The sequence below is a fragment of the Pholis gunnellus genome, assembly GCF_910591455.1.
Source record: "Pholis gunnellus genome assembly, chromosome: 13".
NCBI classification, from domain to species: Eukaryota; Metazoa; Chordata; class Actinopteri; order Perciformes; family Pholidae; genus Pholis; species Pholis gunnellus.
In genome coordinates, this window is record NC_136540.1 from 6,463,775 (window position 1) to 6,535,863 (window position 72,089).

The 72,089-nt window shown below is 42.5% G+C and overlaps 3 protein-coding genes across 4 annotated transcripts; 2 read left to right on the top strand and 1 right to left on the bottom strand.

The window, feature by feature from the left end:
• Positions 1 to 6,426: 6,426 nt before the first annotated feature.
• On the top strand, positions 6,427 to 9,255 carry atf5a (activating transcription factor 5a; the record flags this gene model as incomplete). Its single annotated transcript, XM_079171871.1, has 3 exons — positions 6,427 to 6,568; positions 6,874 to 8,062; positions 8,158 to 9,255. The coding sequence occupies 3 exons, from the start codon at positions 6,427 to 6,429 to the stop codon at positions 8,342 to 8,344; spliced, it is 1,518 nt and encodes a 505-aa protein (XP_079027997.1). The 3' UTR covers positions 8,345 to 9,255.
• Positions 9,256 to 11,106: 1,851 nt separating this feature from the next.
• stk36 (serine/threonine kinase 36 (fused homolog, Drosophila)) lies at positions 11,107 to 17,891 on the bottom strand. Its single transcript, XM_079172136.1, has 20 exons — positions 17,686 to 17,891; positions 17,451 to 17,591; positions 17,229 to 17,306; positions 17,018 to 17,148; positions 16,681 to 16,930; positions 16,129 to 16,222; positions 15,836 to 16,023; positions 15,577 to 15,749; positions 15,383 to 15,488; positions 14,461 to 14,592; positions 14,198 to 14,374; positions 14,024 to 14,115; positions 13,839 to 13,902; positions 13,615 to 13,725; positions 13,451 to 13,525; positions 13,257 to 13,368; positions 13,052 to 13,178; positions 12,765 to 12,945; positions 11,648 to 12,553; positions 11,107 to 11,327 (listed from the first exon to the last, which is right to left on the bottom strand). Exons 1-20 carry the CDS (start codon positions 17,767 to 17,769, stop codon positions 11,232 to 11,234), a joined length of 3,318 nt encoding a protein of 1,105 aa, XP_079028262.1. The 5' UTR covers positions 17,770 to 17,891; the 3' UTR covers positions 11,107 to 11,231.
• Positions 17,892 to 19,409: 1,518 nt separating this feature from the next.
• Positions 19,410 to 30,971, top strand: LOC306705564 (A disintegrin and metalloproteinase with thrombospondin motifs 15-like). 2 transcript variants are annotated; one of them, XM_079172346.1, is made up of 8 exons: positions 19,410 to 20,427; positions 23,919 to 24,051; positions 24,148 to 24,315; positions 26,535 to 26,818; positions 26,919 to 27,096; positions 27,187 to 27,359; positions 28,248 to 28,423; positions 28,529 to 30,971. In XM_079172346.1, the coding sequence occupies exons 1-8, from the start codon at positions 19,492 to 19,494 to the stop codon at positions 29,319 to 29,321; spliced, it is 2,841 nt and encodes a 946-aa protein (XP_079028472.1). In that variant the 5' UTR covers positions 19,410 to 19,491; the 3' UTR covers positions 29,322 to 30,971. The 2 variants fall into 2 exon arrangements, with proteins under 2 accessions (XP_079028472.1, XP_079028471.1); XM_079172345.1 differs by having other exon boundaries at positions 26,919 to 27,359.
• The last annotated feature ends 41,118 nt before the right edge of the window (positions 30,972 to 72,089 follow it).

Consider the following 72,089-nt stretch of genomic DNA (forward strand, 5'->3'; position numbering starts at 1 on the left):
AGACTGCGGCTGTGTGATTAATTTATTTCAGGGAACCACTGGAATATTTAACAGACACGCTGGTAATCACAGAAGCACACCTTGCCCCTGACAGGTATCAATTAGATTCAACACTTTTCAAAGTTCATTTTTTAACTCCCCGGTTTGAAGAGAAAAATCATGCAACGTTTTGTCGATATTGATTCAAATGAACACTTCACTACAGCTACATTTCCCCACAACTCAGACACGAGAGAGGACTACATCCATCCTCGGCTTCATTGACAGCGTTCACAGCAAATTGCGCTCCTCTGACCTTGGCGGAGATTTTCACACATCGTGCCATTCAGTATCGTTGAGTCTCTGGCGCACCCGGCTGCATAATAAACAGATCTTTAAGAGGGCAGTGTGAGCTCATTACCGCGGTGATGAGCATGAGTGACACCCAGCCTTACTGTCGGGTGAAATATTAATGAGCCTTGGGTGATCTACGCTCGCTTTCACACGCGCAGACCGGCCGCACAAATAAGACAGTCAGGCTGTGAATTAGAACGGGTCTCACATGATTTTTGTCAATGTTGATGGAGGATATTAACCCCGGGTCTGGAGACAGCCTCAAATAATTCTGATGAAACGGAGACATCTCTCGGCTAAGAGGGCGAGTTTATAGCGTCACCTGTCAAAAGACTTACACATCCTTCACTAAATTCCAGCGGAGACATTTGTTATTTAGAAGTTTTCATACCCACATGTGAGTTCAGAGTAATTTAAGAGATTAAAGAGAAAAATCTCCTGCCCAACCCCGAAACATGAGCCCCCCCCCCCCCACACACACACTCACACACACTCACACACTCACACACTCAGACAGAGCAGATGAAAGAAGCTTTCACTAAACACATCTGATACACGCGTGAAAGTTCCACTCTTAATGTTTACCGCTTTGAACAAATCATCTTCACTCTACTTGAAGGCGATGCAAAATGACAGGTGTGAATTCCAAATAGGGTACACGACGTACAAATCATGAAATTACTATAAAAGAAACATGTTTTCGGATTTCACAGCGAGCACAACAATGATATCTGAAAAATATCCAGAGGGGAGAATAAGCAGACGCACCAGCGCTGACCTAATGAGGCCAACAAAAACATAGATTGTGAATACCACAACTGCACCCCAGAGTGGGATATTATTCATTTTTTCATATCATTCACTAGCAGCCATGAAAGTGAAGTGCTTTCCAAAATCATTGCATTGTGACACTTTGTAAGTATTTTTATTGTATGTTCTCAGATCTACTTCTATTCAACCAACTTTAAGACAATAAATCGGTCTTCAAACCGTAAGAAATACGAACACAATTCATATTAAAGTAAGTGAAGCAGGATTGGTTATTGCCACATATTAAAGTTAGTTGTTTTAAATGTTCCTGTCTGTAACGTCATCATTTTGGGGGACATTGTTGGGATGCCATGTTCTTGACCTATGCTCTCAGTAAGTTTGGTGGTGTAGGAATAAGATTTAATTAATGTAAAAAGCATCTCCCACATGACTACAATGTTGTGTAAAAATGAACTGATGAACGCTGAGGAATGAAAATGTTTGTGAACAGTATAGCCAGACCTTTTAAAATTGACTTAAACATATTTAAAGTTCACTGTAAAATGTAGTTGAGTGAACGATATAAGTTGTGTTATGAGCGAGAAGCATATATGGCCCGGACAAATATCGGCTGTGTGAAGCTCAAAGGCGATAGACGCTGAGCCTCTGGGGCTGAAGCGGCTCTGCAGGGGCAGCATGACACGGCCTGAGTGCTGCGAATGACACCGGGGAGCCATTTGGGACGTGTGTGCTTAAAGAGCTTTTTTTAAAGAACATTTTGAAGGAACACAAGTGATGCACGAACAGTAAGTTTGAGTAAAAATCTGCTTATCTTGGTTATCCGCCAACTTTTCATACAACACTTAACTTTCCCATCCACGATCTATCGACCTGCTGATGTTGAAGTTGATTTTTTTTTTTTCACGCCGCGCCGCTGTGTGCCTTTAGGAGTTAGCGCTAGTTAGGAGTGTTCTCCTAAAAGCTGTGACATCCCAGAGGGGGACAGAAGAGGCGCTGTATCAAACACCTCTAATTTACCATCGAGTCCTTGAGGAATAGTAAATAAACATAACCCTGTGACTGACTGGTGCACGTCTGTCAAAGCTGAATGCAAATCAGCCTAGACACCATACATGAATACAAATTACATCACGCTTGTCACCTTTTTTGAGACTTGATCATCTGTTTTCCTGCCAAACAAATAGGAGTGATTTGTAGGCTGAACACACACGCACAAACATCGACAAATCCCCACCTGAGAGGCTCCCATTCACAAGTGCTAACTGAATTCCATGTTTTCATCGTATGTTCAAAGAGGGGCAAAAGTTGAGGACAATAAATTCTGAGAGAGATGATGATGAAATGATGGTGTAACCCTTACTAACGTGCCATACGTGCACTTGGCATGCAGAATCAACTTTTTTGACTTCTGACTTCTCGCCTCATACACAATATTCAGACAATGAAATGTGGGGCATCAGTTGATCGGACACCCTTGTAAATAAATATCAAATACACCTGAAGTCCAGTTTGATGCAAAGTTCAACAGCTTTCCCTTGACTCAGTTGTCTTTAAGTGTATTTATGTAGTTGGATGATCAAAAGCAAGAGCGAAAATGTCATTTTGCTGCATATTTCACACATTTGGCATTTTTGTCCTGAAATAATGACAAAGGTACAACAGGTAAGTGCTGTCGTGAGCTGCACCTTGTATTTCTCACTCCCACGGTGCACAAACAGAAGGCCCTCGGTGGACCAATTAATACAGACAGAGAGAGCAGTCAGCGATTTCCTGGGAGACCCTCCGACTTCACCAGCTTCCACTATCTCAATCTGGTCTCCATTACAACCACACTTATCTAGATTGCATCAGGTTGCCCTTCTACAAAACTCCCAAGCTCCACTCCTGTGATATAGCTACCACATGGTGGGCATTTTGCTGAATAGCTCCTCCGCAACAGGGCTGTCCCTTTAAATGACTCAGATTAACACAGATGGACTAGTGTCTATTAGAGTCCTACTCTAATTCAATATAATCTATACAGATACGGAGTCCCTGTAACTCTCTTTAAAGGACACGCTTCCTTTTGTGTGCAAACAACTGTCGTCATTCTGGATAATGTGATTATGTGTAATCAATTTGAGTAAGATGTTTCCCAACTTCCACTCTAAACACAGACACGCTGCTCTGTGGACAAATCTATTTGAGGGTACATGGTGAGTGTCCCGTCAATATGCAAATTCAGCACAACTGGAAATAAGCCCATTGGTTTTTGACAAAAACACAAGTGCCCTAGAGATGCAACTCAGCAAATGAGATGGAGGAAGGGTTGAAACAAGGAGGGGTGCAGAAACAGAGGTGAGGTGGAAGGGAAGCAGCAGGTATGAAGAGAGAGAGAGAGAGAGAGAGAGAGAGAGAGAGAGAGAGAGAGAGAGAGAGAGAGAGAGAGAGAGAGAGAGAGAGAGAGAGAGAGAGAGAGAGAGAGAGAGAAGAGAGAGAGAGAGAGAGAGAGAGAGAGATGCAAATCCCATGGCAACAGCAACCAGAAAACAAGTCTAAAATAGGGGGCAGTGTCCGCTATTACTATAGCAACAGGAGAACCGCACATTCACTCAGCTTCAGGATTTGCTGAAATGAGAAAAACAAAGCGGTTTTTCTCACATAATGACTGACAGTCATTACCAGTGATATTAAATCCGTTCCGCCAGCTGCTTCTCACAAATGAGCCACGGAAATACAGGGTTCTCAAAGTATATTATGATGACACTCATTCTGTGTTGCAGAAGTAAAATTAATATATCCTTAAATACTTAAATAAGATTTCTTCCATTATTCACTGACTGTGTCGTTTCATCAAACAATGACCTGGTGTAGTTGAGACCCATATAAGTTGACAACTATTGATTAAATTAACAAAAAAAGAAAATTAAATCATGATTTGACATATTTACAATAGAGTAACTGCTAAATAATAACACAAAGAGACATGTCTGGTGACAACATGACTTCCTATGATGCGCATCTTTTCAGTCTGGTATTTAACGACTTAAACTCTCATTTAGTTTGCTCAGCTGCATAATCAGTCTGACTTGATTACCACAAGCTGTTTGGTAAAACTGTGACACAAAAAGCTTTTCTCAGCTTTAAAAAAAACAAAAAAAACTGCAGCACCAATATGCACACCCGGTTTGTTTACCTGAAACATGTGCACAGTCTGCACTGCAGGAAGAAGAAGAAAAAAAGATAACAACACAGTGATGCTTTGCCTTGCCGACCGCTGACCAATCAGATTTCACCTGTCGCAGAATCCAACCAATGACAGAACGGCAGCCTGTGCACGCGCAGCCAATCGCTCTGAACATGCACCACTGATGCAACGGCGATGCAACAGACGTCTGAACAACAAAGTGCGCTGTGAATCAAATAGTCCCTCGTCAAAACAATACCATGCCGCATAGTAAAGTACAGCCTCTAAACTGTAGTGGTGTGTATTTGAGAGCCGAGTCCACGCAAACTAAGTCCATCATCTGGGGTTGGATCATTTGTAACGTACTGTCTCTGTAGCAACAACGGGTTATAAGAGGAACAATGACTATTTGTAACGCGTTACATAATGTGAGTAGGCTACTTGTCGGATTACTACCGATATATCGACACTACAACTAGTCGGAACCAGATAGGAACTACTTGTTATTTCCCTCCCGCTTCTAACTTTCCCAGCTTCATTAAATCATAGACCATGATTTAGTGTTTTGTGTTGATATTTTACTTTTAGGGGCTGGACAGTCACTGCAGCCCACGTGGTACTCTTTTGCTACCTTTCTATTTACTTTGCGTCGGATTTGTTTCCTTTTTTACGCAACGCGTTAAAGCCATCTCTATTGTGTGGCTGTATTACAACAGCACGGCTATTATACGAAATCACAACCAATCATACTTTATTAATGGTGGTACTTTTGAAACAAGCACGAAAGGAACGAGTACGAGTAGCGTACTTTTACAACACAGCCCGTTCAGTGAGTTTGTGGGACGTCCTTCCGTGAGACGCGGAGGGTGGGGGCGGAGGGATCTACGCTCAGCAGCACGGTGACGCAGTCGGTTGCTAGGTGTGAATGAACTGATGCTTTCTCACAATTAAAGCAGCCGCTCAGTTTACAGGTCGACCACAACAAAGCAACAACTCGTCCTTCTTTTTTGTGTGTTGTTGTTGCGCTGTCCCGGATACCCCGAGCTGAAACATGGCTCTTTAAACTCGCGAAGTTGTTGGACCCGATAAGAAATCGCGCTACGCACCCTACGTGCTCTACCTTTTTCTCTGCAAGAATGGAGTAAGTGAAACTCTCTCTACTATGCACACACGTTGGCTCCAGTTTGTTTCTGCGTCGCTGTGTTTGCTGTATATCTGCTCGTGTGTCACACGTAGCGGAGCGGTCCGTTCTTATGCTGGTTCATCTGCTTTATACAGTTTATTTTATTTTAATATCCTCTTTTAGACCATTTTCCTTAACTATTTAATGCTTCTTTAATGGCGTTTAGTCTGTTTTTGGGCTGCTTTGATAACAGGGACAGCTGTTACACGTATAGCCTCCAGCCTATGTTGTTATACACCGGAGAGCATCACATTTATGTCACTTTCAGTTGCATGCATCAGGTTTCTATTTAGTTCTCGCCACCTATCCTGCTTCAGTCGTCAAACAGAAGTGATTCATTTAATGCGTTTAGAAGCAGCTGATCTGCATTAATCGTGTTAGATGATCAGGGTGTCTCTCACTTTAGAGAGTTTCTGTAATCTAGAGCCAGCCTACTTGACAACTGTTGGGCCGTTGACAGCGTTACGAGGTCCCACGTGCTTTGAGGACGTCAAGTGCATTTTGCTTTTGAGGGAGTTCAAAGCTCAGAGGACACAGATGTGTGTGTCACTGACTTTGTCAATTCTGAGGGTTGGTTTTTGAAATTGTTTATGATCCATTCTATTTTAAATATTTGGTATTGGCTATAAATATTCATGTTTTGGAAAGTTATTTCCTTATAGCTAAAAAAAAAAAAACCCATTATTCTTACATGATGACCTGCAGGTGATTTCTTATTCTTTATTTTATCTCCATCAACAGACTGACTGCTGTTGAGAAACTTGCTGAGGGCAGCGAGAGTGATAGTCCTGATATTCCCTGAATAAGTTGCATCTTTCTTTTCTTCGGCGGCATGTTTCTGATCCACGTTTGTGTTTCCCCTCCAGGTTTCATTATGCTCACCCAGCCCTGCTCTCTGTGGCCCATCTGTCAGACCCCTCTTGCTCTCAGCACATGCTCGGACTTGGACTGAATCAAAGCGCCGACAGACACTATGATGGCAACATCAGCTCCTGTTTGGAAGACTCTTCGTGTCTGCCCGGCAGACCCCCTCGCTCCCTCTCACCCACAGGCTAACCACAGCCAATCACAGAGGTGCAGGGGGGAGGTGTCAGAGGAGAGTCAGCACTTAATTGGTGAGTTGCAGCGAGTACCCTTTTTTATATTTTTCCCCATTTCAGGTGGGCTCGGCACTGCAGCACATTCGTCCTTCTCGAACAGTAAGTAAAAAACTAGCTACGCCTAGTATGTTGTTACGCTCCAACTATAGTTTGTAAAAAGCTTGTTTTGCTTTTGCTATTGCCGATCGGATTTTGCCTTCGTGCAACGTTGGTCGACTGACATTTTTAGGATGTTTGCATGAACGTTTTTATTTAGCTGTGATGTTTTCCTCCACCCAACAGCTTCTCACGATTGCAATTTTTCTCTCTCTCTCCAATAGGTGATGGTCTCACTGACTGGATGACGGAAGAAGTGGATTTCTCCTCGTACCTCCCAAACCCTCCTTCCCCTCCCTCCTCCACCAATGCCTCCCTTCCCCCTTCGCCCCTCCAGAATGATATCCAGGTGCCCTCTGACTTGGAGGTCATGACCTCTCTGCTGCAAGAGGAACTCGCCCAACTGGAGGACTACTTCCTGTCCGAGCCGCTGCCAGAGAAAGGGCCCAGGCTCGCAAAATGCGACAGGGGTCCACTGCCGGCGGGTCCTCAGCCGTTCACTCAGCTGCCATACGCATCATACTCCACATCCAACCAATCGGAATCCAGCCCACTCCTTGTTACCCTGGCAACCGGAGAACTGGACCTGCTGAGTATCTGTGGCGGGCCCATTGGGCGATCCAAAAATCCAAGACACGCCCCGTACAGCTGCGGTCGCCCAAGTGGGTGTGTTAGGAAAAGAGTTCCTGACGGCGTGAGGTTCAGCGACGGCTATGACAACAGTTTGTTGAGCTCCAAAATAAGCAACTCAGGTAACGCAGCGGTGACCCTCACAGGTAACTACGACTGTGCCGAGGACGAGCAGCTAGTAGGGAAGAGCTACTGTCTGGGTAGTGCAGTCGAGGTCAGAAGATGTGCCGTCCTGCCAAGAGACGACAAAAATTGCTGTTTCAGTCAAGATGTCGTAGGTGGTGCGAAGGTCGCCGGCGGTGGATTCGGCTTTGGCGGATCACTTAACGTCCCGCACAAGAAAGAGGACCTGCTGATGTACAGCATGAGGGAGGTCAGCGGAGGCACCGGTATCAACGAGGCGCTGAGTAGCATCAAAGCGAGTGTGGAGATGACAAAAGCCAGCGTTTCGTGGAAGACGGAGAGCGGCGAAGGTTGTTATCTGCCAGCGACAGCACAGTCTGAGGCCTATCATAGCTTCTTAAGCACCATCAACGAGCAGGTGAAGTCAGAGAGTCTGCAGATAGGGCAACATGATTTGCACTGTAACTTCCTGGAGGATCAGGGCCCAGACTGTCTTTTAATGGCTAGGGAGAGTCTGAACCTGGAGTCTTCGGGGCACAGACAAGCATGCAGGCTGAAGGAAGACCACTGTGCTTTGAGCTACGAAGAGGACCTCGTTCCAGTCGAAGGCGGTAAGCGCAAACAGAAGAAGAGAGATCAGAACAAAACCGCCGCTCACAGGTGACCTTTAGTTCTCAGCTCGATTCAAAATGCGACCTCCGACATGATTTCACAGGTAAAGATCTGCATTTAATCTTTTGCTTTCCTCAACGCAGGTACCGCCAGAGAAAAAGGGTGGAGCTAGATTCTCTGGAGGAACAGTTGCACGGCCTCGAAGGGAAGAACCGGGAGCTCCGGGACAAGGCAGAGTCGGTAGAACGTGAAATCCAGTATGTCAAAGACCTGCTGATTGAAGTTTACAAGGCCCGCAGCCAAAGGCTCAAGCAGGACACAACCGCGTAACACCGAGCTCCTGCAAGTACATTTAAAGAGGGCGCAACAGGGAGAATGTGGCGCTCTTTGTGTCTGTAAGATTGTCCAGAATTGAATGTTTAATTTTCTTTTCTTTTTTAAATGGCGGGTGGGTTAAATGCATGCTTTGCTAATGTGAATTATTTTTTACATTTGAAATCAACACTATCCAATGCTTCCATTGCTTTCGCACTCTGATCACTTGAGCCTGCACTGTGGCATTGCAATGCTTTAAATGACAATCATGTTTATTAGATCTCTCACTGCCTGGATCTACTAATTGAAATACGGTTATTTCTGAAGAAGCGATGCTATTCATTATGCAGGTTTAATATTATTAACAGCCTTACATTGGAATTGATGTCAGCAATAGAACTGAATGTTGTTTTTTTTTTACATTTTCAATTTTTTTTTTTTTTTACTGTACTTTACGATAGTTGAAATCGTCAAATATGTTGTTGGTGTCTACACATGAAAGTGCATCATTTCATTTTTGAACACCAAATACTTTTCTAGAATAATTTCTCGCCTCTCTTGAACAGCAAATGTTAGTTCGATTGCTATGAATATTTTAGAATATTAGGATTGCGCTATAGAACGACCGATGTACGGAAGAGCAAGGAACTTTTTGTCATCAACCATAGCAAATATTTTTTTTATCATTTTAATATTGTTACTTTTTTTGATTGACTTCAGGTTTAATGCAGCCCAAAATATTCAGTCGCTATAAGGATTTGGATGTTTTGAGCATGTAGTTCCTTTAAACATTTACATTTTACTCAGCTTTGTTAGAAATATTACTTTCTCTACTGTATTTAAATTAGTTTTTTCTCCTGATATTTGCATTAGTCTTAATTCCCAAATCACCCATTTCTTCCAGACTAATGTCCAAATTATTGATTCTGTGACCAAAAGAGAATTAGCTAATAATGTATACAGTTTTGAAGTAAGAAGCTTGTATTGTGTTTGTTTCAGTTTGCAACATTTTTGCAAATTATACAATCTTGCAGCTCAGGATATACAATTTGTTCTCCAGTCCTACACATGCCAGTAGATGATTCATGGCAGGAGACTTCTGTTCTTCATTTCACATAAAGATTTCACTGCTATTGACATGCAGGTTTTCCTGATGTAAAAAAAAAAGGGTTTCCCATATGTACAAATATTGTAACTAGTTGAGTTTTAGCAGACTCCCTCTGCATGTTTTTCCATAAACGGAGTAGAAAATGTAGAATTTCAGAAATAAGGGGGATTTTTTTTTCTCTAAAGTGCTTGTTAAGGCAATACGTTTTATAGGCCTCTGGCTGATCTGCACTAATTTGTAACAACTTTTGTATGTTCAGGGAGTGAAGTGTGTTAGCCTTTTCTTTGTAGAAAATTACTGAAAAAAATCTCATTAGGTTATTTGTTCTTGCTTTTGCAGTGTTAGCTTTGGTGTAAGAGGATACTGTCGAATTTATTTCCCAATCGGATTTATTGCTAAGGAAATAAGCACTACTGTTACTGTTCAACATGCCTATAGCGAGGATGGATTTTTTTTTTCTATGCATATTTATTTTAAGACAATCTTGGATACGAGCGCGGACTTTTAGCTGTTTATTTAATGTGTTTATTCAGCTTTTGGCAAGAAATGAAAGTCACATTGTTCGACCCTCCTGCGGTGCACTATCAACTCCGATTGTTAAAACCAAAAATATGTGACAGCACATAAAAACGCTTTGTAACTCCATGTTCATTTAATCATATATGCATATTTGTGTGGCGTCAGGTTTTTGTTTTCTTAATAAAATAAAGTGAATCATTAACTCAGTCCGTTGTGTTCTTTCAGAGGATTTCTCTCCGAGTTGATGAATTAACCGGAAATGTTTTTTTTTTTTTTTACCTACACCGACTTTTGTAATAATCCGAAATTACAATATGCTGTCAAATTTATCTTGAAAACAAGTCGTGCCTCTTCAATGTCATAAATTCATATTTTTGGTAAAAAATCACATTACAAACCTGCAGGCCCTGACGGACACCGACACGCGCTGCTCTCTGATCCGACACGCGGCCCATCATTCACGCCCCATGCGAGACAAACAGCTCGATAACTATTTTTTATAAAGCTATAAATCTCATTATTAAGCGCTTATTGTTAGTCGATGTTAAGCTTAAAAAAAAATAATAATAATTTAAAAAGGAGTGGACGTCCAGCCCGACGCTTGTTAAAATGCCGTTCGCAGTTGCAAAATAAAAATAAAAGTCGATATAATTTATACCACGAAGAATCACAATTTTGCCCCAAAAGGCTTTAAAATCTGTAGACGACATCCTCTATACTGAAACACGACTTCTAAATGACGGGCTCTAACTGAAATCCACCAAAATGTACAAAAACTACAACCTGAAACTATTTTAATGAAACGTTTATAACTCACCTATTTGTAGCGCTTATAACAACCACTCGTGTTTATTACTGCGGAGTGCGAGAGGTAAAAAGAAGCTCTTCTCTAATTAAAAAGACCGTCGTCTTTGTGGAGTTTCGATTCGAGTTGAATAGTTTTTTCCCTCATGAAATGTGAACAGCTGGTGTCATTAAATGAAACATCAGATAACAGTAACGACACACTTTGGTTTTATTTCAACACACAGGCACAATTTCTGCTGTGCCAACGAAGATCTCCAGAAAGAAAAGTTACTTTTTATATCCAGCGTTTTGAATCCATGTATTAAGTTCACTAATCTTTAAATTAAAAAAATACACTTTATAAAAAATAATAAATGGGATATGAATACTGAATATAGGAGACAGGAGGAAGGACTTTTGCAATGTAAGGAAGGAGAAGAAATATTTACACATGCCATTTAAAGGTGCAATCATTCCTGTTTGACTCACTTACAGCTGTCCGATGAGCTGATGATAGTCACATTGTGGAGCTGCGTGTTGTGAAGCCTGAAGAAGTTTCTTACTGGCGTCGAGGGATCTCAGGACCTTCAAACGAACGCAAAAGAAAGTGACCGACTGGAAAATATTTGTTTACATGTTTAAACTGACCACACTATAGAACAGAGGTGACAAAACATCTGCATAGCATTGAAGAATTTGCAATGAACTATGACCAGAAAACAAGTTTATATAAAAGGAATGGGCTCAAGGCAATGCTACATAAATGTAAATAGTGTTAATTGTTTTCTACCATTAAGAAACTGTCATTAAATTAAAAAAAAGGTCTTTCTATCCAAATTCTAAAAAACTGAAATCCTATTTGTAGTGTTGACCTCTGCCCCCCTGCGACCTGTTCATCGTGTTACCTGACGTATTGCGTCCTGCTCGCTGTACAGGCACAGGGTTGCTATGGCTGCTTGCCTCACTGCATTATGGGAATCCATGCACGCAGCTCTCAGGAGCAGGCTGGACGTGTGCTCCGCCAACAACAGGGATACAGCTCCATCGACGTGTACCAGGTTTCCCAGGGCTGCACAACAGTGGCGACGCGTGAAGGCATCGGGGTCAGCGATCAGAGACGTCAGCGGCACCGCCGTCCTCCTGGCTTCCTCTGTCCAAGTGCGCCCCTCCTCATCGTCCAATCCCTGTTCTACTATAACAGCCAAATCTCCTGCTGCCTCATTGTGTGCCTTCCCTTCGCCCCACCCGGTACTGTCAATGCCACCCGTTTTAAACCTTGCCCCTGCTGCCATACATCCCAACCAGTTCCCAACCGCCCTGCAAGCCATACGTCGGACAGGCATGCAGGAATCACGAAGACACTCTATCATGCTTTTGAAAATGTCAGGCTGCAAGGTGTGCAGCGTGGGAGGCCTGAATGGATCTAAGTTTCCTAGAAGTCTGCATGTGGCGGCCCTGATCAGGTCATAAGAGTGAGCCAGCGCCTGGCGCATCGCCGAGGCTTCCAGGTGAAGCCGAAGGCGGGGGGGCCGGGGGGAACAGCGGGCTACTTGGGACAACAGAGTTAAGAGCTCCACGGCAGAGTCCCACAGCACATCCAGCTGCAGAAAGTCAGCCAGCAGGGAGCTTGCGGTTCTACACAGCGGAGTCTGGTGTTTGGAGGCGGCGAGCTGGCTGTCCCTCGGTGGCGCGAAAAAACCACGAGCGTCTATTCCGAGGCGGGAAACGGAGCGCTCGGGGTCACACAGGAGCAGACGGCTCAGCAGGGAGAGAGGCAGCTCTAACAGCGCAGGAGGAAGAGTCTGAATTACCTGCCAAAGCAAGAAAAAAAATCACCCAGACAACTTGTCACAGATCAAACAGCCGACAACAAACGGCGCAACGCTCTCGCAAAAGAACAGAGACATTAAGATGTACAGTAGTGTGTGGCTGATGTGAGCCTTCTGCAAGAGTTATCCTGCGTTGCATCAGAGGATCGTGTTTGTCAGCAAGGTCTTTATTGGAGCACGGGAAGGCCCTCACCTGCAGGAGGCTCGCCACTATTCCACAACTGTCGTACGACTGTAAAATCACGGACACGGCGTCTGAAGGCAGGTCCAGAGCGAACGGGAAGCACAACAAGTGGCAGCTCAACACAGACAGGCTGTCAGGACCCGGATCCACCTCAAGTCTACCAGGACGGCCTTCAGCAAACAAATGAAGGCTGGAGGGAACATCATACCATATTGTTAGCTTCAGACGTGGCAGCTGTGCTGCTCTAAGATTGGTGGTACGAATGAAATGGTAAGTTAAGAAATCTGAACACCAACCAGTCGGCGCCCAGCAGCTGGCCCAGAGTGTACACACATTTTGATTCGGGCTCAGAAAACAGAGCAATGCACGAGTGTGGATCCTTGGTGAAGACGAACAGCGCGGTAGACAGAAAGGAATGAAGCCCTGATGTCAAAAGAAAAGAAAAAAATGAGTAAAGATGCTGTTAAACAAAGGTGGGCCTCATTAGACACGTATATTTACCATTTGCCGAACAGAAGTCTGTGCCCGGTGTTGTCCTTGCTAGTGAACTGCCAATTGCTTTCCATAGATCCAGAAACATTACTGGATCCAAACATGAAGAGCTATTTTCCTGCTGTTAAAAGAAAAATCAGGCAGGTCTATCTGGTGTCTATCCAGTCAAGTTGTTTTTAAACACATTGTAGTTGCTGTCTGACCTCAGACAGTGTGTGCAGGACTAAAGACAGGATGCCGTCACAGAGTCCAAAGCCAGAGGGGAGAGAGAGTTGGGGCTGACGAGGCACATGACACAATAGTGGATCACTTTAAACTGGTCAAAGTTGTCAAATTATTGCCAGATTATTTCTCACAGTTTCAGTACCTTATAGGAGTCCAAAAGCAGTTCTTTCAGCAAGGAGGTTAGATTGTCCATGTCCACTTGGACGTGAACATCGTGTTGTGTTAACAGAGACAAAACAGAGGCAGCCAGATGCTGAAGAAGAGATCACAAAGTCAAAGGAGTCACACAACTGACAAGATATATAAAGCAAAATGAATCGCCGGTCACTCTATGAAATGCACAGACTAACTTCAATGAGTGCTCACCGCCAAAGGGACGAGGTCTGGTTCACTGAGGATTGTGATGAAAGGCTTGACGAACTCTTCTAGTCTGCAGGGAGAGAACAGATGATGAGCTGCAATGGTTGAATTACGATCGTCACTCACTTACACTACAGTGTACATACAGGGTTCAACTAATTAGCAAGATCAGCTTCAGTGCTAAATCTAACCTGTGCTCCTCTTCCACCCAGTCACAGTGCTTCTCCCAGTAGATCAGAAGCACAACAATCATTTCTCCATATGCTCGGACACTCCATGGCTGCTGAGTAGGGAAAAAGTAGGAAATGAAAGTCAGGAATACTGTTCCAGGACTAATTCATTCATTGCTGAATATGGTTCCAGACCTTGATGACGTGTGAGTTGTCTACAGCATCACGGACGAGGTCAAAGAGAACACGAGGGAGTCCGAGTTCATGACCAACGTGATGCGACTTTTCAAGGTCTGAGGTCACAATGAGGTTGCGTAAGACCTTCAGCGGGAGGTGAATCCGCCACGGTTCTTTCACAACGCCACCTGACAGCTAACCACACAAAGGAAAAAGACTACATGTAAAATTGTTCGGAGGTAGAAGCAATTTATGCTTTATTGAATATTGTACCCAAGTACCTGAGCTTTAAATGCCAGGATCTTGGATTTCAGTTGAGGTATAACTGCACTGTAATTTAACAGTTCTCTCTGCTGCCTGCTCGGATCTGATTCTTGGGCCAGTTTCTCCCAATAATCCTCACAGTCAACATCCTGAAAGGACAAGACATCATTCATACTATAAGACACATTTTCCTTTAAAGCGTAACTATATGTTTCAACAAGGAACTTCACATATGTTATGTATGAGAGAATAATCGGGACAACAATTTTGGAAATTGGTCCAGTATTGAACAAAACCAGGGCAATTGTGCAGCATCAATGTAAAGTAACGTTAAGTAAAAGTGCTTTTTGTTGCTACTCAGATTGTATTACAAGTGTCTGAACAAGGATTTCAGTATTGACCGAGAGCGATGCAGACGGCAGCCACTCACATCCTGCAATGTAATCACATCTGGGCAATTTGGCAACGTCAATTTACTTCCATTAAAAGTACTTGTGTTTGCCCCTGACCGGCTCAGACTGTGGTTATACGCGTCTGACAACATTATGGAAAGAGTCTTGCTCAAGGAGGAGTCTCGTTGTCTCTATGAGCTCGCGAGGTGATGTGTTGCTGGAGGACAACGTGCCCGTCGGTGTCGGTAGCAACAACAAGCACTTTTAGTGACTATAACTTGACATTGACAATGGCGGCGGCTGCCGGTTACAGCGCTCTCGTTCAATACTGGACCAATTTCAAAAATGGTTTCATCCATTAGTAACTTAGACACAAAACATGGGAAAATATACCGAAGGTATAAAAATACCAAAGTTGTACTGTAAGATAGCGAACAGTGTATTTATTACCAGGGCAGATTTGCAACTGGAAGGGAATATATACTCTACATTATGGAACAAGACACATTTTCTAAATTGGAAATGTCTTTAAGCAGCCGGCACTGACCTGCCTGTGCAGTGTGGTCCGGCTGTCTGCCCTGCATCTCTGCACTAGTCGCGGCCCAACCTCTACGGAGGGAAACTCCTGTTCATAGTCCCTGCTGATCTGACCCCTGCAGAGGAAATGACCACAGCCGTGAACACACAACGCAGTGTGTTTTGGTCGAATATTGTACCTTTATTCTGAGCTTCCATAAACACCTGTGTTTGGACTTCACGCAGGCTTGACTCTTTGGGTGTGGGCTTTGATTGGCAGCTGTCATGACCGAGTGTACTGAGGTAACGGAGACGTCACTGGAAGGGGGCTTGGCTCTCGGGGATGCTGCTGTTATTGCATAGTTGACCTTTTCATTTCCCACTTCATCCTTCTCTTTCTGTCAGTGTACACAGAACGGCTTAAAGCTCCTCCATGAATTTCCATGCGACTAATTTAAGAATGAAAAATCAATATGTGACTCACTTTCGCACCGTCACCGCCCGCTGGTTTCCCTCTTTTGCCGTCGTCTGTCTGTTCCCTGGCCCTCCGCAATAATCTGCTCCCTCCAGGAGTCGGTACCGTCTTTGCCGCCACTTGCTGAAGTTTCAGCGCCATCATGTCTGGGGTGGGTGTGACTGTCAGAGGGCTGAAAACGCCTGTGTCTGACAGCACTGGGCCAACACATCAACACGGGAATAAAAGAGTTCAAATCAGACATTAGAATAATCTCAAAAACAGACCAGCGTCATGCTTATTTGGCATTTTTTAAACATCACCTAAAACACCATCAGCAACAAAGGGATGTCTCAGGAGGTCCGGCCACGACAACCGCTTCTGAGGGTCTTTGGTCAACAAGCCTTTCAGGAAACTCTGGAAGGGAAATATCAGATTAGCACCGATGACTTGTCTATCCTTTAACAGGCTTGTAGCCATCACTGATCACTGAGAAGGGACATTTCCTCACTACTTTTTGGCTAAAACGTGAGAGTTTGAGTCCCCTGAAGTGCAGTTTACCTTCTGTGGCTGACCGTGACACATCACTGACAAGAAAAAAATAAAATAAATGATACATTTGACTACTTTTATGGCAAGAAAGAAGAGGAGAGCTTCAGATTATTTAAGAAGTTTGTTTTAGGGGTCTGGTTAAAATGATCTGCACTGGGCTGTGGGTTTAGAGGATGGTACTTGGACTAAAACCTCTGTATTTCTAAAATCCCTTTTATGGTCCTGCTAAGCACGGCTCTGGCCACCTGGCTAACCATTTGAACAAGGTGCGGATGTTAGCTTTGACTTACACACGATCAGACTGTAGCAACTGTACACTGTACCGTGCAGGTGTCGCTCATAGTGTCTGGCCATTTGACTGGGTTTCTCACTATGAGCTGCACCAGGTGGAAAATGGAGTTGGTGTAGAACGGAGGCGCCCCCGTGTGGAGTTCATAAAGGATGCAGCCCAGAGACCAGAGATCAGCAGTGTGGTCGTACGGCTTCTCCTCCACCAGCTCAGGAGACATGTACAGTGGCGTTCCCTTGATTGAAGTCAGCACCAAGGTGGAGACGCTCATGGCCCTCGCAAACCTACGGAAAGATTGCATCACATGTAGCTGATCTTCGTGGTATTTGAACGATGCAGCTACTTTGTCTTTAAAATAGTTAACTACCTACCCAAAGTCACACAGTTTCACCACCCCACTTTTCCCCAACAGGATGTTCTGTGGTTTCATGTCCCGATGAAGAATGCGATGGGAGTGTAAATAATACAGAGCCGAGACCAGCTGGCAGGCGATCTCACGGACCTTGGAAGAAAGAGCACATGATGATCATGATGAACCATGATGAGTGTGACTCCTGGCATCTGTACACTGACAGTGATTACCTGGCTCTCTGGTAAGTTCCCATCATCCTCAAGGATCTGGAACAGCTGACCCTCTGCATACTCAGTTACAACCACAACCTGTTACAAACATAGAGAGGGATTATGAACTCACATGGAAAGATAAGCGGTTAGGTGGATCAAATTATGTAATTGGCAGCAATATTTTGTGAACTAAGCACATTCATGCATTGTTTCTTTGAGAGTAGATTACAGTAAATTTACCTCAGTTTTAGTCTCAAAGCTGTCAAAGAGTTGAACGATATTTGGATGTTGAAGCCCCCTCATGATCTCAATCTCTCGTTTGAGACTGCGAAGCTCCTTTTCAGACCGACCCACCTTTGGCATGAACTTCAGGGCCACCACCTAATGGACACACAGACACACAGACGGTGAAACGACACACGGCTGAACACAACAGTCACACAGCTATCAGACCGTGCAAACAAAAGCCACTCACTTGGCCGGTAAATCTTTTCCTTCCCTTGTAAACTCGACCAAATGAGCCCTCTCCCGCCAGCTCCAAGACGTGATACGAGTTCATGTCGACGGTTAACGGCAGGAGGTTAAAACATTACAAGTAGACGAGCGGTTGTTTCATTCCTTACGTGACAGCACAGGATACGTGTGTACTTGTACACAACACTTTGAACTTCGCGAGTTAGCCTAGCTAGCAGCCTAGTTTACATGCTATTGTGAACTAAACTTTGCACAGCTTCGTGTTGTGGGCCATTCAAGTAACGCTACTTTTTTTTCGATACGGTGACAACTAAAATGATTAACGCTCGAGAGCAAGTAGGTTAGCTAACTGCCGTTTCACAAAAGTAGCAAAAGACACAGTTAAGTTTAACTTCACGCACATTTATACTCGTGGCCTTTCATTCAAGTATTTTATTTGCGTATTTTAACAACGAACAGTTGTTTAAAGCATTGTTTTAAATTGTTATACAAAAGTCAAAACTGGCTATTTGGTGGACAACACGCAAGCAGAGGTCCTTAGCCTAGCAACCACTGTTGCGTTCCTGACGACGGGCTGAGAACGGACAACAAAGCAGGCAGCTGGCTGGAGGGGGACCTCGTCTTAAGATGATCCACTTATTTAAACACAAAATGTATATGCTGCACATATATCCATTACACAGTATTGCACAGATAACAGATTTTTAGTTCAACAAGTCTGCCTCTCAACCTCCCCTCCTCTCCTAAGCCCTGTTTCACATGTCTGTGGTTCTCCATGTGCCTCTGTGACGGTAGAGGAAGTATTATTCAAATCCCTTTCTCAAGTTAAAGTATCTACACAACAATACAAGTCCTGAATTCAAAATGAGTAGAAGTATAAATGCAAAATGTACTCATTATGTAGCATGGGCTCATTCAGTGTTTTATTATGATTATTATGATGATTGTGATTATTATATCTGGCATTGTTGACAATTTAGTTTGTGTATATGACAACAATAAACCTAACTAACTAACTAACTTACCTTTACACACAATCCCAGTTCCTGTGCTGTCCACCAGGTGTCGTACGCGAGTTACGGAGAGTAATCGACCTGACCACGACATGAAAGCTGAATCACAGCAGCTGTTCCTCCACAGGACTTCAGCTGCAATACTTGTATCATGTTCATCTAGTTTTTAACATCTCTGTAATATTCTTGCAGCCCACTGATGTTCCACTTAAGATGCAGGTAATTGAAGCACCCTTCTTAGTTATTTATAATGAGCGTGCTGCTATTTTTGTGAGATGAAATGTATTAAGTGCATCTCCGCAATGTGGGCAAACGTGTTGAGTAATGACTTGCATATTATGCGGAGTCAGGCAGGGTCTGAGTGAGACATCTGATAATGCATCCCAGTGTGTTGGGACATGATGATAGGCCTGCGGTTTGCTGAGTTTCAAGTGGCCGCAAAAAAAAGTCGTGAGCTGAGACGCGCGTCCAATGAGCGCCTCCAAAGACGGCCCCCCTCCAAAAGAGAGATTGAGTTTCCATATTTTTTTTTTTTTTAACACATGACGAAAATGCATAAAGTCTGCAGAAGGCAGCAGTCGACTCAGCATACACAGGTGGAGAATGGGTCATGACCAGGAGGAGTTTGCACTGAATGGACTTGTACGACCTGCATTGTTTTAGAGTCCCGCGCATTGGATTATGCTCTTCATCCTGATCTGTGGTTCTCACCGCATCCATTGAGTTTGCGGGTTCAATATAGTTTTCGTTTTCTCTGATGGTCACTGCATTCTTTATTGAACACAAACATCGTCATGTTTATCAGAACAACTTTTCTCCTCTGCTTTGTGGTTTCACTCTCAAAACTTGTTCGTTGCATGGAAACTGAACTTTGCTTCCCCATTAGATTGGAGAACCACAAACATGACAGGAGGGATTTTGACAACGACGTGGGAATCCTAAATGGAAAATGTGTCTTAAAAATACGAGCTTTCCAGCAGGAATTTGTGATCGATTTACACCAGGACTCGAATTTCATTGCGCCTTCAATTTCTAACCAAGACGCATTCTGGCTCTCCAACACCGATGTCACCACTGACCTGAGCTGGTGTTTTTACTCCGGATATGTGCACGCTGACCCACATTCTTATGCCGCTCTGAGCCTCTGTAAGGGTTTACGGGGTGCATTTGGCTTCCAGGGCTGGGAATATTTTATCAGCCCGGTGCGAAATGACACCACAAGCGTGGAAGGTGCGCACACCATACGGCGCAGAACCAGCAACAACCTGAAGCTCAATTCAACCTCTAGGTGCGCAGTGGACAGTGACATAAGTCTCCAGGTTGCACAATCCTTGGAGAAATACAAGCGACTGCAAGACTACAACAATGTGACCGAAACGATGCTGAAGAAGATGGGGAGAACCAAAAGGTTCGCTTCCATCCCCAGGTACGTGGAGACGCTCGTGGTGGCGGACGAGTCCATGGCGCAGTTCCATGGAGACGACTTGAAATACTACCTCTTGACACTGATGTCAGTGGCAGCGAGGCTCTACAGGCACCCCAGTATTCTCAACTCCATCAGCATCGTGGTTGTGAAGATCGTAATTATATCCGAGGAGGACAAAGGACCCAAGGTGTCCGGGAACGCAGCCATGACGCTGCGAAACTTTTGCACTTGGCAAAAAAAGATGAACAAAAACAACGACAAGCAGCCAGACTACTGGGACACGGCAATCCTATTCACCAGACAGGTAAACAAAAAGGGCTTCATCTCAGTTCACGCTGCAGGGTCTGAAGAAACACAGGAGAATGTGTTATATTAGTAATGCGCAATTACGCACAGAAATGCGTAAATCTTTATTTAATCTGTATATGCTCTAAAAGAATGAGGCGATGATAAAGATAAAAAAGACATGTGTGTGAGACATGATTATGTTTGATAAGCTATGAATTAGTTTAGTTAATCTCTTATCAAACATAATCACTCCTGCTGCTTCAGGTAATTGGTTTGCTCTCAAAACACACTCTCCATGGCACTCAGCTTCGACATTGAGGCTGGGTCAATAAAGAAATGAACAATAGTCTCTTCATGGATCCTGAGAGGGTAGTTTTATAGACTTGGAACCCACCTCCGAGTTCTCGCTGCACTCCCAAATATTTGGCAGATGACACGGGGTCAGAGATGAGGTCATTGCTCACACTCATTGGTCAGTGTGCAAACCATTGATCTATGATGAACCGTCTGCTCCGTGCATTCTGGCTACTTTGATTTCATTTCGACATTGAACACTTTGAATAAAAGTTGACAATTCAAATCAGCAGGTATGTATTTAATTACTGAGAATTGTAATATTTGGATCCTGTTCAGTCTGCAGTCAAAGGGTCAACTGCAGATGAAAGAGTGGGAATGAAAGAGTGAAACGGTATAATGTGCTGAATTAACTTTGTGCAATGTCACTAACATGACCCGACACATGATCGTATTGCAGACCTCAAACGAATGCTTGTTTTGTCTGCAACTTTGCCAAATTTAAGTGCCACCAGGGACGCATTAGTCGGAAGTGTCCTGTTTCTCTCAGCATTTCCCATTCCTCCTCCAGCTGTGGGTTTTCCAGCCCTACCCACCGCCTTGCCTGCTCCTCATTAAACAGGCCCCTGAAGGGAGGGAGCGGGGGAGTGATGTAGGAGGGGGGGGTTCCTATGTGCATGCAGAGATGTCACATCCCTCCATGTTTCGGCCCCACCCCACCCGCTCAACCCCAGTCTGAAACAAGCCGCTCGGGAGGGGCAGTCCTGCACAGCTGCAGTCCGCCTGCACAGCTGCATCTTCACAACACATTCTTCACCCTGTCACACACTTCCTCTCTCATTCATTCTTTTTTTGCCGTAACGCTCCTACAGCATGCTCTTCCTGTTTAGGCCATGACATCGCAAAGATGGGCTGCATTTTCCATAAAAGTATTTCAGCTACATAATCCAGGGCGTTAGCAGGTTCTGGGATCATAAGCTCCACGTGCAGTTTGTGTTATAAACTCTGCAGCCAGTTTAAATTGACTCCATTCAACTGCACTGGAACTGCTTGGAGACAGTGAGTCACACGGCTGTAATCTGCAAAATAAAGCAGTGAGACAGACGTCAAGGGATTCAGTCATTGTTTGAGTGATACGGTTTGAATTACATTCTTGTCAGCTTTATCTATGAATACAAATAATATTCAATCCATCGGAAATAATTATTTTTCACAAACAAATGTACAAGATTGTTTCGTGCTTGCCGACATCATGTGCAAAACATCCAGAACCTCAACAAGTGAGGTGCTCCAGTATGAAGTACGAGAGGCCAGCGAATATGATCATGAAATCATGTTAAACCGCCAGGTTTTGTTTGTGAAAATCGGATGTATTTTTGTTTTTACCAAACCTTTTACCATTCAGGCCTCTAGCATGCATACAAAGAAGTTCACCCCTCCCAGACTCAAGGTACTTATTATATATTCACACTTTAACTTCATATATCAAATAATGCGTCTGCACAAAAGGCCCGCTGATAAAGGAACATTCTGCTCAGCAGATCACCAAAGGTCAAAAAGTCAACAACAGTCCACCTTCTGTTGATTCACGACTTGGTGACAGAAATTAGTCGGTTTGGTCAGTGGTGTTGTTTTGGTTTACCATGGCTTTCAATGGGCATTTAAGGCACGTCTATTGTTTGCTGTTTACCAGCCCACAGTGTAATTTGCTGGTTTTATGAAGACCAACTCGGTGTTGTCCAGAGGCAACAGCGGTCGTCTTTAAACTCTATAGCCAGCATGACTGTTGTGTAAAGAATGTTGGAAGTTTTTCAGTTCATTAAGTTACACACAAAGTTTATTGTATGTGAACATCCAGTCTGTTAAAGACGAAGTCTGACTGTAAATCTGAAGTATATAGGTTTTAGCTTGTTTGCCTTTTAATTACGTGATAGATAATTGGTTGAGAAAGAAAAGAGTACACCCAAAAATGTCACGTGCACATTGTAAACCGATACCGTCTTATCAGACCTATTTTTCCACTCCTTTTTGTCTTGAGTTTAAAAAGTACTATCTGAAACTCTGAGCAACGTGCCAGATGGTAGTTAAATGCATTGAAATCTGTACACAAAATAAAATGGAAATATTTCTCTGCTGAGATAACTTGCATGTTGTTTTTAAATTGCAGAAACGCACACAAAATGCAAAGATAGATGACAGATGTGAGAAGTAGGTCAAAGCAAAGAACAAACTCTTTGACACTGATGTTTCTTCTCCCAACTTCTTTTGCAGTTTTCTTTTTGCTCATAAATGGCCCAATCGTTCAGATGTCGTCTGCACACATGAGCACATCTGGCCTAAATTTGCGCAGGCCAACAATTGTGGGTTTTGTGGTTTATTCTAGGAGTGATTTGTCATAGCACTCAGGGTCTCCACTTGGCTCGGTGTACGTCCAGCGCAGAGGAAGGTTGCAAGGGCTGTGTGGCATTAACCCAGTGCTTTGCTTTATCTCTAGCAGCTGACCTCCATTGGTTTTCTGTGTTTCTGGGGTTTGTAGAGACAGAGCTGTTTAGGAGCCAGGCAGATGGGCGGGTTCTCTGTGGCGGTTACTGCAGAAGTTGTCCTGTGATTAGTAGGTTCAGCTCCAAATGGATGCTCGCTAAGATTGGGTTTTTTAAAACCTTGCGGTGGAGAAATAGGTCATCTGGAAACTCTGCTCTGGCATGGAAATGTTATGATTGGGGACAGTTGCATGACCTCATAGAGGACGGTGTGCTCTAAACACTGTTGCCCACTAAAAACACTTCAAGACTGGGTGGTGGAAAGCCTGACTTAACACTATCGCATCTTTTCCTAATCTTTAGAAGAAAAAAAAACCTGACTGTCATCACAACAAGACAATATAAGGATAAATCCAGTTTGCTGCAACTTGTCTTATGTTTGTACTTTAAGCCAATGTTCCTATTGGCATTAATACCAAGTGAATTTCTGAAGGGAACAAGGAGACATCACTAAAAAGAGGTCAGACAGGGCGAGAAACAGAAACAAATCACATGATCAGACAGGTTTCATAACACACAGAAATGAAGGCCAGTGTTACAAAAATCCAGACTCAAATTGTAATAAACAGTTATTACGTAAGTGCCTTGTTTGTCTGACTTTTTCTCTAACTCTGACTCTCATATGAATTAATGCAAAAAATGTAAAATATATATGTAATTTTGTTTTGGCCAGGACCTGTGTGGAGCTTCCACCTGTGACACTCTTGGCATGGCAGATGTTGGCACCATGTGCGACCCCAAGAGGAGCTGCTCTGTGATTGAAGATGACGGCCTACCCTCAGCCTTCACCACCGCTCATGAGCTTGGTGAGCCCGCACCATCCATTATTCAACATGCATTAGTACTGCCACGTTTCCTATAGTTCGTGACAGACGTCTTGACGTCTCGTTCCCTCTCGGCAGGACACGTGTTCAACATGCCACATGACAACGTGAGGGCCTGCGAGGACGTGTTTGGGAAACTGCAGGACAACCACATGATGTCTCCCACTCTCATTCAGATCAACCGCACCAGCCCGTGGTCCCCCTGCAGTGCTGCCATCATCACTGAATTCCTGGACAGCGGGCACGGTGAGCTTTCACGACCCCTGACCCTTGTGTTTGTCTGCTAGCAGCCCCACGGTTGTGTTTGAAGAGGTGGAAAGTCAAAGTCGAGACAGACACAAACAGACACTTACAAATCATTGAAGGGTAACTACACAGATTTTACGCATCAAAGTCTGTTAACACGTTTTGGGGAGCACTACATCTGCATGAGGCTAGCAGCTCGAGGCTACATTAGCCTCTAATAGCATAAGACACCAGCGGTCGAGTTGCATTGTGGGTAATGTAAGCACCAGGTTTTGAGAAGGAAAATGTCTTTGGGTTTGCTGCATCACTTTTGGTACTTTTTCTTTCAAACTTTCTACCATCAATCCGACAATGTCACAGGAGAGCAATGCTAAATTGAGGAAGCACTCCTGGGCCACAAACAGTGCTTAACAAACATGTAGTTAGTGGTGGATCACATTAGGAGAGCACATATTCATTGTGTTATTCATATAATCGGACCCTTTTCTGTTTACGTTCTGTTAGTCCGTTGATCAAGATATGCAGTTCTTGAAGGGGAGCAGGCTCTCTTTGTGACATTTACTGGGTTTTACTTAATTTGCATGGGTTAAAAAAAACCTCTTAATCTGCAACAGTCGTTTGAGGTAAATGCAAACGAGAGCATGATTGAATTTTAACGTCAGTCTTGCTTCAAATATGGCATCTAACCCTAAACTTGGATAGCACCATGCTCGTAGAAAAGAAAAGCAAAGCCAGAGAGAAATTCATTCGGTTGGATGCGGATTGTTTGCCAAGCAGGCCAGACCGCAGGACTTAGCCTCGGAGCAATGCTAAACGTTTATTTTAAAACTGCCCCCACATCTGTCCCAAATTATAGAGCTTGTTCTGGGGTGAGTCGCCACAGTGGTTTGGACAGAGAGGTGTATCTGCCCAGGGTTTCCCATGCAGGTTTAGTCCAAAAAGACACACTTCTTTCTGTGTCCAGAGATGGTCTGAGGACAAAAGAACACAAACTGGTGCAGAGCAAAGCACATTTTGGACTTGACAGGGAGTCATTTCTATCCAACAATCTTGTAACTTAGTTTCTCAAGGCCATCTGTCATAAATCTACACTTCAATAAGCAGCCGAAAGAAGAAAAAAAAAAAACATGTTGCCACATGCTTGAGGCAGTTTTCATGCAGTGCTGCGCCCAAAATGATTTGTAACCTGTTCATTTCCACACACACACACACACACACACACAATACCAGCTATTGTTTTCAATGATTGCTCTTTGGAGAGAAAGAGTAGGAAGGAAGAGGTGAGGCTCAGCTTGTTCAGTGTAGAGTGACTTGTTTATATTGGATTGTACTAGGCAGTGTTTCTCTGCCAAATTTGCAATGAAATGGGAGTTAACTAATTTGCCACCAGTTACAGCTCATTCACTCACTGCTTGGTTATGAATTCACTGCGACACAAATGATAAACACAAAGTGAGTGCACATAGGTTCGTTCAGTGCAAATGCTTGTTTTGGATGTGTAAATTCCCCATAAGGGTGAGAAGCTGTGTGATAAAAAAAAAAACACTCCTCCTGGAAACCTTCTCATCCAGTGACGTTGACCTTTCATGTTTCCAAGCACCTGCTCGTCAAACTCTTCCTATTATCAGCCTGTTCCTGGAAAAGTTTCTGGTCGCCATTTGTTGTAAATGGAGTCCTTTGATCTTTGAACTGCTCGCTTGCCGTATGTCATTTTGGTTTAAAGTTAGGATTTTAAACTCGTATCTAAAAAGTTACGAATATTCATCGTATACATTTATTCCTGGGTGGGATCACACATGAGAGGAAAAGCTTGTGGGTTTTTAGGGAGAGGTTAGGATGGGGGTGGGTGGGTGGGGGGTGCTCATGCATGTGTGTGTGGTATGTGGCATACACTGAATGCACTGCATCAGGCTGAATTTTCACTTCAAAGAGCCCAAATCACCAGGGTAATGTCTGTTTACTGCCTCCAGCCAACAATCCCACCCACAACACACACACACACACACACACACACACACACACATGCTTAATGAAATGGTTAGTGGAAATATTGATGAAGAAATGCACTGTTTTTCATGATTTTGTGGGAGTATTTTGGTGAGAAGTTGGCTCTTACTTTAATAAATGCGTGTTGAGTGCTCAAAGGTGGACAAGACAGGCAATGGAACCAGAGATAACGGTTGCTTCAGTGCGTTGCTCACTGAGTCTCCCTCTTCCAGGGGAATGTTTGCTCGACCAGCCTCCGAAACCGTTGGTCCTCCCCGACGTGCTGCCGGGAACGTCCTACATCCTCGACCGCCAGTGTGAGCTCGCGTTCGGAGAAGACTCCAAGCCCTGTCCCTTTATGCAGCCGGCGTGCGGGCGTCTGTGGTGCACAGGGAAATCCAACGGCCACCTGGTGTGTATGACTCGTCACTTCCCCTGGGCGGATGGCACACACTGCGGGGACAATCAGATCTGCAACCAAGGGGTCTGCTCTAACAAACAGGTCCGAAATGTGAAGGTAAGGCTCACAAAAAGACAGAGTTCTTGAGATAGATGTTTACCTCGACTGAGTTGTGATTGAGGAACGGCCTTTAAACCACTGGTTTGTGCATTTCCAGGTGGACGGACGCTGGGGGAAGTGGGGCCCGTTCGGCTCCTGCTCACGCACATGTGGAGGCGGCGTCCAGCTCTCTAAAAGGGAGTGTAACAACCCGGTTCCGTCAAATGGGGGTAAATACTGCCAAGGGGTGAGGGTCAAATACCGCTCCTGCAACCTGAACCACTGCCCTGATGCAGGTACGAGGCTCTTAGCAGACAGCTATGTCCAATGGCATTTTTTCTCTAGCGTCCCCCCCATTTCACCTCGTATCTTCTCCCTCTGTGTAGGTAAGACTTATCGCGAGGAGCAGTGTGCAACCAGTGGCCGCAATTTTAACAGTAACCGCATCGACCCCTCCGTGGTGTGGGTACCCAAGTACTCTGGTGTGTCCACCGACGACAGGTGCAAACTCATCTGCAGGGCTAACGGCACCGGCTACTTCTATGTCCTGGCACCCAAGGTAAACCGCAAGTTTATTTTCTTCTTTGTCTGAACAAAATTCAAAGATAATGTGATCGGTGATTGGAGAAAAGTCAGGATAAATTAAGGTTTTGAGATAGTGTTAGGAGATAAGTTAGGAGAACATGAATAAACGTCAGCCAGCTGCCTCTGGTGTAAGTGCAAAGAGTGAACGAAGGAATGAAGGAGAGGAGGAGAGTTTCACTCTTTCAGATAGCAGGGTGTAGAGTGAGCTTCAGCAGCAGTGAGGCCGGGTTCACACTTCGGTCCATCATACCGGCTCAGGAAGAGCAGATAAGAGTGCTCAGGGGACACGGAGCTCTGAGTCACGGAGCAGCTGGATGTTTTAACCATCTAGTTGTGAATTTGAACCAAAAAAACGAGTGTACAGTATTTACTGTGGACAGTTTAGTTTAAAATGTGAGTTTGGTTCATAAGGTGTCAGATACATTTTAGGGTGAAAAAAATGTCAGTTAGGGAACTCAGAACCGCAACAAAGTGAACCTAAGACTAGCAGTGAGGCTCATTTACTTGACGGCCTTACTTCAGATTGTATCTTACATCTTCCTGGTGTGTTCACTGTAAAATATATTTGTCCGTAACTAGTACATTGATGAGGGAGAATTTCAATGTTTATTTTGTCTGCTGGCCTATTTGCCTAATTAAGAAAAAACAGGATAGTACAGTATATAAAGAACTGTTTTTATATTTTAATAACCTGGAATAAAGATATAGAGCAAAGTAAACTCACAAGGGACTGTTTTATAAAGACAGCATAGACCCATTTAAAGTTCCTGTTGTGTTTGCTGCTTGTGATGAAAAAATGTATAATAATTCTGTACTTATAGTATATGAAAAGCTAACCTTGTAGTGTCTTTGTACAAACAAGGTTGTGGACGGGACTCCATGCTCCCCTGACTCCACAGGAGTGTGTGTTCAAGGGAAGTGCATCAAGGCCGGCTGTGATGGAAAGATTGGCTCCAGCAAGAAGTTTGACAAGTGTGGAATCTGCGGAAGTGACGGCAAGGGCTGCAAAAAGGTGTCGGGACTCTTTACAAAGCCTGAGTGAGTAAAATCCACACCGTCCCCCGCCCTTATTTAAACACGATAGCATTATCAACTATTCACTATTTTGAGCTCTCATTGACTGCAAAATGTTTTGGCATGCAGGCACGGCTACAACTTTGTGGTCATGTTACCGGTGGGCGCAGCCAACATAGACATCCGTCAGCGAGGCTACAAGGGAATGAGGAGCGATGACAACTATTTGGCAGTTAAAAACAGCGAGGGTCACTACCTGCTCAATGGGAACTACGTGGTGTCGGCTGGAGAGAGGGACATCATCATACAGAAAAGTCTGCTGCGCTACAGCGGCACATCCGGCTTCGCCGAGACCCTGCAGGCCGTGAAGCCCTTGGGAGAATCCCTGACTGTGGAGGTGCTGTGTGCGGGCCAGATGACGCCGCCTCGCATCCGCTACTCCTTCTACCTCGCCCGTCAGACCAAGGAGGACAAGACCCTGAAGAAAGAGGGGCGCGTAGACTCCCACAACAGTGTTCTGGCTGAGGACAGCATCAAGGAGAACGGGGGAGACACCCTGAAGAAGTCTTACGGAAAGGAGGATCCTGCTCTCGGGAAATGGATATCCACAGGTTGGGATCGGTGCTCAGTGACCTGCGGCGGCGGGATGCAGAGGAGGATGGTGCAGTGTCTGAGACAGGACGGGAAGCCAGGGTCGGACTGTGATCCTTCACAAAGACCCTCGGCCATCAGGGTTTGTGGAGACCCCTGTCCGGAGTGGCTTATTGGGCAGTGGTCACCTTGCTCCAGAACCTGTGGGAAGGGCTTCAAGAGACGACCGTTGCACTGCAAAACCCAAACTGGGCATCTGCTCCCAAGGGACCACTGCACTGGCATACGCAAGCCACAGGAGCTGGACTTCTGTGACCTTATGCCCTGCTAATGACTACAACTTATACAATTCAAATCTTTGTTATGTTTTAAAAGGACTGAATCGAATACCCCTGCAAGTATCACACACACACACACACACACACACCGTGTCTGTCGGGTGCACATTTTTCCACCTGCATCATGGGAAACCTAAAATTTTGGAAGGAGCGTGGAAGCCGCAGGATGAATGCTGTAAGATATTTTTCACTGCCATCACTCTGACTTCAAAAGACATTGTCAAGGTCTAACTCTGATGGCAAAGTACCACGGTAGAAAGGTAAAATAAAATGTAGCGGGATCCTTTGTACTGTCAGCACAAATTCCCATTTGCAAGCAATCTAGTTTTGAATCTGAAACCCATTTCATGTCATAATGCTTTAACTGTTGAGGCTTCAAAGTTTCAGTGGAGTCTTACCAATGGATCAGTGAAGCCTTCTGGTTTCCCAAACAACTACTCCAATATACAAGGACTGACGTCCATAACTTCTTACAGACTGGACTAATACGTAATGCTCACATGATTAACATTATGTGCGATCTTCATCTGCCATTACAGGGGTTTTTTCAGGGAGTCTTTAAAAATCTTGGAATTAATTTAAGAAATTAAACGGATCACATAATTTACATGGTTGTACTTTCTGTTCTGCTGTTGCTGCATCTATACAATGCAAATACAATCTGTTGGTTAACAGCTCTAGCAGATAAAGGTTGATACCAGATTGGATAGATATCTTTAGTAACAACCACTGTATTTTTTTAACATGTTTTACTCCTGATACTTTCATGGAAACCAACAATAACGATGCAGCCAGCATTGCTGCTCCAAGCGGTAAACATTTTCTGCAGACCTCACTCAGCAGCAGTCATGGAAACAGTTTGAACTAGAATCTAAAGTCACATTTTTTAATGACAGATCTGAGGAAACAAAGCAGGCCAGGAGACAATGGTCAGTGGTCCCTGTCAGCTGGTGTGTCCGCCACCTCAGGGGCTGCAACCAACATAACACTGCTCATCTGAGATCAGCTATAATATAGCCCTGATCTTATCTCAATAATAGCCACACATGCTGCATTCAATTCCCGCCTCCTGTGTTCAGCACGTTTGATTGCTTCCTTCATTTCTGTTATCATTCGACCACAGCAATTGTCTTCTTAGTTCATGATGTTCAGCCATGTCGAGTCACGCCTGTCTGGCACAGTTACCACTGTAATTTATTATCAATGAAACAATAAGGCGGAGAGGGGAAGAAAAACTGGCAGGCCCTCCGTTTTGCTGTACAGAATTTGTGTTTTTTTGGATCGCCTTGTTCGTGGCCCCAAAGCCAGAGCCAAGATGTTCTTTCTACAAACTTGCTGAAATCCTGTAATCCATTATATTCTTGTTTTGTTTCTTAACGGGGCCACATTGTCCAGTCCAACATCCAACTAAAGGATGGATCCTGCGTTAGTTGGGTTATAATTTTTTAATTCGTATCAGCTTTTGCACGTTGTACAGCAAAAGAAAACTATGACCTACATGGGCTGTATTGTATACTATGTATATATTTATTCAGCTCTGTGCAAAAAATAATGTAAATACTTTTTAAATACTTTTTTTACACAGGCATTTGTAATTGTCTTTGACTTCAGTGTATTTATTCCAAAATAAAGCCATTCATGTATAATTACAACTAATACTGCATTTTCTTTGCCCTGTTCTATAATTATTTATTGTTACTATCACGGCTCAGTCACACATTTTTACGTAAATGCAGTTAATTCAAATGCAATTAGTAGATTCACTCGTGGGGATGAGATGAATCCATGCATGGTTTGAGCTGTTTATTCGCACCTTTGAGTCCAAAATGGAAATAGCCATCGTAGCACACTAGCTGTGTTGCACCTTTTACTTTTATTTAACCTCCTCTGCTGGAGTAGGCCATGACCTTTATCCACTAAACAGTTCACACACAGTTATGAGACATACACACAGTTATAGGACATACCCACAGTTGAGAGACAGGAGACAAAAAAGCCTTTTAAATGAACTGTGTGAACTCAGCGACCAAGCTAAGCTATCGAGCTAGCAAGCTTGCTAAGTGACCGAGCTCATTAGCTCAGACAGCTTTTATTTTCCTCTTCATTTACTTTTTATTGAATGAGATTATTCACAAAGGTGAACATTTGTCCATAAGCTATATTCCAGAAAATGGAACGTTCCAGAACGTTTGAGGGAAGGCTAAATGCACTGAAAGCCATTTATTCAGTTAAAGTAAATGCATAGTTTTTGCCAAAAATGTATAATACTGCCAGAGGGAGAACAATTACAGAGCCCATGCTGAGCAAACTTGCAGCAAGGATCAGCATGAAAACTAAAGACAAGGGAGGAAAGCAGATGAGGTGTGGACTACGAAACATGTGCCAGGACATATGCTTCCTCCCTGTGAAGTATCCAAACCAATCACCAGCTCTCACATGTGCAGCCACAGTAGAAGCGCAGAGGTGAGATGGGTGGCCAGCATGCCTTGTAGCAGTTCACCGTAGCCTATTAACTCTACTTTGCCGTGCGTTCGTTTCACGGTCAACATTTTAGAAATGCAACTACTGATATTTTCCACGAAGTTGACGTGGACTCATTCTCCCCTCGTCTGTGTCTACGACCAGTCCAAGAATGCAGCTGTGTGTGAGAAGGTGGAAAATTTGAATTGTGCGATTCTGGCATGATGACTTATGCATGTCTGAGGACTTTCAGAAAAAAGGTCAGAGTCTAGCATGGGAGGTCTTGTGTCAAGACATTTTTTTTTTTTACTTTTTAAGAAGGAAGTGATATGTCAGAAAAGGCTGAATATTCTGACCTACATAAGAGCAGATAGAGGAAAACCTGGAGGAGAGCCAATGGAAATATTTATTTGTTCCCCTCCTTGCCTCTTGCCTGTGTTTATAGTCATATCTAGTTGCTGGTTTGATGGCTTTAATTGAGCCAGACTCCTTATCAAAAAGAATCTTTGGCCTCTCCAGTTTCTCTTAAGTAAAGCTTTTGAATTGGAAAAACAAATCTTTTACATTGGGAGGCCCATGTTAGATTTGAACTTAAAGAGTAACTGCACTTACATGTGTTTTTTATGATATAAACTAAATGATATGACTACACTGTAGCAAAAAACAGCAATGCTGGTGTTAATATAGACATTTCGTAGTTGGGCCCCAATCCCAGGATGCCCCTGGTGTCTTTTCCTGTGAACCAGAGAGTATTTCACTGGTTTCTTTTTGATTAACCGCCACTGGGTGTGTGATGCAGCTATGGCAAGGAAGTTGTATTGCTCAGGACCCCAAGGAAGCACATTGTTGGGTGTAAATTTGTTTTTATGAGCTAAGTACTCGGCCCCTTCTGGACAGCATGTTTTGAACCGTCACTGCATTGATTGAAATGATAGAAAAAGAGGTTTGAAAAACTTATTTGAATTAGAAAAAAAGGCGAACAGTAAAATCTCTGCACATACTGCCATTTTTAAGCATCCATCAGGTATTTAAAACTACCAAAAGTTTTCATAAAGTGGAATTGGAAAACACTGAACCACCAATACCTGCACCCTCATACGTGATAAATAGACATGTCTTCCAACAAGGAAGGTTGTCTTCCAACACTGATGGCACGGTGCTACAGGACTCATCAGCCTTCGAGAGTAAATTGGTGTCTTGGACTGGAGGAGCCAGGGTGTCAGAAAGAACTACTCTCACCAATAAATGAGACGACAAACTCTATTCTATTTCTGCAAATCACAAGTCCAGCTTCTTTCACCACTGCTGCAAAGGCTTGACACTGAGCCACAATCTTGACTAGCTGGGTCAGCCAGCCGCGCATCAATGCATTTCCTGTTTTTAAAGAAATTACCCATAACTGCACATTCTTGTGGTGCCTTTAATAGTTCCCCTACCAAGGAAAGGCTTAGCCTTAATTAGTGAAACCATTATAAACTGGTTGAGACCTTAGAGTTTCTGTAAGTAATTAGGGTGAGAAGCCCAGTGACAAGTTTTCTATGTGGCGTCTTCTGTCTGATCAGCAACACATTTTTGTTCTTGCAGCTATTGCTGAGTCGGATGGACTGCACACCACAGACCATTTTTAAAGATATCCACTGTCAAAGAAGTGCTTTGTACAGAGTCCACGTGATTCTGAATGGGTACATGGAAAGGCCCAATGAGCAGCCTCATTAATGTGCATCTCTGAGGAGGTCTGCTGACTGCAGCAGGAATGGGATCTGTCTACAAACAACAGTGGATCCACAGCTGACCTCCGTTCAAGGAAAACCATTCTAATGATTCATCTTAGTGTGGCTGAGTTAAACTGCATGCCGCTTTTTTGGCAATTTTATGTGTGTTGTGCGGGCGTGGTTTTGTTGACCACCAAACATTATCAGCAAGTCAGAAGCAATTATTTGAGCACAACATCATTTAGTCCTCTGCTGCCCTGTAGAATCTACCAAAAAAGCCAGTTAGAGGGAAAGCTGAGAGGATTCTTGTGTGCACACTAAATACGAAGCTACCGTCGGCTAACTGAGCTTAGCACAAAGACAGGAAACAGAAACAGCTAGCCAAAGGTTTTTTTCTGCGTGGGGATGTACGGGGGTAACACGAGGGGATAACGCTTGTTATTGGTCGACGTCGTCTTTGACTTTGGATTGGTTCGGCTATGCAGGTGTTTTTTACACTAATTGATTCCAACCAGTTTCAACAACGAAAACAGAGAGATTGTCTTCAGTCTCTTGCTGAGCAAAGCAGTTAGAGGCTGACTTGTGAGCCAACTGTTTGGGACTCTCCGCCGTTTCCGGGCAACTGGTCCCGACTAAGAAAATAGTCTGACACATTATGGCAATTCGTAGTTTTTACACTTCCAATTGTGTCCAATCAAACAAACAAGATATAACATGTTAATTGTGGTACACCCTTTTTTTTAAAGGGTTTTTTTTTTAACCTAAAAATTAAAGTCTCAATCTGGGATCCACTTGTTTGGTGCTACCACTTAACAGTTTCATGTAAACATGGGTACACTAGTCATATGGAAACTTTCAAGGAAAGATTTCTGATGCGTCTGTTGATACAGAACTAAACCAGTCGGCTCTGGTGACACAATATGATCGCAGCACATTGGCTCAGCTCCAAGCCTAACAAAGATGGTTAGGTCACCGGCCACTGAGACACTCTCCTTTGACCTGGCTTGAGGGGAAACATGTACGAGGATAAATGGCATAAACATGGTAACATAAATTCCAGAATCTGCTCTTCTTTTTGTCATCAGTCTTCTAAAATGAATGTTCGTAAGCTGAACATTTTTGGGTCCAATCTGAATGTCTTATAATGGTTTCTTGAAGAAAAGGACAGAAAACATTTTGGATATCTGAAGAGATAAAGCCCTGACTTCAGTCTGAGCTTGTTTGTATTGCATGTCACTGAGGACATTCCTTTGGCCAGAGCTTAATATTTACTAAATCGACGAGTAATGACTGCATTCTGAACTCAAGCATTTAGTGTCTCAATGCAAAGCTTTGATAGCTACACGATGCAGACATTTTAGCCTTCATCCACGATGTTCATGAGATTAGGCCGGTGCGAGTACAGACACCAGACACTACAGAAAATAAGAGCCTTTTTAGCTGTTTGCAATGGGAGACAATGGACCTGTTCCCTTTGATGTTAAGCCTGGCATTATAAAGAAAGAGCCGCTGACTGGCATTTTATTTAATCGACAGCAGTATCAGTACCGAGCCAACAATGGCACCGCCCTATAGTTTCAGCTTCAGACGAGATGTGAACTTAAGATGTATGCTTCATAGGGCTGTCCCTATTCTTAGTAGACTAACTCCCATATGATTTTGTCAACTAATCGATTAAATCCACAAACTGTAAAACTGAGTTTCTTCACAAGGAATCATGCAAAAGCACCACTTTAAATCTTGTGTTTACTGGAGACGTGCTCATAAGTTTCTTGGAGATAAGTCATTCGGCTGGAGAAATCAAACAAGCGTTAAAGATGACAAATGTGTTTCTTTTAGTTGGAAGGTTGGTGTAATAATCTCAGTTCCTGTGCAGTCTCATAATCTTCTGAATCACTGAGCGTTTCCCAACATCTTGTGAACCCTTATTAAAGCAAAAGCAATGGCTGACCCTCGTTAGTGGCTGCAAATGTCAAATATGTTCATTTTTAGAGGCCTAGAGTGGTTTAAAAACCTAGCCATTCACTACAAAGGCTGCAAAGATTATGGAAAAGTCTGAAAAAATAAACATAATTTCTGTTTTTTTTCTGGTTCCTGTCCTGTTAATCATCATCGGGGTTGCAACCCCCAGGTCAGTAACCACTGTTTTAGAGGGAAGCCCTTCTGTTTTCCGACCCCCCTTATTTGTCAGTTTTTGAATTTATGCTGCAACTCCCATCATCAATTCTCCATATGAACCTCTTAAATAAAAAAAGTCTCTGTAGCAATTCCGCCACATTCAAATGCATACAATGGAAACACTGGAACATGACCATTTATGGCTTCTTTTTTTGTTTAGTTACAGCGGAGTTATACGAGCGTCAAGGTGTGTGTTTGATGATAGATGAGTTCAGTTTAGTTGTTGCTCAAGCCAAGGGTGGAATGCACATTTTAGTGTTTGAGTGCAAGATTGTTGATATTCAGACGAGCAAAAACTAGAGAGCAAGAGTATGGTGAGGTCCGTATGCATCGGTGCATATGCTGATGTTGAAACACGTCCTGTAACACAGCCAGCTGAACATTGCTTCAGTGCAGCTGTATGATAAATAATTTAATGTTTCATTTGAGCTGCTCATCTGAGGACACACCATCGGGCCCCAAATCTGGGGTTTCATATTCCATTGACTCCAATCAAGAGGTTTTTAAGGTCCCAGAATGAAGCGAGAGATTAAGTAGAACCATGTGCGTCTTTATGAGAGGGGATATGGTAAGTACCCAAAAGTGGGGGGCTTGTTTTAGACTTCTGACATTTATTCTTCACACTATAATTTGGATCACAAAGACAAACCCAGGCAAATGAAAAATATGGCATCAATCATGGAGCTGTGATCAAAGTCACAGAGTGTATACAGAACACAGAGCAGGAGAGCTGGCTGCTTTGGCCACTCATAATCTTACTCATGAATGTTTTGGGTGGTCTGGCCGCTTTGGGTCCTTTGTTTAAGCCAAAGTCAGAGCAAGCTTGACATGCCTGTAACATGCTCAGGGAAAGTCCAGTGGTGACTGGCCATAAAATGACAAGAGAGTTACCCTTTGGCAAAAAAACAAAAAAACAAACTGCAATCTGTAATTCATCAGCAGAATGAAAGTATTGCATGTGCATAACGTATTCAAGTTACGGTTTTCATCTGCAACACAATGTAGAGCAAACACTCTCCTTCCTCGGGTTTCTGGCTGGCTGTGCCTCCTGGTTCCAACGGGGGAATGCTAATGATGCTAGCGAGCCACTTTAGGGAAACAAAATGGCAAGTTTTTCCTATAATGTGACAAGTTCCTGGCGGAGACGAATAATCTGCTGAATTTCAAAACATCACGTTATGCCTTTAACCTTGGCCCAGAAGAGAAGTAAAGTCCTGCTGGCTGCATGTGCATGCGTATGCGTTTGGATTTCGGCCACATCAGTCCGAACCCGACGGTCTCCAAAGACCCAGTTAATTTCTCACTGGCTAAGCATCCTGAAGAGAGAAGTGAGAGGATGAAGTCACGACGCTATAAATCTATAAAACTGAGTCTTTAGAAGGAAAAAAAAAGGACATTTTATTCAAATATATTGCCGTCTGAATCAAAATGTGGACTATAATGTGCAACAGACAACGCAGCAGTTCACGACCACACTTTAAGTCTCTAATCTCTAAATGAGCAGTTGAGAGCTCTAATCATAAGTCATGATTGATGAACAAGAGCAATCAAGGCCAGGATACCGCTAATCCAAACCTGATGTGGGCAAAACAACCTAAAACATGGCTGAAAAAATGCACCAGACCTGTTAAAAAAACACACACAAGGTCATATGCTGTGGAGTGGATAATATACTCAAGTCAGTTTGTGCAGATGCAGAGTAATGTTCTTCTTACTGAGTCAGTATGTATGCATCGCCATAACACAAGGTTTTGTTCACTTCAGATATTTCAAACAGAATAATTACATTTTTTTTCTTTACTCAAACTTAACATTCAGGTCAACATGTTCAGGTCAACATGACATGCTGATGCACTGGCCAGAACCCAGTGAAAACAACACCATAAAGAAAACAAAGAAAGAAACTAGATGAACTGTTCTTCCAGCAGAACAATATAAAATAACAGCAGAGCTGATCCCTCCTGTTGGCTTCTCAGTGGCGGTATCGGGTGAACTGGAATGCGTATCAGAAAGGCAGCGAAAGTGAAGTCATTAATCCTGGTAGGGGATAAATAGAAAATCTCCCTGCAGCTCTCTCTCTCTCTCATGCTCTGCCAACGTGTATGGCAAGTGTCATTGTGTTTCCAATCTCCTTTATTTAGTGCTAGTTTTTGGATCACACTTCAGTCACATTAAAAATGAAATCAATATGAGCTAAGCTAAGCTCTCAACCTCTCTGTGTACAGTCTGCCACACCAAGGGGTGCCAAAAGTATTAAGATATAATAATATTTTTTCTCCAGTTGCAAATGTGCAATGACTTCTGGGGGAAGAGTGCAAACCAGACACCAGACTTGATAGATTATGTTCAGGTGCAGCACTGTTTTTTTTGGTGCTTCAGACTGTGAGCATTTAATCCTGCGAGTCTGATTCATCAAACCAGCAACAGATCATCATTCTCCAGCTGTGAAACCTAAAGATCGACATGAGTAATGATTGATATTACGATGACCGTGAATAATGGGTTTCCCTCTCTCAGGTTTCTATCGGACTGAAGGGGACCGACAACTGTGACGTGGCCGAGGGCCAGAAGACGGCTCGGGGGCAGATTTCAAATAAAGGAGACAGCGAGGAAGATGTAGACACGATTTACAAGAAGACTTCATGCACTGAATGCCAGTGTGGCACATTTCTAAAATATAGAATTTAACTCTTCACATCCTAGACAATGCATTGAAACGAAAAGCATAGACAAGATAAAGATGTCAGACCATCACTACAACAGAAAACACATGTCATATGAGTTTGAATGGTACAACTCTTACATTATTATTATATAATGTATTCCCTAACACAGTGTGGTGGTGATACTTCCTGGGAGACCTTGAGGGCCTGTGGTCAAGTGATGAAATTTAGGCAGGCACTTAGCTTTCCTCCTGAAATTGAGCAGCTTGAACAGATCTTTTCTATTTAAGGCTAACTGTCTTCAATCAGGCACACTGTGATTTGAGCTAAATGCTAACGTAGGCATGTTAACATGCTCACAATGACAATGCTAGCATGCTGATGTTTAGCAGTGTGTATCATGTTGACCTTTTTAGTTTAGCCTGTTAGCGTAATGACATGTACAATATAAGCACTTAATACGTTCTTAGTTCTTAGATCAGATGTATTTTGTCATAAACTAAAGTATGGGATGTATTTAAATGTTTACCCGACGGTGGCAATACATGAAACATCTGGTGATCACTAAGACATGACAATTCATCCTGAGGGGAACCTGAATGTGTGCACCAAATTTAATGGCAATCAACAAATGCAAACCTCATGGTGGCGCTGGAGCAAAAGTCAGGGGATCACTTAAGGATTCATCATCTGGGAACCATGAATGTGTTTGTACCGAGCCAGCTAACAGATATTTTATACTGACAGGGTCATCCCTACAGCAATGCTGCTAGCATGGTTCAAAATCAAACAAAAAGAAGGGAACCCCTCCCAGGTTGGTACTAGTCAAGTCCTTTCTTGGCCTAACAAAGTATTATCGTAACTGAACTGAAAGGAAACTGAAACACAGTGGTCATGAAGTCACAATTTCTCTGCCGTTACAGTTACGAGTTTGTGTTTGTTGTGAAATGTTTCCACTGTGATTATTGAACCTTTCCAGGCAAGAAGTAAAAACACATTGACTGACTCCTTGGAGGCATCAATACATTTATAGTTAATGAAAAACTAAGCAGAAAAAAACCCCAACATGTGGTAATGATAGCTCCTCTTTTATTTTCCTCACAGCACAAATCATTTAATAAACTGCCCGACAGTCAGTTTGTGGTTTTTGAAGGTAATCAATTCTTTATGTAATTGTATGTGATGCTTTCCCAGAGGCTCAAGACTGCTGCCTTTGCACATTTGTTGATGGTGGTTAAATCAAGGGCCAATATATTGAATATTAAAATTCAGCATCAACAGCGAGGCTTTTTGTTGAAGACACAAACTATATCAAAGACTCATAGCAAGCAGGATTCATTGACTAAAGCCTTCAAAAAGGTGCGTGAACTGAAAACGCAATTGCATTTACACCTGTGTTCAATGTATGTATGTATGTTATACATATAAATATAACATTAGTATTTATCTTCGGAACTATGCAGCACTTGCTGTTTGGTCACCATCATAGTTTGATTGACAGAAAACAAAAGACACAAAAACAGTAAGCAGGTGAGGGTCTAACTGTGTAGCATAATCATAGGATGGGTTGCAAACCCATAATATGGCTTTAATTAGGCTGGGATATCAGTCAGCTGGGGCAATTTATGGAAATACAAATTGAATGGAATCCCATAACTCTAATAAAGTGTACCTTTAAATGTTCTGGACTGAATCAAAATCTCAAAAGGGCCAGGAGTAGCAGACTGTGAAGAATAAATCATAACCCAACATTTTCTTAAGATGGTCCCGAGATAATAATCTTCCCATTATTGTATTACTTTATGGCCGAAACAACACCGAGCTATGTTCATTTGTCAGTCACTCCCACATGTTGTTGCGGCTGTGCTGAAAACTTTATACATTATGGGTCTATTGCTCAAAGGGGCTGTCGTGATCAGACGCTAAGCTGCTAAATGCATCACCAAACAGAGCAGGAAAGAATTCACTCTCAGAATTACAACTGGAAGACCTGAAAGGATTATGTGGTTTTTCCACATTTAATGAGAGGAGAGAAATGTATCTAAAAAATGATGTTTGTTGCACTGAATGATATCTAATGGAGGGAGGTAGATCGATCTTGTTGCCACACAAGCTTTTCAAAGTTTTTTAGCAATGAAAAGGAAAAACGGACAACGCATTGACGCCATGAATTTACAACAAGATGAATTACGATGGATGCAGGTTCAAACAATGCAAGAATGGTAAAAGCAGAATGTTTTTTTGTTATGCATATCATAGAAACAGAAAACTAAAGGATACCAGGATTCAGCAGATCCATCGGCAGACTGTTGACCCTTTTGTTTTCTTTGTGTCTCTCTTGTGCTCTACAGGTACATGCTAACAATGGGAAACGTGTACACAGATCTGAATGGCGCATAAGGCGGTCAGTAGCTCAACAACCAACAAGAGTCAACAAATATGCTGTGGCGACAAAACAGCCACTACGATAGCTTTAACTAAGAACCATTACCTTTTGACTTTTCCTGTTTTCTTCTTCTACAGCAGCCTCCCTGTGCGCTTGCTGTATACAGGTCCACAGTGTTGGAGATCAATGGCAACTCCTGAAACAACAAAAGGTCGGCTCACACCGCTATATCCGACAGGGTGTCACCAACAGTTCCAAAATCACGACTGGTCACTAAAGCTAAACCTGTGGAACTCCCTACACGGAGATCTAGGGCAGGCTAATTTAGTGTCCCCTTTTAAATCTATATAAATGCTATATAAATATAGTTATTGTTATTATATACCCTCAAAGTGTAGTGGACAGTGTTAACACACAGGAACACAAAGTACCGTTGGTTTTGGAGATATTTCATCATAAACCAAAGTATTGGACATTTTTGACCTGATGATGGCACGGGATGAAAAATGTAGGGATCACCAAAGTTATTACTCATCATTACTCATATTCGCTCTGTGAGGACGATGAGTGTCAAACCACGTTTCATGGCAGTCCATCCAATACTTCTCAAAACATTTTACTCAAAAGCAAAAATGGCAGCACTATAGAGAAGTCAAAAGAATGAACGTCTGTATCAAATTTCATGGCGATCCATCTCATGGTTACCACTACTGTGGCTGAAAACATCAAACTCAAAATGTGTTCTTCACCTATCCTAACATCACCGTCCACGTTCTGCGATGGCAGAGCACCGACTTGGTGTGGAACGTCAGGCACTGCAGGACAAAAGTCACATGTCTGTTGAAGAAAGGGTCCTTTTAAGGACAGTTTACTGTATTTCATGCATTTGTAGTGGGAAAAAAAACAAATTTTAACCACCGAAACAAACATGATGTTTGTGTTACAAACCAATTGCAGATCTTACAAAGTTTGGGTATTTCCTTTCTTACAATATTCATTGCTTTGATTTATTTTTTCGTTGACACAGTGGTTTTACTGTGGCCAACATTTGCTATCGCCATGGGGCTAGTTAGTTGTTTACTGATGAAATTTCTCAGAGTTCATACTGGAAAGAATCCCCCGGGACGTACGCTCCCACAAATCCTCTGGTGACTCACTTGGGAAAGTGCTGACATTCATAGAACGTCAGTGAATCACAAGATCACTGGAGGTTTGTTTTGAATGCACATTTGCCACAAACCACTTTATCGACATCTAACCTTTGCGTGGGTGGGGAATCTATGCTGCTGATCCTGGATTTAGTATCTATGGCGTTATTATCTGGGCTCCTCCCAAATGTCTTAGACCCAAGATCTTGCAATTTGGTAACAGGCTCACTTGGTTTTCTGAATTCACTAAATGAACTAGGCTTGCTGAGGTAGCAGACTCTACATAAAAGCATTAAGACCTTCAGCCCACGTAAAACACACAACCACTGACTTTGAAAAAAACAAGAGAATACAAAGTTGTAATTTACGAGAAAAAAACTTGGATGTTCTCTGAGACTAAAGTGGTACATTTATGAGAAAAAACTCACATTTTTGAAATTATAAATTAAAAAAACAACAAAAAAGGTATATGTATCTTTCAGGACCTTGTCCTCGCTCTGAGGTCATCATTACCATAATAACAGATCTTTTGGAAAAGCAAAATTCAGCTGGCATTACCACTGTTTTGCGATCCACTATTTTCCAAGTTTTTTCTTGTAAATAAATGACTTTATAATCTCTCAAATTTATGATTTTTTTCTTGTAAATTTGCCACTTCAATTTCAGAGAATATCCAAGTTTTTTTCTCATAAATTTATGACTTTAAACTCAGATACTCAGATTTCCTCCATTGTACATTTCTCTGGTACACTACTTTTTTTTTTAAGTCAAGGTTTGAATTTTCTTTAGAAAACCATATTAGTTTCACTTGGCTCAATTCTACCAATTGTAATACAACATGGAAATCAAATGAAGGTTAAATAAAACAAATGCTCAACTGTCAGCAAACCATGACATAATTTGACAAGATGCAGGACAACTAAACAAATTTTCTCTGGCTTTACATCACTGATTTTGCAGATGACACAGAACAGAGCTCAGCTGGAGCATGTCTGTGTTTTGGGTGGATACAGTAGAGATAGAGCTCCATGACAAAGTGAGCAGAGATTGCGTGGACAGACGATGTATCCCTCCATCCTGAAGCCCAAGGTGATATGGGGGAACGCCGTGGGTGCTGAGTTTGAATGTGAACTGCTATTTGGACACAAACATGAGACATGTTCTGTTTCACCTCAAGAAATCTCCTGATCTTAATGTTCGTCTTTCTCTAAAGCAGGGAGTTAAGCTCATGGTCCAAATAGTCTGCGTTGGTCTCACGGGAGAGAATGATTTCTGGTTTTTATTTCTGTATTATTGCTGAGTGGATAATTATGAAAAGATTATAGAGATGAACTTCTCTCCCCTCTTCTAACCTTATCTTAAGTTGTCAGCAATAAAAAATCCATTAGCCACGGAGAATTACATCTGAAGCCAAATGCAGATTCCGAATACAAAATATGGGTTGATAAGTGATATTTATTACTTTTGTAACATTGTGTGTGAGCGTTGGTGGGACCTTCCCAGGAACATTAGAGAATGAGTTTGACCATGTTATGGTTTGGAGCTTTGCCTCGCCTTGGCGAGTCTCCCTCTGTGCTTTCACTGCCTTTCTGGTTGATAAACGTCCCGGGAGAGGCTGGTCGAGTGGTCAGAAAAACCCACAACTATAGCCAGCGTTCCTTCAGTCCGTGACGCTGTCTTTCAAAGTATAAACTATGATTGATGTTCATGTTTCAGCAGAGAACCTGGGAATGGTCCCTGGAGTCGGGGTCGTGACACAGTGGGCTGGGAAACAGTTTTGGGGAATGAATTGGCTTGAAGACATTGAATTCCAATAAACAACATTCCAGCTACATGGTCTGGCTTGCTACAAAGACCAGCGCGCGGTTTGTAGACCCCGAGTTTTAGGGACTGTATCAAAAAACATGTTTCTTTATCTGGAAGCTTGCCAGCATCTGCTAAGTCACATATAACACTATTTAGTATTCTTTTGAAGAAACATTTGTCATTCATTTAATTTTGTTGAGATGGTGGGTGACTTCAAATATGACAAAAAATAAAAAAAGGAGAAACGGCGTAAAAGGGGACCCAGTGAAACCATACCACCAGGCCCTTAGCGGTCCCTGGTCGGCAGCATGCTGCTTAGAATCTGATTAGAACATGAGGAGTTCATAAAAATAAAATTTATTTAAAAAATCATTATTCTAACATTAACAAGCAAGTATTGTGACTCTGATGTCCAAGCTCAGCCCAAGGAGTCTAGCTGTCTGTACACTGGATTCATTTTGTTAAAACGTATTGGGACACTATACCACATCCTAATGGAAACGTTTTGTTCAACATAGAAGATCTTCTGGAAAGTTTTCTTGGCAAAGGCACTTAAAAAGTGAAATGCTTTACATAAATTACAGTGTTGTATTCTGGCTTGTCTAGTTCTGCCTACAACCCAGATTTTCAGTATTTTTACAAAACTGTTTTTTTTTTGTGTTTTTGTTATTGTAAGATGGGATCACAATTATTGCAGACATTAATTCCCTTATTTATTGTAATATTTTTGATGGCTCATGTATTTTATTGACTGTCCAAAGAAATCATCCAGTGCCGGCATGATTTCTGTTTTCAATTTATTCATCATGGACATGATTTTCGTCCAATGAAAACAACCTGATTCGTTTCCTCTCAAAACAAGTCAACCTTCTCAATATGGGAGTCTATATATCTGTTTTCAAAGGTCCTTCAAATGTAAAGCGGTGGGTGAATAGTTCACATTCTAGCCTGATACCATCAACAGGATGAAACCTATAAGTATCATTTCACAGCATCAATATTATTTCGTTATTTATTTTGTTATGTTGGGGCACGCTTCTCATTTAATTGTTTCATGCAGCCTGCTGCGTGTTGGTTTTTGAAGCACATGTGGTCTAATAAATATAAAACTGTTACCAGCGTTTTTCCATCATTCTGATTTACACAAGATATAAAGCTAGATATGTTTGTTTTAGAAAGGATGTCTAAAAATATTCCTGCTGTGTTGTGGAAAATTCCTGATAAATCACATTTTCTCAAACTTGTAACATAATTACAAAATTAAGATAATTAGGTTGTAATAAGAGACAAGTATAAGTTAATTATATTTTGACATGAAATGTTTCACTGGCAATACTCAGTGCAGAGCTTTTATACTGTTGTGGACATCAATCAGAACAAACCTGTTTCTTTAACTTTGAGTTTCTCTTCAGGTGTTTCCCCGATGAATAAATAGTAATCAGCAACACAATGTTATCTGATCTGCAGTTTGCTCAGCTGTGCACAGAAGCTTCACAGAGGCTTCACGGACACAAACAAGAGGATCAAGAAATGCAATAAAGCACCGTCTCAGTAAATCACGGCTCTGGTTTTCTTCAAAATGTCGAAATGTGGAGCTCTGGGACACCTGACTCACAGTGATCAATGATCAGTGTCTTCCTCCCCTTCCTCCTCCTCACGAAGCCATGCTGGAATGTAACTTCATTAATATACTGTAAGAGGCCAGAAAAGTCCCTGATAAAAAAAATGCAATGGGACTGTAAGATACGGGAATAACACTAAGCATCTCTCCCGTTGTGGGCCGATCCCAGTATGGCAGAGTCCCGTTGTTTGCTAGGTTGCAGATGTTTCCACTATTCTGTCACATGTTTACTGATTGGTGCAGCCAAATGCATGACGCTTTGGAAAAAAAAGGTATTTATAGCGATGTTAGCACTCTTTGTTTAGTTAGTTTAGCCCGTGTCATTGTTTTGGTTCTGGCCGGCCGAGTAGAGCAACGTAACTCCTTAATATAGCGTGGTCATTTTGGATTTTAAGACGTCAGGGTAACCATAGTTAACAAAGCTGATCGGTCTCCTTCAGCTACATGACAATCAAAGTTATATGGACCACACTGGATGTGACTGGATGTTACAGTCACCAGTCAGCTGGTAGTACTGGTGGTACAGATGATACAGATACAGCTACACCTTTGACTGTTCTCAGTTCTTTAAACGCAGGAATAAATGTAAATTTCCACCATAAGAAATTGTACAAAATCAACTATCTTTAGTGGAAATTATCAGCAAAACTAACTCTTTGCAGTTTAAAAAATATAGAAAATACATTAGAGAGGGCACCAATAACTTGCCCTTTCTTACTTTCTCTCATGAATAAATCAATCCTAAGCAGAACATTAACTCCTCTGTTGTAAAAAAGATGCTATAATTATCATATTAAAACCATTAAAATCCTCTGAGAGTCACTGATGAATAGCTGTGTTCTGTAGGCTAGTTCAAACAGCTTACCAAGCGCACACATGTCTGGCAGGATCTTCATCTCCGTTGTGTCCTTCACTCCACACCCCTGCAGTGCTTTGACCCACAGGCTCCGTCTGGCCGTCTGCCAAAGGCGTCAGTCAGAGAGACTCGAGTTCATCCACAACGGATGTGGATGCCTTCATTACGGCTGTCACAGCAGCTCAGGGACCTTTCAGCGCACAGACATATTTGGCTTCCCTTGATGCAGGTGTGGTTTTGGGTCTAAGCCAGTGTACCAGATAAAAGGATGCCATCGGCGTAGAGCTTCACTTCAACACGGTACAGAGACAGCTAATCAGTGTCTTGTGTGACGTCACACATGCATAAACCCAGGGGCTGATATCCTGAAATAAATCTCCTGGGATTTTGTCAGAGTGTTTTGATTCTTTGATCTCCATTTTGTTTAATACATTAGGCTCTATATCAAGTTTTAAAATAAGGCATGTGGTGGAGGTTGTTGGGGCCAGAGGGGCTTCGATCGGCTGCTCAAGAAAGAATGCAACCTGCACAATTTACTACTTAGGTCTCTGTGTGACTTGCATGAGCAAACGAGACCATCAGCGAGAGCATTGGCTGTATAGTTATTCTCAATGCTCCTCATTGGTGCTACCGGGTCCGATTCCAGCGAAATCAGATGAAATCATGCAGGTTTACCGGAAACTCCTTCAGCTCAGACCTTACTATTGATGCTACAGCATTACTGTTCACACTGGTTCTAGATCGGACAGGGCAACAAATGTTACCTAGCAACTGATTTAAACATTATTGAAGTTTTTACAAACTAAAACATTTATTAAATTTGAATGGTGCTACCGATTTAGTTAATCAATGGCTTAAAAGGATGCTTTTTATGCACACAATTAGTAATTGATTAAGATGGTGCAACCTAATCCATCTTGATTGTACTCTATATCGTTTTTTGAGATCTTATCATACTATATTTAGTCTTTGGGCACAAGGGGCTACAGCTTTTCCTCCAATATAATGGATTGTATTGTAAAAGCAGTAGTCCCATATGCCCAGAGACCGGATATAATATAAGAAAAACTCACTTTTAAGCAAATTGTTTGACCAATTTCGAAAATGTCCTCACATTTGTACTTTGACAAGCCCAGAGAACATTTCGACCAAAAGAAAACAAAAAAATGTCAGTTGCGGGCACGAATGCGTTAAAGAACAAGAAGGTAAATCCGTACAACTGTTGAAGTCACAGCAATTCGTAGGAGAGTAGCGATGGAATTTGTAGGCAATGGCCAGACAGAGATTAGGATGTCACCACGTTTCCTTTCAAAGATGACAGGAGGATTTAGACAGAGTGAAGTGATTAAAAGGGGTTAGAGAGTGTAAACGACATCTTCTCGTGGTTAGAAACTAACAGTTCCTGGTTGTTTTACAGAGTTCCTTACCACGAAAGTAAGAGAAGTGGGTCACTTGAGAAGTGACTCATTGACTGCTGTAGTTGCAGTGGGACCGCAAAAATGAATTATCCATGCAAACCAATAATAGCATGAGCACTATATATTGCTCAAACTACTTTGTTTTGCCAGTTGTCTCTATGCCTACAGGCTGCAATTATCATCCTTGAGGATATCCTGCTTTTACCGTCTTCCACTTAGACGATCGCAGCTTAAAAAGTGTCCGAGAGAGAGAAACGCACAAAGCTCCGACAGCCGCAAGTACGTGATGTTTGGATGTGTTTATATTTGCTCAGTTGTTTGGTTTTCAACCATCAGTCATTTTCAGATTAGCTGATTTCAACAAAAAAAAGAATACAGCCAAGTCATCACACTGCCAGACGATAAGTTTAAGAAATGCAGCTGTCTAATTGACCCGTTTCAAGGATCATTTATTGTCATTATGCAACATAGGGATGCACAACGAAACGCAGTTGTAGCCCATTTTGAACACAACAAAACCACGACACCAAAACAAAAACAGTAGTACAATTTTTTTATTTGCATCATAAGGAATGTAAACAGCAGCGACAAAAACAATTCTCTGGGCAGATAATATGGCCGACATCTTCACATTAAAAGGGTAGGCCGGGTACTGGAGTAGCCTCAGGTCCTAGCTGGGTTAGCTTAGCTTCCATCTTGGCTCTCCTCTCTGGGGCAGTTTCGGTGGCGTTTGGCCCGGTAGGTCTGGCTGGTCAGTCGGCCCGTAGGCGGTGATCGTCTTAAAGTCTGCTGCACTTAAACCAAACCCCACGCTTCCTTTTCAGATGTTGATGGATGTATTCTGTCATGTTCCATTAGACAATGGATGAAATGAAAAACTGAACTCTAGTGCAGATGTTTCTGTAAAAGGTTATTCAATCAAAAACTCAAACTCAAACAGAGCTTCTAGCCTCTTTTAGCTCACTGCGTTGGTTTTGCAACCATCAATTTAGTCATTGCTTCCGCCTCAGTGCTCCCATCAACCTCAAGTCCAACAGCAGGAGGTGGCAGCTGCTTTCAGCAAAAAAAATGAACTGCACACTTCCTGCCCACCGAATGACAAGCAGTTAGTCACTGGCTGGAGCTGGTAAAGACTAAACCAGAGCTCAAAGAAGAGTGAGAGTTAGACTTACATTTGTTTTGTAGCGTTGCTCCGTGTCTGCTGGACCCCAAGTAACACAATTATAAGGCAACAGGTGTCTGTCTCTTAATGAGCCCTCGTTAATAGCATTAGCTACACCTGTGCTTACAACCCCTGCAGACGGAAAGGTCAAAAGGGCTTGATTTTTAAAAAGAAAGCTGTATTTTGGATGTTATTTATCTCATTTCATGTATTGAGAATCGTATTATTTTTCAGTATGTCCATAAATGTGTAAATAACGTCAACTTGATGGGGGATGCTTCATTTGCTCTCCTGCTAGTTAAATTACATGTTCCTTCTACAGATAGACAGACATATGTCTGTATCTGGTGAAATTAACTTTAGTTACGTTAAACGATAAATACTACACTACTTGACACACACACACACACACACACACACACACACACACATGCATGGCATTGCCCAGAGCTGTAATGTATTCTGCAACGTCCTGAACAGTGTAATTACCCATGAAGCATCTGGCTGACCAGCGCCTCAGCCGCCAGCGGACTCCTGGATTGAATTACATTCAAATAAAGTCAAAATGTAGATATAAACTTTTCCCTGAGCACTTTAATGCAGCGCTGATAGGGGGTTTTGAATGAGATAATATTGTATCGCACAGACAGTGTGTGTTTCTGTACATGATGTTTCCCCACAGTTACCCCTGCTGATGTGGAGATGCATGTGATGTTAAGTGGGTCTTATAATAAACATTTAGATATAATAAACGTGAAATGCAGTAATTACTATACATTCAATTTCATAGTAATAGAAGGATAACTAGAGTGAAGCTACTCTGCATTTTATTCACTTTTGTAAATACATTTGAATGGAAAGCAGCATTTTAATCAGTTGCTTCATGGAAAGCACCGCAGTCATGAACAATTTAACATCTCTCTGGTCATTCTCAGTGTCAGGAGTGACCTCAGTCTGAGGACAACCGAAGCCTCGCTAGACACCGTCTAATCTGCAGGCACAACGTGTGTGTAGTTCATTGTTTGTGTATATGAGTGTGTGGTTTGTGTTGGTCTTGTGCTCAGAACAACTGCTTGGGTCCAGAAGGCCCCAGTGATCCTCATGGTGCCCCCCACCCCTCCACCCCCAACTAACACACAAACACACACACACACACACACACGCACACTCTCTCTCTCAGCTGTGAAGACTGGGCCGACATCACTCCGCCCTTCGCCCTGTGACTCATTCACAGAATATTCTATTTTCCCCTTCTCATTTATTTTTTCTCCCCAAGGCTAAAGCTATCCATTTTATTTAGCAATGGCCTTCAGAACAGCTGTGGTGTAGGACACATTTCTTCAGCATGAAAAGTCACGCATCGGCTGCAGTTTATCTCTGCTCTACAAATATAAACATGCTGTTTGTACATGTATACATCGGGCTGTATATTCCTACTGTAATCAGCTGCCGTGTCAGCAGCATTGTTCTTCGCGAAAAACTGAATTCTTGCTAAAATAAAAACAAAGACAATTACATTCGCATGGGTTTCTTTTGAAATGTGCTGTCTCAGGCACTGGCAATAGGGATTGAGGAAAAAAAACCCTGAAAATAAAAGACATCATGAAAGGTAAACATGGAGCCCTCAGTGCCCTCAGTAACCATGCAGGCAAGACTTACCTCAGCCAAACTGCACTATCTCCTCTCTTTTTCCCCGACTACAGTGTAGCACGCAACAAGTCCAACCACCTGCGAAACTCATTAGCTCGCAGCAAATTGGTTCCACATGTAGAGATGCACTCCCACAAATGGTGTGTCACATAAAATGGAAATCTTGGCATGAAATTGTGTAGGGGGAAAAAAATGTGGTGAAACTGTGTGAGAAACATTGTTGGACAGCAGCTCGCTGAAGGAAGCTGGTTCGGGTTTTGTACCTTCTCTACAAATACATCCCGAAAGAAGATAGAAAACGAGGTAAAACATAATCTGCGACAGCCTTGAGCACATTAAAAAAAACAAAAAAAATTCAAAGTTTCAGCAAGTAGCTCCCTTTGAAAAAGAAAAGTGCTAAAAGTTTAGTGTTTCTATTCATCTGCACACACAGCACAGCACAGGTGCATTAGTATGGTGTACTTATACCAGTTGTCCTGTAATTTCTCCTTTAGAGAAACCTACAATTACAATAAAGATATTCTATATACCTTTCTTAAACCTTTAATCTTTTGTCTACGTGGGAGGTGTAGCTACTCTATTCAACATGACTGCCTCAATTACAGATACCGATTTCCGAGCTGCTGGGTGGTTTTGGGGGAAGTTTCGCCCTTCATCCGCCATTCAATCTGCCGTAATGTCCTTCGAGTCTTTGTTAGCGGGCGTTCAGACTGAAAACGGGCGCACACACAAGGGTGCTGGTGGGGGAGTGATGCTTCAGGTATCGGTGAGACATGAAATACGATCCAGGAAGTCCAGTTTGAGTAACACAGGAGATTTTACAACTCTGGGAAGTTATCATGGTGGCGGTTATCTTTTGTTGCATCTATCGCACAGGTAGCCAGTGGAAATTTCACCCACAATGTAAACTACCAGGAATGTGTGCTTGCATGTATTTCATGGGCCACCTCAGTACTTTGCAAGGTGACATCGCAATGCTGTCCGACCAAAGCTGAGACAGGTTTAACGTTATTGCCTCGTCTTAAATGAATAAGGCCCCTGTGTTATTCTATGGAGGGATAAAGTTGGTCCAAACATAGAGCGAAGTTCAAACCCTCGTTGGTTTCGGAGAGTTACAGAAATGGACTCCTTCACAGTCCACTGTGGAGCAGCTAGTGAAACACAGGCACTGAAGTGTGACTTAAAGTCTCTGTACATCCACGGTCACACGAGCTGTTGCAGTAAGACGCTGTTGATTCTTGTTAAGTTGTGAAAACTTCATCGAAGGACCGTCAGCTCCGGATCCTGATCCTCAGAATGAAATGTAACTCCACACGGAGCTTTGCGGTGCACTCCTATTCAAAAATAAAAGAAAATATGTGCAGCAGAACCTCGTCAAAACCTGGTGCTACATTACCCACAATGCAACTCGACCACCAACAGTTCAGTCAGAGATTCTGGTGGCAGCTCGTGGCAGCTCGTGCCGCCTTAAGCCCCAGCCGACTGCCTCGAGTGACATCACTTGAGGACATTTAACGGGTTCAGCGCAGCTTCCTTTGGAGTCACAAAAGGCTTTTTTTCACGTATGCAGCCATATCTCCCAAGACCTGCAAACAGGCTGTTTGTGTAGAATAGGTGGAGTTCCCCTTTACATTATTAAAGCCACTAGTTCATCTTCAGCAGGAGGGCTGAGTCATTCACCTTCTGATCGTTTTTTCGGCCATGTTGAACTGTTGATGCACAACAACATTTACTCTCCAACTGGCAGAAAACACTCCATCACAAATGATGATCGTCAACGCCAACGGTCTGTTCTTATTTAGGACGTGACACATCAGCACACATAAATAATTAAGTTCTTGTGGTTGGAAAGACAATTATATTCGAGCCGAAACAGCTGCAGCTTATTATTTCTTTTACACAAGCACAACGTTTAACAGTTAGTTTTGAAGGGTACTGTATGCATTTAATGTTAATTTCATGTTCATGGTTAGTTTTTGTGATGCGGTATCCTGGTGTTGAAATGCAAATGTTCCAATCATTGAACCCATCTATGGACTGTGCAAAATGTTAACATGTGATATTCTGACGTACTTCAGGGAAGAGAGGTAAATACAAGTATAAGAACGCAATAACAGGGTCAACATTTGTAGCATAATATGAACAAATCTGAAATGTTTTCACAGCTTTTAAGTGAAGTGATATCTGTTGAATTGTATTATGTAACTCTGCAACAGTTTGGGCAATAACTTGAAACCATATGGAAACGACTGTTAACGGCACGGGTGGTTTAGCTAAACGTAGCCCAGCAGGGCTTTAAAAGGTAAATTACAATGGGTTCATTTGAAAGAGTAAATTTCCTCACCAGGGAATCTGTAAATGTTGCAGGTTGCGTTAACTTTATTGTTTTTTCTTTTAGCTTTAAGGCCCACTGGTAGAATAGATATCTGCACACCTAAATCTATGCAGAGAACATTGGAGTTTTAGCATAAATGGTTCCAGCTTTAAGGCCAACAAAAACCTGGCTGCCAATAATTTGCAAAAAGTTTATAACCTTTAAAAAAAAAAATTAATCAAATGTCATCAATCTTCATGGATGGTAGTTTTATCTTATAATGTGAACTTGATTAGGAGAAATGCCTCAAAGTAATAGTGTAAAAACGCAGGAGTAAATGCACACAAGATGGAGAGAAGACGGATAAAAAAAATCATCATCATGTCTGCGACACATTGTAACAATACTGGAAACACTTCCAATAATCGGAACATTAAGAAAAAGAAATAACTGACAGATGTTGCTCTTCATCCTTCTGAGGACTCATCACTATTCCTCTCAGAGCCTTCCAAGTGTGCGCTGTGGCCAACCAACTCTTTCCCATTCATCTCGACTCCCACATCTGAACGCGTCTCTGGATGGCGGTGACGCTGACCGCAGCTGTAATGAGAACAGCCGCACAGAACAGACCTCGTTCTCAGAGGGGGATTCCGCCTCTGAAGCTTAAACCACATCTAGAGACGATCTGGACACGAGAAACATGGTTATGTCAGATGCAAAGGGGGGGCCTGAAACCACCGCCGTCATCGGCAATAAGTCAGAGTCATGTAGTGTGGTGCTTCCTCGCAGGCGGAGGGGATTCAGGGACGTGTGGATCTGCATCGTGAGGAGAACATTTTGATCTTTTTTTTGTTCGTTTTGTAGTCAGCAAAGATCTCACTGTGCTAGTTTGGCCTTCACTGAGAAAACAAAGTCAAGTACAACATTTTATTTTTAAATACAGACAATTGAACGTGTCTCTAGTAAAGATTTGTCCTCAAACTAATGTTTAAAAGATAAAACCAGGTAGTCTAGTACCTCAAGTCTCTATACATCCTTCAGTGGCGATGAGGGACTTGATAGCAGTTCAAAATCTTTGTCTGAGGAGTGGCCGCTGTTATCCCTCGGTTTAACAGTTCATAACACAGATTTACGCCCCCTACAAACAGTTCAATCTGCTAAGCAAGCAGAAAGTAATGGGATGTGGAACTCATCCAAGACGCTGGGCTTTGATACATCCCAGAGTAACAGTTAAACCAGAGAGCAGGGTTTTACAATATGAAGGATAGCTGCCAGGCGCGATTGAAGAGGAGGGAAAACACACGTTAGCATCGAGCCCATGAAATGTGCAGCGAAACATTAAAATGTTTAACTGTGTCCATGTATCAGAACTGTCTTTGTTGTCGGAGGAGAGCGGCCAAAAGCTGTACTCAAGCAAAAGCACTGTACTTTGCAAAACAAGTACTCAAGTAGAAGTAAAAGTAGACAAAATAACTACTTGAGTAAGAGCACAAGCGTACTTGTGTAGTGAGTAACTTCAGAAATTAATAAAAAACACCAGCAAAGTAGTTCCATGTTTGCTTTCACTGATTGCCTACAGGCAGCGTTTTGATGAATTATTCAATGTGGGGATGTTAGAGAGAAGATTCAGAATAAGTTCAGCTTCTGCTTAAAAAGGAATAGTTAGACAATTTGGGGAAATACAGTGATTTGCTTTCTTGTCGGGAGTTAGATGAGCAGAATGAGACCACTCTCATGTTTGTACAGTAAATATGAAGCAGAGGCCAGCAGAGAGTTAGCATAGTTTAGCTTAGCATAGTTTAACTTCGCTTAGCTTAGCTTAGCGTGAAGACTGGAAACAGGGGGAAACAGCTGGCCTGGCTCCGACAAATTGTAACAAAATCGGCCTCTAAAGCTACAAAATGAACACGTTCTATCTCATTTGTTCAATCAATAAAAAAGCTGAAGTGCAAAAACGACAATTTGTGGTTTTCCTGGGGATACCACGTGATGAAGCAAAGACTCCAGAAAACGTGCTTTTATGCTGTTACTCTCTTAAAAAGTTAGATTTTGGGCCTTGTAATGACTATAAAAGCTGTGGAAATTAGGACATTGTGGCATTTTAATGTTTCAGAATGAACCACATTCCCTCCCAGTTGAAGTACCTCTGCAAATACTAAACAAATCATATTTTACTGCGGCTCCCTCTTTTATTTGGGTTGGTTGAAAATATTTAAAATGTTGTCCTGCATCCAAATATTTATAGACCAACAGACAATAAAGAATGTTTTTATGGTCATTTTGATGAATTTCCTTCCAGATGTGGTTTCTGTATGTTTGCGATGTGATGTTTTTGTCAGTCTTTGTTTCGAGAACAGTTGAGTTTAATGTTTCGCACGTAGAGCCGTTTGGTTGAAGATTGAACTCTGTGACCTCAGAGACTGTTTAAGATGTTTTGGCTCGTTGCCATTTAGCTCTACATGCATTCAGACAATAAACAACTTTTACGTAATCAAGACGAGACCGCGTAAACAACTTCCTCTGCGGCAGCAGCTGCAATCAGTGTAGTTAAACTGTTTAGTTTATTCCAGACAGATACCGAGTACATGCTGTCCGAGGATGCGGAGCCTTTGCTTTGGCTGAAATCACAGTCACCGTCCGTTAATCCACACAAATGTAAGAAACATAAAAAGCATTTAGCTTAAAACTTAAAGGCCCCACTGACTCCAGCCAAACTTGAAATGATCTGGTATCAATATGTGGCGTGAGCCCTGTTGATTCTATCATCTGGGATGTGACAGTTAGTGGAGAGTAAACAAAACGTACATCACCCACATTTTCAACCCAACAGGGTTTACTCACCTGTTTAAGAGTTTATTAGTTTTCATAGCACCCTTAATCTAACCAGTTTCCTGAATTAATCCACGAGGTTAGGTGGTGTGGAAATGCAGGACATTTGTGAAATGACTTTTTTATTATTATTGGGATGAGGACGCACACACACACACCTTGCCAGTTATGTACCGTTTGTTCTCCCATTTTAAAACATAACCAGGAACCCTTGGAACAGGACAAACTGATCCATTCGGCTGTTGGAACCTTCCAAGAAGAGGCCTGATAGGATGGAGGGTAACAACGTCATGGAAAACCATTCTGAGCCAATAGAGTACTAAAGCTGAGCCCTGGAACAATAAAGTGTCCTTAAGCTTTGGAAATAAAAGCCTTGCTTGGATGTGAAATTCAGAAATACCTGACTTTATTTTTCAGAATCAGCGTCTCGCATATTCAGATCAAATGACTGAGGGAGGTCTGCCAAGCCCTCCTAATGGCTTTCTGGACATCTTAATGTCCATTTCAAGGGACTCATTTCTATCTTAGTTTTATAGTAGCAGATATAACGAACGACGGCAATTTAACGGATGATCGTGGATACGTCTGTGGTCTCAGTTTGAGCTTCCACACGAATTCATCAAGATAAATATTATTTGTGTTTTAGTACTTTCAGCGATTTTAAAAGACTGCGAGTGTTACAGCACAATATTCTTGGCTTTGGCTTTTCAGACTCACTATATTGGATCACATAACTCACTCAGATTTAAAAGAGAGCAACAGCACGGAGACGACCATGAATCTTGTCTCTCCGCTGCATACTTCAGACACCGGGGATTACGAATGACGAACGACAGTAAAACATGTGCATAGGGAGAGAAAAAAAGGTTGCATTAAAGATACGTACAAGCTACATCATGCTTTATATGGAAAGCTGATGTCGTACCTTTAATTTTTAGAGTGTGACAGGCGGTGGTGTTTGATGATTTACACGTTTCGTAAAAAACTTCTATTGATGTCGTCAAAACTAATAGAAACAGGAGAAGCCTCCTGATTCAATGCTGTGTGCTTAATGTCGAACGACAGCTGAATTTGTATCCGTTTGTTTTGACTCGACAATATGTTTTGTTATCGAGGTATCGAAAGCGCGTGTTTGTGACCAGATTTGGAGGAAACATTAATCCTGTTTTTTCGTAGTAAGATTCTATCGAGAGTTCTTTTCCGGTTTTGAGTAATAAGGTCTGGTATCAAGATGCACTTTCACAACAACGTGGAAACAGATCATAAATCCCGGAGATCTGAAGTCCCGATGACGCAGATGGATGATTTGTGTGTGAATGTAAAGAAAGGAGATGAGGCGGCACGCCGAACCTGGCGGTGACTGGTGCGATACACACAAATAAAGCATCATTATCTTCATCATTATCGGATTACACAGCTACAAGAGCATCTTTTGGAAGTCGCAAGAAAACATTGATTCAAGATGGATGCAATTCACTTCTAACACGTGCCGAGAGAGACTCTGGACGAGAGACCACCGACTTGGAGCGTACGTGTGGGGCCTTAAGTAGAAACACCTGATGTTATTTGCTGGGATAAAAAAAAAAATTGCATTTTAAACCTTTGGAGGGTAATAAAAATTAGCTCAACGGGGTAGAAGCACACTGAAGCAAGAGCGATGGAGGATGTCGAGCTGTAAACAAACAGACACAGCGGGTGTCTCAGGTCACCACGTGGTTATTCAGTGAGACCAAGTGATACAATGTGGCAACACTTACTCATACGTCTGTCACAGGTTGGAAGGACGGCAAAAACACAGGCTCATATTTGAACACCCCCCAAAACAATGTCAATGTCCTTCCCTTATTCCAATACTTTTTTTTCTATATCTGTATACTTTTCATGTGATTAATGAAGATATGAAGACCGGAGTGATTTACTACCTCTGAAGAAGCTTCGAACGTACATGGAACGCGGTGTCCGTCCTGCGGAGACGAGAGTGGCTTTAATTAGAAGAGAGAAGGCTTTAAAGCTGCCAGTGTTATAAAGCGCTGCCTCGCCAAACCTCGGCGCCTGTGAGCTCAGCGCGGTTTCATCTGTGCCGTCAGAACCAAATGAGAAACATGGGTCCAGGCATGTTGCATGAATAAAATATAAAAGCTGGCTTGCAAAAAAAACAAGCTCCGCTTGAAAAGACATCCAAGAGGAGGAGTGATGAGTCAATCGAGTTACACGGTGCCAACGTGACTGAGATGCAAATGCACGAGGAGTATATGCCGTTATGTTAACCATTATCATTTATTATCACAGAATGTACTGAAGAATAATGTGACTCTTATGAGCATTCATGTTTGGATTCAACACCAGACTTCTGTTAATACAGGTGGAAGGTGCTGCTGGTTGTCCCCACTGGCATACCTTTAAACTCTATCCAAAGATATTTTTCTCTCCCATATTCAGATTTTATACACCAGAAGTGCATCCTAAAATCAAAGCTTTTCTTTAAAAAAAAACAACCTAAACAAGCACATGAAATTATAGGACATTATAGGATTCTGGGATAACGATGTATGTAAATCACATAAATTGTCACATCCCCTTTATGCATTATGAGCCAGTGGTCACGGCGTGCCAAGATGTGGTCATTTACAGCACGCTGGAGCTACGTCCAAAATAATACAGTTCTGTTTTAACGTGTACTTCAGACTTGGACCCGTTACAATAAAGAAAGAGCACAAGGTCTGACCCTGCTGGCACGTGAGCATGTTTTCACAGGGACTTTTTTTTTTGTTTAGTTTGATACATTGTTGAAACAAACTGGTCATTTGAGGACTTTAAGCTTAAGAACAAACGATGGCAGATGCTGCTTTAAACGCAGGCTTCATTTGTTGTTGCTTGAGCATGCATGAGGCTACAGATGTTTTCAGTGCAAGCGTCCCAAAAGAATGTGTCAATAAGCACACATTATGAAACTTCCAAGAACAAGTCACTTGTAAAACGAGGAAGGTTTTCCCCCGCCGAGCCTGTGGCGTAAAACATGTGCCGTCTGATCTACCAAAGTGTGTGATGGTGGGACTGACCCCTCGGCCTGTGCACCGCTTCCTGCTCTATAAAGGGGCAGCCACACACATGTCCGAGTCAGCTTTTACTACCGATGACAGGAAGCCCCTCAGGTGATGCTCTGGAGGTGACCTGATGAAGCCGGTTGGAATTTCACGGTGGTGATACATTGACTCACTTCTCGGCTCACTCACTGTTGAGTATTGGTAGTTGGTAATCCTGACATCCTGACATAATCAGAACCGTTTATTGCCAAGTACGTTACACATACAAGGAATTTGACTGGTGCATAACAATAAACAAAATGAAAAATATTAATATTTATAATAAAATAGAGTAAAAAAACAAACAGATAACAATAGATAGATATAATAGATAACAAAAGTAGGCTTTTGAAACATTTTAAATACTAGTATTCACTGAAAAAGTGCAAGAAAATGCATAATAGGTGGATGCTTATTATAACTATTATTCGAATTTGGTGAAGACAACAAAAATGCAGCAGATTTGGAACTTTTCACCTATCCGTGACCTTATTGGTGATAAGGAGAGATTGTGAGAATGCGTCTGAGGGACGAGCAACACAAATGTGGAATTTAAGTTATGCGTTCATAAGATAATTCAGTGTGTCACTTGAGGAGAGAAAAGGCCATCTTATCTTTGCTCTAATAGCATGTGACGGTTTCTTTTTTCCATAAAACAGGTGTTAGAAAGAAGAGGCGTCTCATATTTGGGCCAATACAGTAACTACGATGAAGTATGATGATGTCAACTATTTAACCCGCGGTTGAACCAAGCTGGACCTTTAGCTTGTTGGAGTTAGTGAGTTGAATCAGCCAAAAAAATGTGTTAGAATTTAAATACAGGCATTTGTTTTTATGAGGGAATACGAACACAGCATAAAAAATGGATAATCCTTAAAACCAAGCTTTGATTCTAAACAAATACTTTAATTTCTCATTGCCTGATATGAACCACAGAACTTTCTCTCATATTCGACAACAACATGGCAGCAGGAAGGAGCTCAAACCCATCAGACTAGCATGGATGCCAGTTTTGATCCCAAACACAGCCACCACCCTGCGTTCCGTTTCCCGAAACGCCTTGGTAACCGAGTCAAGTGTGTAAAATTTGTTGCCAAACTCTGGCACTAATTGACCATTTACAGCCTTGGGAGAAGTCAAAGCCGGCCAGTCGACTGTGAGGCCTCTACACACTTGGAAGCCTTCACTCCCGTTACGCCGCAGTGACACGTAGAGCCAGTTTCATGACACAATTTCAAAATTCCTCCATCAGCCATTTGTGTGGTAAATGAATAACAGTTCGTTCCTGTTTGGCCACAGCTGATCCACTGACGGATAGAACCTGAGCAAATGGAAAATACACATGACCCGCAGCATCCTGTGAGGAGCCTCACAGCTGCAGGAGGGAAGTGAACGCTCTCACAGGTGTTAACTCAGGTTTATGTGGGGATTACATGATACCCAAAAAAAAAACCCACAGGGCTTCTACTTTACTTCAAAACCTAAGAATGAAAAGGAGAAGAAGAAGAAGAAAACCTACAATATGTTTTTGTAAGGAAATACCTCGTCGGACGTCATTGAAACAGAACTCATATAACTCCTCATTAGTCGAGCTGAAGTTGTCCAAATCTTAATATCAAAAGGAGAGACTCGCTGATGAGAACTTTAAGTACTAACATTCTGAAAAAAAGAATGAAGTCTTACATCATTTGGATCGTAATGGGAACCAGAAATGAACCCAGACGTTTTGCAACAAAACAATAATTGGAAACTGTCGACCTGAGGTGCAATGACAAAATCTAAAGTCATGACTGGACAAATAATGGCGATCTTGTACAGTGCCGATGATAAATGAGTCATAGAATATTTTCTAAAGCCCCCTGCATGGGTTTGGAAACACTAGGGAGTCATTGTGTTTTGGTGGGTGGTGCCGCTGGAGCGACGGCAACGTACAACACGTTTGTCTCGAGTTTTGTGAATCTGACTCTTCTTAAAAAGTCAGACAATTGACCGAGAAGAAAATGAAAATGTTGTTGCGTGAGCCCCATTTTCTGCTTTGGAAAAGTCTGCTTTTATCTGTGCTGTTTGCTGATGATGTCATCCCTTTGGCCACGTCCGTAATCTCTGGTGTGCGTACAAGACGTTTACTGCAGAGTGTGATGGAGTCAGGATTACAACCACCAACTCCAAATGTTTCGCTATCGTTATTAATTGCCCCACTGAGGTGAGGAGCAAACAAAGACAGCAGCAGAGATCAAACATCTGTGTTTCTCTACCTGTTTGGATTCATCATCAATTGACTTTTATGTCTAGCTTATTATCGTGATTATAATGGTTATGTGGTTCACTCTGCCACTCTGAAACCTGTTGAACAGATGGGAGCTTACGGAGCCAGAACCTGTAAATCTCCATCATCTAAAAGCAGGTTTGTCTCAGAAGGAGAATTGTTTTCATTTGTTTACGGGGAAAGTAAACCACACATCGGATGCCAGCTATATAAAGTCACCACTTGAGTGGAGTTTCGTTAATTTTTCCGCTTTCAGCCCTGAGAGAGCGAGAGAGTCATGTTATAGTCCTACATGTTGTGGTTTGAAGAGAGCCAGGTCCCCATAAATCCAGAAGACTGGTGATGAAAAGTGTGTTCTATTTTGCTATTTTGGAAGAACAGAAAGAATACAATAGTAATGTTTGGACTCAGCAGAGCGCCATTTAAGGACATTTCAGTCGGAGGGAAACTTATTGAAAGCACCTGGTGGTAACTGCAGGCAGGTTGTCAAGACTGTTCTGGAACAGTGAGCCATCAAATAAGCTCTTGAGGTTTAAGATCCAGGGCCTGGACAGCAGACCTCCAATTTGTGTCTTATTTCTAATATCTGTAGTTAATGCATCTCATTGTTCCTTTGGGAAATGTGTTATAGAGAAAGAACAGTGTGAAAGTGTATCCTGAAGCTTATAGGAACATGTTTAGAGATTAAATTACGCTAGAAACTAGTGGTTTTTATTGTCTTTAGAATCCAATCTTGATCATTTTGAAAAAAGAAAAAAAAGATATAATGAAATCTAATAAGCAAGCAACACAACAGAGTACTGGGCTACTTGACGTACTGCAGAAGGACACGTTGAAGTTTACTGCTGAGCACCAGAAGCTCTTTCTTGTTTACGCCAACAGCTGCTTGCTTATACTATGAAATCCTTGCATTTACCTTAAGTGATCTGTGTGAGAGGTTTAACAATCTGTCATACGGGGAAACACTCATAGAAAAACATGCTCTTGTGCCAGCACACAATCATACACAAAAACATATACATACACACACACACACACACACAGGAGCATATGTTCCAGATGTTCCTGTCCGGTTTGTCTTTTCTGTGTTTCTGTAGATTGTTTTGTTGGTTGAAAGTGCTGGGATCCTGTCTGAATATACGCTAGCTAAGGGTTCTATCTACTGTAAATATATCAGGCACTAACAAACACAACAGCTGTAGCTCTAGGAATAATGCAAATGGATGCATTTATTCAGATCTAATGACATTTTGGGTAAACTTGTTCAGGAAAGTAAACTATACCCATAGTACATGCATTATTGTAAATATGCAGCACAACATGTCACCCTTTACATAGAATAAACTGGTGATTTGCAGTAGATTTGAGGATGTAGTACTGACCTAAAAGTATTTGAAGTACTACTCGGAAGAAGAACACACGTTCTCTCACTTGACTTGGCTTTGCTGTTTAACTTGAATGGTCAGAATATGTCTTATGGGATGCATATTACAGCACATTATTAAGCTAGTTTCTACATTAGCATCTGCCTACAGCTATCACATTTTGGTCAATCTTAAAACGGCAAAGGAAAAAGTGCTATTTCAACCTTTATGTAAACAAAACTATAGGACTCTGTCATGCAATGGGCTTTGTGAGGTTGACCTATAGGCATATCAGTGCTTTGTGCTAAATGCTACCGTCATTGTGCTAACATCTTCCCCTGCTATCAAGCTGGTAATAACGACCACGTTCAGCATCCTGCATCGTTAGCATGCTGCTCATCGGCACTAAAACCAACCAGAGACCAATGGGAATGTCATTAGCAAATAATGTGCTGATCCATCTAGTTTTGTAGATGTGCTGAGTGATGAGTTTCACCCTCTGGTGGCGCTTGAGGAAAAGTCAGGTGATCAGCAGAGTCAGTGGAATCAAATATCATGGCGATCCATCCAATAGATGCTGAGATGCTGAGATGCATCGGTCATCAATATTATGCCACCCGGAGAGCAAGCACCGCTGAAAAAACGAGGTATTGTATCCAACGCTGTCCCTCCGTGTTGTAAAACTGCAGCTGTAGCTTTTCAACTTGTATTCTTTGTCATTCTTGAGGAGGAAAAAACAACTGCGTACTTGTTCAATGTGAGCAGCAGATTCCTGGAAGACGGCGCAGACCGGATGACCAGAGTACACCCCGGGTGTCTCAGGATGAAATGTTTTTGTCTTTGAACGAAGGAAGGACTCGTAAAACCGGAGCACACTGCAGTATGTTACTCAAACCACTCAGCGGGTCTTCTTCATAAAGCAGCGCCGTCTGGCTGCACGCCTATTAATGCGGCAAAACAACTCTGTCACGAGGTCAGCCTCGTTTCCAATATATTTGATGTACGCTCGTGAGGCGTAGTCCTTCATGCAAATATTAGTTCTCCGCCGTCAGATAAGGAAAGATTGGTGGTGGTTCGATCTCTGAAGTCTTGTCTGCGCTCAGCAGGATGTAAACACTCGCAGGTCAAATCACGGGGACGTTTATGGAGCACACCAGTTCTTCATGAAACCATAATCCAGCCCATGAAAAGCTCACAGAATGTATGAGGCACAATAAATCAAAAAGGTACTGTATTGTATTATAAACCTCTGAAGGGGACAGCTGCTCATTAGGCCACATAAAATGCAGCGCTGAGACCCCCTCCGACTTCAAGTTGTTGTTGTTGGTGGGATACAAAATACCTGAAGCATTACTTTTAATCCACTTCTGCGAAGCATAAAGATCCCCATGTTTTGGTGCAATAAGTCCAACAACAAATCTTTACAGGGGTACGTCAACATCTTTCCCATGACATATAAATCCTGACTCACCTGATGCCATCAGTTAGCGACTAAAGATAATACTTTACACATGTGTGCAGAGGCAAAGAAAACAAATGACGGTACCCCTTGTTCCATATTGCTGTTCACTCGTTCCAGTATCCATAGACTCGGATCTCTTCAACGTTTCCACCGCCATCTCTCAGGGGAGAACAGCGAGCTAATCTCCTGAATCACACGTTGTGTTACTCAGCCGTCAGCGTGTTGTTGTTGCTACAGGTTGATGGGGCTCGGGGCGTTGACTGCGGCGGGGGGTTAGTGGAGGTTGACGCGTGGCCACGTTGTAAAACGGAGTTAGCATCGCATCACAGAAACCCCCAAAAGCTACAGCAAATTTCCACGGCTTTGGCAGGAAAGACATCCATCCAAGCAGAGAAAACCACACTCGCTCTCTTGTGTGTTCCAGAGTCAGTAAACTGGAGGTTCCCTTCCAGACTACACCCCTAGAAAGTGAGGGGAATACCATCCAGAGTTAAAAAAAAATGGATTCTGTGTTTTCTGGGGACAGAAAACACTGGGGGTGAAACATCAATGATGGGCAGGTCGTCTGGTCTTTGAATTTGCTCCAGCAGCATTAATCTGAATAACTGCACCCCTAAGAAATGACAAGTAGGCCTTACTTCCCACACATCAAAGATATAGTAAAGTAACTTCTACCTGAGCAGAGAAGGAAGTCACTCTCCCTCTGTGTGTGTTGTTATCTGTTTTACTGCATGTTACAGCATGTGAGCGGGCCCCCACTGGGCTCGGGGCCACCGCACTGCACTTCTCTCATACGGCGATTTACACCCTCCCTCCGCTTCCCCCTCAGGTAAACACTGTTAGCTCTGTCGGCACTTTCACCACAGTTTGTACCTTTAGCTACGAGCCGCCGCCATGTTGAGGGCCGCTGAGAGCCAATGAAACTGCTCCCAATCTCGTATTATGCACCCTTAGGTCTGTTAATTGGACATTTGAATGGGGTCAGCCTGTAACTGGGAGTTTAATGGAGGGTTATATGAAATAACTGTAAGAACTCTGCATGAACGGTCGTCTAATGGCTCATTATGATGCAGGAAGTAGCATGATGTTAGCGCTGTGCATTGTGAGTATTACATTTGCCGTAAACATCATCCAGTTTTTGCATCCCATCTCGTGTAAGTTGACATTTGTAAAGTGGCCTAACTTTTACTCCTTTTTTTTAATACTTTGACATTCTGGTGAATGTGCTCGCTAGCTTTACCGGTTATACAGTAGATGGCAAGATTTATATAAATGTCCATCATCCATTCATCCAGCAAATATTTAGCCTCTAAATGAACTTTTAAATTGTTCTCATACAGTCAATTCTAAATATGCCCGTCTCTCATATTCCCCAAAAGAGAAGGTCGCCTTTATAGTCTTTGGTGTTTTGTGTCAACTGTACTGTTGATATGTCAAGCTGTCTCTTGGATCGTGGTTAGCATTTATTTCCTCAGTAAACATCTCAATCTCTAGTTTCAAGTGGTATTCAGCAGCATGTTGTTTTTAGTAAATTATGGTCCCTTTTAGAGTGAACAATAGACAATAAAGCAGGCCATGCTTTAGGGCGGGGCTACCTTATGATTGATAGGTTGTTACCACGGCGTTGACAGTTTATTCGTCTTACAACTTTAACCCTTTCACTGTGCTGTCAGTTCATGAAAGATATTTGTAACATGTTGGTGGACTAAAAATGTCTTACTCAGCGTACGGTTGTGGTCTCTGGTGTCGCTCTACCCAACACGCTGTGAATCAAGTTTCTTCTTGTGGCTTATATGTTGTTGAGTGAATTTTTTTTTAAGCTGTGGTTTCAACTAATGAAACACTCAGAGCTGTCGCCTCTAAGTCAGATCTGGTTTTCTTCAGTGGTGATTATTCTTAGTGTCTGTAACCATTCCCGCTTCACTCACTCACACTTTCTTTGAACGAGCTGAATGAAAACATTCCCACATATACAGAGAAATGATGTATTCCAAATTTTTGGTGAGAAACAAAACACTGCAGTTACTTGGATAAGAAATTAAAGAGAAGACCCTGTTGAGGGATATATTTTAAACCAACATCCACTTCACTTTAGTGGCATTAACGACCTGTTTATTGTTTCACACCGCACTTGTCAGTCATCCAGAGGACAATCTTGTTCTTCTGCATTATTCTGACACAGATTTTGAAGTTTCACATGAACTCGGTAACCTTTACACCGTAATCACAAACAGGCACTTTGCCTGAAGCCCTTTGCTAAGTACAGACATAATTCAACATGGCACACGGAGCTATTTGGAACAGTGTCGGCTCTCCAAGAGATATTTCCTTTATACACCGTTTAAAGGTTGCAAGTCAACACGTTTTGAGGGATATTATAGCGGAGACAATCATACATAAAGTGTGTGCATGTAGAGCTAGCACTACGCACACTGTTTTGAAGTGAGAGCATAAAAAAATCTCTCTTGTAATCAATCAATCATCAAGGGATTTGCTGACTGAAGAAAAAAGGATCAGCATCCTTTGAACCAAACCTGCCGACAGTAAAATAAGAAGTGGCATCGAGTGTGACACAAAGTGAAAACTAAGATGAAACAAAGGAGCGATGACGGCGTTAGCATTCGCACCCAAACACGGCTCAGTTTTTCTCGAGAGCTCTACTCTTCCCACTGTTAATACCCGTCTTATCATCCCTGATAAATCTCTTTAGTTTTAAACCATCATTTTTCCAATTCTCATGTCAACACGATGATGAAGACTTGTCCAAGGCCAGAACATATTTGTACAATTGGCCAACATATTTCACCAGGGCCCTGTGTGGTAATTGAGAAAGTATGTTACACCAGTCACTAACCCTAACTCTTATATGATCTGTGAAAATACACTTGGTGCACTTCAAAGCTGATTTTTTTAAATCCAAATGAAGTATTTGTGGACATAACACTAGTCAGGAATTCCAACAATATTTGCAGTCTCCATCTGCTTCTATATCCGAATATTTTTCATATTATTGATAATAATAATTCTTAGTAAGATAAAATATGTCCACATTTCCCTGGCATGATTTTGGCTCTGCACAGGAATATTCATATCTCGAATGAATGATGACCTGCGTCTGAATGAAATAGGCTCTAAACTACTAAAAAAACGTGGTGCTTCAGAGCAAAATTGCAAACAATTTAATATTTATAGTTGAAGGTCACAGATATCCCGGAGACATCTGTGAAGACCTGATCCTCCTGGAGTTGGCCCGTCTGCTCCACAGACATCTCCTCGACTGATCAAAGGCCTTTGCAGAGATCAGGGCATGTTGTCACCCTTCAGGAACTGGGAATACCAGACTCCTCTCAGAGACACCGAGGATCAATCCTCCACCCCCCTGACCCTTTGCTAAGCCCCGCCCTCGCTGCGAACCTGTCAGGCAGTCAGACTAACTGCACTATCTGAATAAACATTATCTAAGTTTTGGGGGAAAAAAGAAAAAGATCAGAAAATCAGAAACAATTGAATGAGAGTCTATGGAGCAGAGCCGTATAGTTGTCAGACCCTGGTCAGAGCTGGCTGAAGCTACACTGTGATTGGCTAGTCTGCGTTCAACGGGCGGGATTTATTCTTAATAAATATACAGATTATTACTCTAGAGCTCTAGAAAAGAGTTGACGTGACAGGAGATTCGTGAGCAGGGATCTTAACTCTACATTGCGTGAAAGCTACGCAACAGCTGATCCGAAGCACTTTGAAGAGGAAACCTATTTGCTTATAGATGCAGGGATTTGTTAAGTTCAACAGTCTTCTTCTGTGGTAATTCAGACAAAGTAACCTTGATCAAAGTGTGTTTCCTCCCCCGAACATACAAAAAAAACTATTTCAAACAGAACTCTGGGACTTGTATGCTTTAAATAATAATTTGTTAAACTGTACCTTGAATGTTACACGGATAGTTCAGTCTGTCCTAATAACACTAACAGTCTCTAAATAGTGGAAGAAACTCATATTGAAACAGTTCAAGCTGAACATTAACAGACATCTTTCCTCCCAACCTGCCTTTAAAAACGTCTAAACCTTCTGTAGACCATAAAGACAAAATATGGAAACTGTCTTAAAACAATTGCGCCTGAGATTTGTGAGATTTGAGACGTGCAGAGAAGCCTCGGGCCTCCCTCGTCTTTCATTAAATACCCGTACACACGCCTTCATACCAACACAACACCTGGCACGGGAACATAGAGAGTACACAGGAGAAAACCCACGGAGAACTCGTGTCCTGGATGTAATTGTCAAATAAAATGTGCGTGTATTAAAGTCCGAAGGGTGAACGCTCCCATCTGCATACAAAGGAGGCTACCGTGTGTTTCCACCTGTCCACATGTGCGTCTTGACCCCGCTCAGTCAGCGAACATGCCCCTAGCATTGTTTTATGACTGGAGCTCCAGCGGCTTCGAGCCTCCCAACACCTGTACAATAAATCAACCGGCCCACTCATGTGGATGTTACACAACCCAGCAGGGGTTTACTGACGCCAAATACAGAGCTGCCTGGGGTGGAGGTCTGGTGCAGGGTCGCGCAGGACTCCACCAACTCTACGCGGATAGGTGGCGCTGGTGTAATTAAGTAATAAAATATGAGAAAAACAGCGATAAAACATGTTTGGGACACGAAAAGTTGTCCAGAATAACAGATTCATATTCTTTTGGTTTCCCTGAAGTGGCAAAGAAGTCACCTGTCTCTGATGTGAACTGTACCAACTATTGGAAGCACAATAATACTCACAGGAGCATCAAATCCACATTGGCCAAAATATGAATAAAATGAATGTACAGCTTTAACAATTAAAAACAGTTCAGGACTTAAAATATAAAGACAAATGTACTGCGTTGCAACAAATGAGCATATGAATTTCATAAGTTGGATTTTCAAATACAGAAATGGAAATATTCTGGTTCAAACTGTGATTACAGCTCCAGAGTCAGGATGTGAACCAGCTGTGGTTTCCATATGAACAAAATAAATACGCGACTTGCGGAAGGGAGGGGGAGGGGGGGGGGGGAGTGATGCAAACACAAACTTAAATAAATAAAAAAAGGCCCAACGTGAGTGTGTACCTCCTGTGATCCTCTCAGAGCAATCACAGTCCAATCACAGCGAGATGCCAAAGCGTCAGACGCACTTACAGCGTGAAGAGCAGCTGATGTCTGGTCGATAACCTGAGGGGGGAACACACTGCTCTCGCGTTCCTCGATGTTTGTGCGGATCCCGTTGCTTTCTGAGAGCGTTCTCAGTCTCGTGGCAAGAACAGGACGAGCTGGAGAAAGTCCCTCTCTGTCGAGCCAAGTGTTAACGCAAACCCTTTGACTCCACAGGAGAGGAGAGGAGAGGAGGTGAAACCAACTCTGGCTCGAGAGAGCAGCACACAACAGTGATATCACTTCTCTCTTCCCGGCACGAGGTTGCATGTGATCACGATGTACAGAAAAAAATATAATGAATCCTTTGAAGGTCCAGCTTTACTTTCTGTGAATTTGGCTCCTCATTTGACTAAATTCTAATCCATACAACGACGGTAACTGTGTGAAGTCACGGGGGGGAAAGAACACCATGTAACACCATGTTTACACATGTCATACTGTACTACAACAGACACAAATATTTAAAGTACAAATCTTCTAATTCAAATAAGAATAAAAAGAAAGACAGTTTAGTGGACTTCAGTGTTCCCTCTCCACCTCGGTTCTTTCAGCCAAATCTACTCCCACAGAGCCTAGTTTGTGTTACGTCGGCATCGATCACATGAATGATTGTAGAGTGAAGCCCTGACAGACACTGAGGTGACTGCAGTCCTACGTCAACACTGGCTTCAGTGTGGTTATTCTGTTTTATGTCAGCTGTCATGTTGGGACCTCCTGTCTTGCACTACATTTGAAATCAGAAAGAGGACAAGCATCCTCTGAAGTCAAGTCTTATGTGACAGTCTGCAATGTGGTGATGCTAGAACAAAAACGACACTGTAGCAATCACACACACACACACACACACACACACACACACACACACAGTCGCGTATTCACTGCAGAGACACTGATCTGGTTCACTGCCCTCGTACGGCCTCTGAGAGAAGGATCCAAAAGTTATTTTTTTAAAATAGAGTATTTCCCTTTTGTTTTTAAAGTCGTGAAAATGGACAGAAAAAGAAGCAAAGTCAGCACCAATACAATACATTATTTGACTCATAGCCTCTCTTCTTTACCCAAATCTGTCCTGAGACCAAAGCACACAATCATTGGAGTGAATTTGAACTGTTGAAAAGTTTTCTGCTGATGTGGCTATTCTCTAAGAGACATCCCTGCAGTCTGAATCGACTTCTCCAAGCTGAATGCAAAACCCCAAACCACATGATAACCATATCAAGGTAATAATACAATTGAGTACGTTTTTGGAAGAGTCAAATTCATAGCAGCAGACAGCACAAATAATCTAAAACACATCTTTATCCTGAAGTCATTGAGCTTTAACAGGATGGTTTAGTCATTCATAGTGTGTTAATAGTGTTGTAAAGTGCATGTTGCGTATCAACAACAACAGACTGGTACCACTGCATAAAAAAAAAAATGCCTGCTAGCTGGTGTTTCATGGCTTTCGTCTTTAGGAGAGCGTTCACAGTCTTAATCCAATTACAGCCATTTCCCAGAAGTCCCCAAACCCCCATAAAGCCATCAGACCTCATTTCACACATCACTACACACACAGACGAGTGAAGACCTGCCTGCTAGAGTTTCATTCAGAGGTTTAAAAAAAAAACAGTCAGACCTGTGTAAACACACCTGTTACTAGTCGCTTCACTGAGAGATTTTCTATGAAATCAACACCAACAAACGTAAAGACTCCTATATGGAATCTAATATCTCCCTCATTAAAATGAACGATGTATCAAAATAAATGCAAAATACTGCACATGGTGTCTTTTCGCTGCATCCTGCACTTCTCAAGTTAACAACGGGCGAGTTGTTGATATGCAAATGATGTCACAAAAGTGTCACACACACTTTATTTTACCTTCATTTAAGTGCATGTAACCATAATAACAATCGGGATTTGTAAGGCTTTCATAAGCTTCACATCTGCTCAGAAAGCACAGTGTTCTGGCACAGCATTGACCAGCCTGACTCTATACCGTCTCAAGTAATGTAACTCTTGAATTAGTTTTGGGTCATGATAGTCTCATGTGCACAGATGCCTTTTATTACGTGGGGCAGAAATGTCCTGCAGGTGCTGTATTGCAGTCAGCGTGTGTCTTTTAAAACATGAACCATAGTGGCCCTGTGTACATAGTGATCAGATCAAACTGTACTTATCTTAACCTCTGCCAGCGCCGTGGAACACTTACCCATTACATCTTATCCCGCGCCACATGTTGCTGATATTAAATCTCTAACCTGGCACAATGCAAAGCTGCATTCTTCCGCGATGATACCCCAGACCCCGCTGGATGGATTTACTGGCACTGCTCACATGCCTCCGCCTGCGTAGAGGTCAGAATAACTAATGACGGCTTGGATTAATTCCTGGATTCCCGTCAAATATGACTGCCTTCCACCGAGCCTGATGCAGGATCTGCTTCTTGTTCAATGACCTCATACATCCTCACACACTGCAGGAGAGAAGATTTCATGTATGTATAGTCGACGAAGGAGCATTTTCAACTCTACAAAACAAACAGAGATATACTCGGTATCTACTCTTCTTCTTATGCTACATGGAGTTGTTTGAAATGATAATGTATCATGCCGTTGGTGGTGCAGGTAGAAAAACAAACCCTCTGGCGGCCTTATTACCATGTTGTACGTGTTTAAGCAGAGGAGACGCAGAGCATGAGCCCGGCCTTTTTTTTTGCCGAGGGCTTATAAAAGGCTGGTTATTAAAATGACAGGTGGTGTCACTTTTTACACTTCCTTTGAGGTACAGCCTGTAACTACTATGTAAAGAAGGTGTACAGAGGGGGAGGCAGAAGAAAAAAAACTTAACAAGCACGTTGCATAATGCTGAAATTTGAGGGCGCACCCCCTCTCAGCCTATCAATCCGTTCTCAGGTGTGAAAGGAATACACTCCAACATGCTCGGTTTCATCACCCTCGAGACAGCTGCTGTCTAGAAGCTGCACCACCATTGCTGCGTGCAAGATATTTCCCCGTATTGCCTCCGTACGGCAATGTCAACGGCTATAAAAGTATACATGAAGCCTGTTGGCAGATGGGACGCAATAGCAGAGAAGCTTGAACAAGCTGCATAGTCCAGTGGTCAGGACCCCTCAAAGCACTGCTCGATAACATCTGAGGGTTAGAAGATAGAAAACTAAATTCTGCAAGACAAAACTGTGTTTATTCTTTCT

Bases quoted from the DNA above. Each gene is read 5' to 3' on its own strand.
- stk36 (XM_079172136.1), bottom strand. From the start codon at position 17,769: ATGAACTCGTATCACGTCTTGGAGCTGGCGGGAGAGGGCTCATTTGGT. The intron at 17,149-17,228 runs GTAATCACTGTC...CTTTCTTCCAAG, and splicing joins GGAACTTACCAGAGAGCCAG to GTCCGTGAGATCGCCTGCCA. The intron at 14,116-14,197 runs GTCTGGAACCAT...TTCCCTACTCAG, and splicing joins ACAACTCACACGTCATCAAG to CAGCCATGGAGTGTCCGAGC.
- LOC306705564 (XM_079172345.1), top strand. From the start codon at position 19,492: ATGTTTATCAGAACAACTTTTCTCCTCTGCTTTGTGGTTTCACTCTCA. The intron at 20,428-23,918 runs GTAAACAAAAAG...TGTTTTGGCCAG, and splicing joins CAATCCTATTCACCAGACAG to GACCTGTGTGGAGCTTCCAC. The intron at 27,360-28,247 runs GTAAACCGCAAG...TGTACAAACAAG, and splicing joins TCTATGTCCTGGCACCCAAG to GTTGTGGACGGGACTCCATG.